Source organism: Gasterosteus aculeatus, chromosome 18 (assembly GCF_964276395.1).
Source record: "Gasterosteus aculeatus chromosome 18, fGasAcu3.hap1.1, whole genome shotgun sequence".
NCBI lineage: Eukaryota > Metazoa > Chordata > Actinopteri > Perciformes > Gasterosteidae > Gasterosteus > Gasterosteus aculeatus.
The window spans coordinates 2,982,312-3,043,259 of record NC_135706.1 but is presented as its reverse complement, the minus strand read 5'-3'; the positions used below and the strand labels follow the sequence as shown (position 1 = coordinate 3,043,259).

The window sequence follows — 60,948 nt, the reverse complement described above, 5'->3', positions numbered from 1 at the left end:
TTAAACTTACGAGTGATCATTACTTATTATTTTATGTTTAGTAAAAACCTGCTATCATTACTAAACAAAATTAGTTGTTTGTACTAATTAGCTGAAAAATTCATTGCACTAATCATTTTTAGCACAGATATCTCGGTATGTTCACTTTTGGAAGAAAGGGGAGGGGCTAATTCAAAAAGCTGCCTGGTCACGTGACCAGACCAACGTCTAACGTGCGTCCAAGGGTCTCCTGGCGGGACGAGCACAGGCATCGGCAGCAGAAGACGGAATCCAAGAAAGCAACTTTACTCGTGGAAGTGGAATGGTTAGTATGTAAAATAACTATTGTAGCCTAGTTATCTTTGTGGGAATGTTTAATACCCAAAAGCTTGCAGATAATTTGACGCAGATTTTATTTCCGTCTAATGTTAATGTTTGAACCTGTGCATGGTGTTAATACATGCTTATTGCTAAAACTAGCTAGCTAGCTACTCAAAAAGTGTTAGCTGAACTTAAAGTTAACTTAGTGTTAACAGTCTGAGGACGGCTCGCATACCGTTAGTTTGTTCTACTGTATCATTTATTCAACCGCCATTTTACGCAATAGAAAAACGATTCAACCGCTGTCGGGGCAAATTACATCCGCTGTGGAGGTGTTTAGCTACACCCGAGCTACTTGCAGCCATTGATTCACTGGCCGCTCTCTTTTTCCCTCTCACTCTCTACACACTGGCTGCGTGGCGTGTCTGTTTATAGTTAAACGGTTAGAGCTTACACACGCCTGCTAGAAACAGGACCGACGGCTATTTCACGCCACACGCAAGCATTGGAAGCGTTTCCAGGCAAGATTTTATATGAAAAGATATATTAGTATATTTCATTTTGACATGAATACAAATTAATAAATGACATGTTGATGTTCGAAAGTCTCGAGTTTATGACATAAATGCAGATATACAAATGTAATTAAAAAAAAAAAAAGATGATCGATTTTCAAATATTGCACCTGTACAGAATGCAATATACTGTAGTATATTTACCGTCAATACTGCCGACGTTGTCTTTGCTGTAATCAAATCAGTATATATTGATGTGTAACATGAAGTATACTGCTTGAGTGCAGTAAATCAATGGGAAACATGCATGTGTCCAGACACGGCTAGCAGCAGCAGCGCCGCGTCAGGCACGTTTCTGGTGTGAAAAGATAGAAAAATCCACGCAGCTGACACGCAACAGAAATGCCACGCCGGCAGTGTGTAACCGGCCTCACACACGCTAATTTCATGCCGGTTTTCTCTGTAACACAGGTGTTGTTTCGGTTTTATTACCTTATTGTATTTAGCAGTGACATTGTTGTGCTGAGTTGTTGACCTAAACAGTTTCTTGTTTTACAGATTCTTGTGGTGTGAGGATGCTGTGGAAGTGTACGTACTGTGAGTTTATCTATGCGAAAAGGGGTTACCTTTTAAAACATCGGTTAAAACAACTATGGTAGAACTGTCCCATTTCCCTGCTTACACCAACAATGTGTGTGCATTTGATCAGGCAGCCCTGGAGGGTGCCTGTAAAGACTTGGTTGATGAAATGCAGAAGAGAACACCAAACGGACCTCTTGTGAAACAGAAGATGGATCAGACGTTTGTTCTGAGAAGAAATTAGGTAGTGGAGTCGGAACCTGCCATAAGCACGATGGTGAGACGCTGGCCTGCCCTTTTCACCGAAGATCAAGTATGTTTAAGAAAGAGAACATAACAAATAATTATCTTTCTATTATATAATGTGTCTAGATGTATATTTCTCTTGTCCTCTTTAAAGGAAACATTGGTATTTTTAATTTGGGGCATGATGTTTTTAATTTAAACATCAATATTTCAAATCGTATAAAAAGGACATTCATGGATGTTTTTCAGGACAGCACTACTTCGCAGATGGCTTAGCTGCCTTGTATAGTTCAGTTGATCTAAATTCAGATTTTTATTGTTCTCTGTATTTTTCAGGTCTTCATGGAGTTCAGCAGGATTGTGGGCAAGAACCTCAAGACGGAATTCTATGAGAGCATCGACCGGCACAGTCCTCGTCTCCTCGAGTTATTTGGATCCAAGAGAGGGAATGTTGGACAGACCAATGTAAGTCCATCCACATTATGTACTTGGCATTGTTTTTCTTCGGTTAGGTATAAACATCATATCACAATGCTACTCTATTAGTTGCATAATTCTATCCAAACATTGCTCGGCCTGTTTAAGCTTTCTTAGAGATCATTATTTGTTTTTCATTTTAGCTATCTAACTTGTGGTACTGTGTTTAATTCCCAAAAGACTACAGAGCCAACTGAGTGTCAGAGGGCTTCCTATCATCCTTGGGGACAACCCACAGACTTCTTCAAAGCAGGCTTTGTAAGTAAGCTCTTGCTTTCTTATCATTTTTAATGAAAGTTTTTTTTCAAATGAGAAATATAATGTAATGAGTGTGCTCTTCTGTTTTTCTTTATTTAGGAATCTGACGATGATGATTGTTTTTGTGACCCAGACATTGGGATACTTCTTATTGAGCGTAAAGGTGCTGTGCTCACATCTTCCCAGCATCTCAGTCCAGCCTCGTTAAAAAACATCATTGAGGGAGAAGTCGTGATGGACAGCATTCAAGATCTGCCCAAAGCAATGTGCATTGTGTTTGGACTCATGTATGCACTCCATCTTAACTACCCCAAGACTATGAAGCTCACATTTCAGTTCATCCAACAGGTATTGCTCTTGTTAGTTCACACTGACCTAAAGCCAAAGCTACAGACTTTGAAAAATCAGCTCGCAATGTAAAGAGATGTCAAGTCTACTTTAAGAAACTGTTGACTATTTTTTTTTTTCTTACCTGTGGGGTAAACCTTCTTATTTTCTGTAAAACAGGTGGACAAACAGACGCATAAAACGCAGACACACACCCCAACACATACAACACCCACACACAACACCCACAAACAAAACTGACACACCTATACACACTTATATTTTGTGGGAAGCGTGCTAAAGGATGTGACTTGTGTGACAATTTAAACTGAGCGAAGTTGTAGCGGAAAGACATAGGACATTGTATAGATACATACATACATACATACATATTTCAGTTCTTCATCAGTCTATGTAGATGGAATTAGATATTGTTCTGATATGATAGTATGTTGGTTCATGCTCTGGCCTCCCTTCATTGAGGCAGATGAAACGGATCCTTTTTGTGATTAGCTGTGTTTGGCCATTTTTATTAAAAGTTAAATGCGTTGGAGCATTTACAGGTGTTTCTGTTTTTTTTATCCAATTTAATTGAAACAGTGTTTAATAACATATTAAAAACACAAAAAAATCAAAAGCAAATTAAATTAGAGGAAAATACAATAATTGTGTTAAATGATGAGTAGTAATAACAAGTCATAATAGCTAGTTTTATCTAATGATTTTGAGAAAACACTACTAATAAATATAAATACTAAAGTTAAGGTTCCACGTTAATACAACTCAACATTTCTAGTTTCAGCTTGTGTAAAAACGTAAGGTTCCACATTAATACAACGCAACATTTCTAGTTTTAGCTTGTGTAAAAACGTACGGTTCCACGTTAATACAACGCAACATTTCTAGTTTTAGCTTGTGTAAAAACGTACGGTTCCACGTTAATACAACGCAACATTTCTAGTTTTAGCTTGTGTAAAAACGTACGGTTCCACGTTAATACAACTCAACATTTCTAGTTTCAGCTTGTGTAAAAACGTACGGTTCCACGTTAATACAACTCAACATTTCTAGTTTTAGCTTGTGTAAAAACGTACGGTTCCACGTTAATACAACTCAACATTTCTAGTTTCAGCTTGTGTAAAAACGTACGGTTCCACGTTAATACAACTCAACATTTCTAGTTTCAGCTTGTGTAAAAACGTACGGTTCCACGTTAATACAACTCAACATTTCTAGTTTTAGCTTGTGTAAAAACGTAAGGTTCCACGTTAATACAACTCAACAGTTCTAGTTTCAGCTTGCGTAAAAACTAAAGTGGGATAGGGCAACGGGTTTCCACGCGATTTGCGAGTAAAGTCAACTAATTCGGGTTTACAGTGTACTACGGCGCCGTGGGATTAAACAACGGCGACAGTCAGGACCTCTAGCAGCGTCACCGCTGCAGCAGCAGCAGGTAACTCAGCTCTGCAGACGCCTCAGGCCTCGCCAGCACCAAACATCACAGTAACAAGTTTATCTGTAAAGACATGAGACCCTACGATGTGGTTGAACATCCGGGGTTCTGTGAATTGATCCAAACATTGTGTAATTATTGTCTAATGTTTACATTGAAAATGGCACCTGATTCAAATAAAAGGTTAATACATTTGCCATTAAGTGTTGTTTGCTTGTTTATAATATCCATAATTAATTTAAACCTGATTTCCTTACAAGAAACAACAGGGATCTCAGAAACTTTGCCTGCACTGTCCAGTAAAGTTACTGAATCGAATTTAAGTCACTGAATCGAATCGAATCGTTCTAAATTAACCCAGATCGCCCATGAATCGAATCGGCAACCATGAATGGATGTTCAAATCTAGCCATATTTAGACTATTACCTGTAATACACCTTTCCACTCTAAATAGATTTGATTTTGGTGCGAGTTTTGACATCGGCCATAGAGCCTCCTCACCAAGGTTATAGGACTGCATGTATATATTTTGATTCTGAAGCAGCTCAACAGACCTAAAGAAAAAGCCTGCACAGGTCCCTTTCCATGGTCTTTGAAGATTCTTTTTCAGGGTCAAATGTCTGCACAGGCTGCCTGTGTTGACTGACTCTATATTGCATGAATAAAACAGACCAGCTAGGCTACAACTACTTAGTTATGTCTCGTTGAATGAATTTCTCCTGTTATTGACGCGCCTAATGCGCTCGATATTGGAATATATTTGAATCTAGTTGCGTAGATATATTTCTACAGCTGCAGAAGAATCAAAAGAGTCAACTTTTAAATTTATTAAAGAATTTATTAACTAAAAGTGATGAATACAGTTACAATACAATGTGTAGGATATTAGAAACAAATTGACAATCCGGTTCATAAAATTAATAAAATGCATATAGTTTACACCAGAATACAGCCATGATTCTGAAACTGTGTAATCAATAAAGTAATGACAATATTGTAAGACCACTGTAATTCTGCAACTGTACTAGAATAATACCAATGCAGTTATGATTGTATTTGATGTAATGTGATCAACTGGAATGCATGCATGTAATACTTGAACAACAACTGATATTGACTGAGGATCATTCAAAATCCGAGTTACATTGAACTCACCAGAAGACTCCCAGAGGTGTGGACACTAACTTTCACACCTTTAAGCATTGTTATAAATACCTGTAGGAACCATTGTTCTGGAGTTCACAGGTGGAGGCGACAGACGGGCACTAGGGATGGTCAAAGGACTGACCTGGGGCCTGTTGGTCGCTGAGACCAGCGGCTCCTCAGCTGAGATGTTCTTTTTACCGCAACGCCATCTCCTTTATTAAATACATTTGATTTTAACCTTTTGATCAGCGATGACCTCTGTCTGTCCGGCGTTTCTTCATTTTTGAACACAACAAATGCAATGCAAACATACAATACAAACAGTCCACAAAGGTCCCACGGTGCTCGTGTCCCATCTTTAAATTGTGAAGTGTTGGGAAAGCCCTCGAATGAGGCCTCACTTCTTTGTTCTCGAAACAAAGAATCAAAAGAGTCAACTTTTAAATTGATTCAAGTTTTTTAATTTTGTTTAAAAATTAAAAATTTTAAACAAAGTGATAAGGAATACAGTTACAATACAATACAATAGTTACAATACAATACAGTTACAATAGTTACAATACAATACACGTTACAATACAGTCCACGAAGGTCCCACGTTGCTCCCGTCCCACGTTGCTCCTCTCCGATGGTGCGTCCCTCGTCTTTCCTCTCCGATGGTGCGTCCCACGTTGATCTCGTCCCTCGTCGTTCTTCTCCGATGGTGCGTCCCACGTTGATCTCGTCCCTCGTCGTTCTTCTCCGATGGTGCGTCCCACGTTGATCTCGTCCCTCGTCTTTCCTCTCCGATGGTGCGTCCCACGTTGATCTCGTCCCTCGTCTTTCCTCTCCGATGGTGCGTCCCACGTTGATCTCGTCCCACGTCGTTCTTCTCCGATGGTGCGTCCCACGTTGATCTCGTCCCACGTCGTTCTTCTCTGATGGTGCGTCCCACGTTGATCTCGTCCCTCGTCGTTCCTCTCCGATGGTGCGTCCCTCGTCGTTCCTCTCCGATGGTGCGTCCCACGTTGATCTCGTCCCTCGTCTTTCCTCTCCGATGGTGCGTCCCACGTTGATCTCGTCCCTCGTCTTTCCTCTCCGATGGTGCGTCCCACGTTGATCTCGTCCCTCGTCTTTCCTCTCCGATGGTGCGTCCCACGTTGATCTCGTCCCTCGTCGTTCTTCTCCGATGGTGCGTCCCACGTTGATCTCGTCCCTCGTCTTTCCTCTCCGATGGTGCGTCCCACGTTGATCTCGTCCCTCGTCTTTCCTCTCCGATGGTGCGTCCCACGTTGATCTCGTCCCTCGTCTTTCCTCTCCGATGGTGCGTCCCACGTTGATCTCGTCCCTCGTCTTTCCTCTCCGATGGTGCGTCCCACGTTGATCTCGTCCCTCGTCTTTCCTCTCCGATGGTGCGTCCCACGTTGATCTCGTCCCTCGTCGTTCCTCTCCGATGGTGCGTCCCACGTTGATCTCGTCCCACGTCGTTCTTCTCCGATGGTGCGTCCCACGTTGATCTCGTCCCACGTCGTTCTTCTCCGATGGTGCGTCCCACGTTGATCTCGTCCCTCGTCTTTCCTCTCCGATGGTGCGTCCCACGTTGATCTCGTCCCTCGTCTTTCCTCTCCGATGGTGCGTCCCACGTTGATCTCGTCCCTCGTCTTTCCTCTCCGATGGTGCGTCCCACGTTGATCTCGTCCCACGTCGTTCCTCTCCGATGGTGCGTCCCACGTTGATCTCGTCCCTCGTCGTTCCTCTCCGATGGTGCGTCCCACGTTGATCTCGTCCCTCGTCTTTCCTCTCCGATGGTGCGTCCCACGTTGATCTCGTCCCTCGTCTTTCCTCTCCGATGGTGCGTCCCACGTTGATCTCGTCCCACGTCGTTCTTCTCTGATGGTGCGTCCCACGTTGATCTCGTCCCTCGTCGTTCCTCTCCGATGGTGCGTCCCTCGTCGTTCCTCTCCGATGGTGCGTCCCACGTTGATCTCGTCCCTCGTCTTTCCTCTCCGATGGTGCGTCCCACGTTGATCTCGTCCCTCGTCTTTCCTCTCCGATGGTGCGTCCCACGTTGATCTCGTCCCACGTCGTTCTTCTCTGATGGTGCGTCCCACGTTGATCTCGTCCCTCGTCTTTCCTCTCCGATGGTGCGTCCCACGTTGATCTCGTCCCTCGTCTTTCCTCTCCGATGGTGCGTCCCACGTTGATCTCGTCCCTCGTCTTTCCTCTCCGATGGTGCGTCCCACGTTGATCTCGTCCCACGTCGTTCTTCTCCGATGGTGCGTCCCACGTTGATCTCGTCCCTCGTCTTTCCTCTCCGATGGTGCGTCCCACGTTGATCTCGTCCCTCGTCGTTCCTCTCCGATGGTGCGTCCCTCGTCGTTCCTCTCCGATGGTGCGTCCCACGTTGATCTCGTCCCTCGTCTTTCCTCTCCGATGGTGCGTCCCACGTTGATCTCGTCCCTCGTCTTTCCTCTCCGATGGTGCGTCCCACGTTGATCTCGTCCCACGTCGTTCTTCTCCGATGGTGCGTCCCACGTTGATCTCGTCCCTCGTCGTTCCTCTCCGATGGTGCGTCCCTCGTCGTTCCTCTCCGATGGTGCGTCCCACGTTGATCTCGTCCCTCGTCTTTCCTCTCCGATGGTGCGTCCCACGTTGATCTCGTCCCTCGTCTTTCCTCTCCGATGGTGCGTCCCACGTTGATCTCGTCCCACGTCGTTCTTCTCCGATGGTGCGTCCCACGTTGATCTCGTCCCACGTCGTTCTTCTCTGATGGTGCGTCCCACGTTGATCTCGTCCCTCGTCGTTCCTCTCCGATGGTGCGTCCCTCGTCGTTCCTCTCCGATGGTGCGTCCCACGTTGATCTCGTCCCTCGTCTTTCCTCTCCGATGGTGCGTCCCACGTTGATCTCGTCCCTCGTCGTTCCTCTCCGATGGTGCGTCCCTCGTCGTTCCTCTCCGATGGTGCGTCCCACGTTGATCTCGTCCCTCGTCTTTCCTCTCCGATGGTGCGTCCCACGTTGATCTCGTCCCTCGTCTTTCCTCTCCGATGGTGCGTCCCACGTTGATCTCGTCCCACGTCGTTCTTCTCCGATGGTGCGTCCCACGTTGATCTCGTCCCTCGTCTTTCCTCTCCGATGGTGCGTCCCACGTTGATCTCGTCCCTCGTCTTTCCTCTCCGATGGTGCGTCCCACGTTGATCTCGTCCCTCGTCTTTCCTCTCCGATGGTGCGTCCCACGTTGATCTCGTCCCTCGTCTTTCCTCTCCGATGGTGCGTCCCACGTTGATCTCGTCCCACGTCGTTCTTCTCTGATGGTGCGTCCCACGTTGATCTCGTCCCTTGTCGTTCCTTTCCGATGGTGCGTCCCACGTTGATCTCGTCTCCCGCTGATCTCGTCCCCCGCTGCTCTCGTCTCCCGCTGCTCTCGTCTCCCGCTGATCTCGTCCCCCGCTGCTCTCGTCTCCCGCTGATCTCGTCCCCCGCTGCTCTCGTCTCCCGCTGCTCTCGTCCCCCGCTGATCTCGTCCCCCGCTGCTCTCGTCCCCCGCTGATCTCGTCTGACTGTTCTTCCCTATAACTAACATCGTCCGTGACGCGCGTCCGTGACGCGCGACAGTGACGCGCGACCGTGACGCGCGTCACGGTTGCGCGTCACAGTGATTGTGACGTGACTACTGAATGACTATTACATGAATAACATAGACTAGAGGCTACAACAGCTTCATGCACTAGTTTGATTATTTGCCGTTTCATGCCGATGAAAAGTTGCGTGTTTCCAGCGGAGCGCGCAGCGTTCAAAGTCGCTACGTTAAAAGCTTCAGTTTAATCACTGAATGGAGCTCGCGACATTAAATTGCTTACACAAAACTCTTGATTGGCACTCAGCGTTTGTTTATTGTTGTTTATTGTTGTCGTTCATTCAAACCGCTCTGCGCAGAGAGAGAGAGAGAGAGAGAGAGAGAGAGAGAGAGAGAGAGAGAGAGAGAGAGAGAGAGAGAGAGGTCCGCGCTCTTGTCCGTCAGTTAATTTACTTATTTGTGTGCAGGTAATATGTTGTTAAATCGGTTTAAACTTCAATAAACGACCTATACAAGTAGTTCTGTCTCGTTGTATTCATTTGTCCTGTTATTGACGCGCCTAATGCGCAACCAGATATTGGAATATATTCGAACGTCATTTCTGAACAATTTTGACAGCGGTAGTGTTGACAGAACAGAGTGAAGACTTCCCAGTACAGCTACAAGTTACAAAGGAAAAATCAAAAATCGGCACGGCTCTGGACTTTATGAAGACACTGGGCGCATTAACTAATGTGCTTATTATGGTCACTTTGATATTTACACACTCACTTGAGGTTACAAGCCAGGTCTAACTTGTTCCCCCATTGCTTTTATGGGTGCAATATAACCGTGGATACTATACAACATGGAGATGGTTGTGGATTTCAGGAAGAACAGAGCCCCGCCTTCCACCATCACCCCGTGTGGGCTCCATCATCACCCAGGACCTCAAGAGGGAGCTGAACATCAGCTCCATCCCCAAGAAGGCTCAGCAGAGGGTGTTCTTCCTGAGGCAGCTGGAAAATAAATTCAACCTGCCAAAGACGATGACGGTGCACTTCTACACGGCCATCATGGAGTCCATCCTCTGCTCCTCCATCACCGTCAGGGGGGGACAAGATCAATAGATTCAATTCAATTTTACATTGATTTTATTCTATTTTGTATAGCCCAAAATCGCACACATGTGACATCCGCTGTCCCGAAACCCTCACATTGGCACAGAAAATACATGAATGCAGTACTTTATATCCCAAATCCACACTCTGTGGCTAGTTCACATGCAGATTAAAAACTGTGCTGTACAACATTGTCCTGCAACAAATACAACAAAAATGAAATATCGACTGACCTTTTTTTTTTTTACTCATCAGTTTACTCACAGCATTTTTGCATTATTTCCTTAGTGTCCATGCTTCACTTATTTGCTTTAATACTCCAAATAAAGCAAAACAAAGTAAAGTCTTTTAAGATGCACCATTGTCGCTGTTCTCGTTGCTGAGACCAATTGGAACCCGGCCAATAATCGGTTAACCCACAGCTGTAACCAGTTTGGCGTGACGGTTGCCATCGTACCGATCCTGCTGCATGTGTTGTCTTGAGTAAAATAGAGCTCAGTATTGCTGTGCAGGTGGTCCCTGTACCAGTGTGAAGGACTCCTGGATGAAGGCCCTGCACATGGGGCAGTGTTGGAAGTGTGACACACAGCTGTCACACACACAGGCGTGTCTGCAGGGCAGCAACACTTTGTTCACTGCTGCATTCTGACAGACCACGCAGTCCCGGCCCAGCCCGGCCCCCCGTCGCCCTTCCTCTGTCTTGTTTGTGCACACGTACGTGGCTAAAAAAGGGGATTCTGGGTGATTTATTAACCAATATTAAGAATAGCTTTTTGAAAAATAGCCCTCAAACATCACCCTGGTGTTATTTTAGCTCTTGAATTCATTTCATAGACTCCTGGATTGACTTTCTAAAAAGAGCATCCTTATAAAAAAATACACTGTTATATGGGAAAGTCCTTGTTTTTCATTCTTTGATCTCATTGCCATAAAGTGAGTGTGATGGATATTCAGCAACCCACTGACTGCATTTTGCAAAACCCATTAAAGGTAAACATTACACAACATTAAAAGTAGTGTAAGTGGCTGCAACAACAAGAGCTGTTTGAATTCTCTAAACGCTAAGGCAGGAGCTTCAATGCTTCCCTACTTGGCTCCTTTAGCAGAGGAACCGCTGGACCATCCTTTACAAAAGGAAAGGAGATGATTCCATCGCATAATCCCTTGCGCCGGCAACATTTAAATAGTGATCATTTGGCGTTCACGAGGGGAAAAAAAAGGATCATGACTGAGAAACGCGGACTCATTTATTCTGCATGACTCAGCACTGTAGCAGCTCATGAACCGAGTGATCTAAGATGCGCTTCTTTATAGTCCATCTTCAGAGAAATCTTAGTTTCGCCGCTGCACACTGATGTCACGAACATGCTTCTCCCGTTAGTTTGGTGAAAGCAGTCGGATTACTAATGACTAGGGGTGTAACCATTCATCCACTGAATCAATTAATCGATTTATATTCCTGCGATCCAACTGAATCGATCTGTGCTCCGCAAATCTGCATTCCGATTACATATCGATTGAAATGGTACATAATTGATTTCTATCGATACTTGGAAACTGCACATTGGATTTAAGCACAAAACCGGTATGGATGTGTGTTTGTTTTTTGGCAATTTAGACACGTTAAACGTTACTGGATCCAGTCTGCCTGTCTGTGACGTCATCAGTACGCAGCAGCAGCCGCGATAAACTCTGAACAACAACAAAACACAGCGTGGAGGAGACGACTGCGAGCGAGACATTTACAAACCAACTTATCGATCCAGCGCGTGGAAACATTTTGGCTTTTACAAACACGGAGGTGTTCTAAATAAGTCGGTCGCTGTTTGTAGAATATGTAGAAGCCAAATAAAAAACCACGGAAACACAACCTGCTGCAGCAGCAGCAGGTAACTCAGCTCTGCAGACGCCTCAGGCCTCGCCAGCACCAAACATCACAGTAACAAGTTTATCTGTAAAGACATGAGACCCTACGATGTGGTTGAACATCCGGGGTTCTGTGAATTGATCCAAACATTGTGTAATTATTGTCTAATGTTTACATTGAAAATGGCACCTGATTCAAATAAAAGGTTAATACATTTGCCATTAAGTGTTGTTTGCTTGTTTATAATATCCATAATTAATTTAAACCTGATTTCCTTACAAGAAACAACAGGGATCTCAGAAACTTTGCCTGCACTGTCCAGTAAAGTTACTGAATCGAATTTAAGTCACTGAATCGAATCGAATCGTTCTAAATTAACCCAGATCGCCCATGAATCGAATCGGCAACCATGAATGGATGTTCAAATCTAGCCATATTTAGACTATTACCTGTAATACACCTTTCCACTCTAAATAGATTTGATTTTGGTGCGAGTTTTGACATCGGCCATAGAGCCTCCTCACCAAGGTTATAGGACTGCATGTATATATTTTGATTCTGAAGCAGCTCAACAGACCTAAAGAAAAAGCCTGCACAGGTCCCTTTCCATGGTCTTTGAAGATTCTTTTTCAGGGTCAAATGTCTGCACAGGCTGCCTGTGTTGACTGACTGTATATTGCATGAATAAAACAGACCAGCTAGGCTACAACTACTTAGTTATGTCTCGTTGAATGAATTTCTCCTGTTATTGACGCGCCTAATGCGCTCGATATTGGAATATATTTGAATCTAGTTGCGTAGATATATTTCTACAGCTGCAGAAGAATCAAAAGAGTCAACTTTTAAATTTATTAAAGAATTTATTAACTAAAAGCGATGAATACAGTTACAATACAATGTGTAGGATATTAGAAACAAATTGACAATCCGGTTCATAAAATTAATAAAATGCATATAGTTTACACCGGAATACAGCCATGATTCTGAAACTGTGTAATCAATAAAGTAATGACAATATTGTAAGACCACTGTAATTCTGCAACTGTACTAGAATAATACCAATGCAGTTATGATTGTATTTGATGTAATGTGATCAACTGGAATGCATGCATGTAATACTTGAACAACAACTGATATTGACTGAGGATCATTCGAAATCCGAGTTACATTGAACTCACCAGAAGACTCCCAGAGGTGTGGACACTGACTTTCACACCTTTAAGCATTGTTATAAATACCTGTAGGAACCATTGTTCTGGAGTTCACAGGTGGAGGCGACAGACGGGCACTAGGGATGGTCAAAGGACTGACCTGGGGCCTGTTGGTCGCTGAGACCAGCGGCTCCTCAGCTGAGATGTTCTTTTTATCGCAACGCCATCTCCTTTATTAAATACATTTGATTTTAACCTTTTGATCAGCGATGACCTCTGTCTGTCCGGCGTTTCTTCATTTTTGAACACAACAAATGCAATGCAAACATACAATACGAACAGTCCACAAAGGTCCCACGGTGCTCGTGTCCCATCTTTAAATTGTGAAGTGTTGGGAAAGCCCTCGAATGAGGCCTCACTTCTTTGTTCTCGAAACAAAGAATCAAAAGACTTTTAAATTGATTCAAGTTTTTTAATTTTGTTTAAAAATTAAAAATTTTAAACAAAGTGATAAGGAATACAGTTACAATACAATACAATAGTTACAATACAATACAGTTACAATAGTTACAATACAATACACGTTACAATACAGTCCACGAAGGTCCCACGTTGATCTCGTCCCTCGTCTTTCCTCTCCGATGGTGCGTCCCTCGTCTTTCCTCTCCGATGGTGCGTCCCACGTTGATCTCGTCCCTCGTCTTTCCTCTCCGATGGTGCGTCCCTCGTCTTTCCTCTCCGATGGTGCGTCCCACGTTGATCTCGTCCCTCGTCTTTCCTCTCCGATTGGTGCGTCCCTCGTCTTTCCTCTCCGATGGTGCGTCCCACGTTGATCTCGTCCCACGTTGATCCTCTCCAATGGTGCGTCCCACGTTGATCTCGTCCCTCGTCTTTCCTCTCCGATGGTGCGTCCCACGTTGATCTCGTCTCTCGTCGTTCCTCTCCGATGGTGCGTCCCTCGTCGTTCCTCTCCGATGGTGCGTCCCACGTTGATCTCGTCCCTCGTCTTTCCTCTCCGATGGTGCGTCCCACGTTGATCTCGTCCCTCGTCTTTCCTCTCCGATGGTGCGTCCCACGTTGATCTCGTCCCACGTTGATCCTCTACGATGGTGCGTCCCACGTTGATCTCGTCCCTCGTCGTTCCTTTCCGATGGTGCGTCCCACGTTGATCCTCTCCGATGGTGCGTCCCACGTTGATCTCGTCCCTCGTCTTTCCTCTCCGATGGTGCGTCCCACGTTGATCTCGTCTCTCGTCGTTCCTCTCCGATGGTGCGTCCCTCGTCGTTCCTCTCCGATGGTGCGTCCCACGTTGATATCGTCCCTCGTCTTTCCTCTCCGATGGTGCGTCCCACGTTGATCTCGTCCCTCGTCTTTCCTCTCTGATGGTGCGTCCCACGTTGATCTCGTCCCTCGTCGTTCCTCTCCGATGGTGCGTCCCACGTTGATCTCGTCCCTCGTCTTTCCTCTCCGATGGTGCGTCCCACGTTGATCTCGTCCCTCGTCTTTCCTCTCCGATGGTGCGTCCTACGTTGATCTCGTCCCTCGTCTTTCCTCTCCGATGGTGCGTCCCACGTTGATCTCGTCCCTCGTCTTTCCTCTCCGATGGTGCGTCCCACGTTGATCTCGTCCCACGTCGTTCTTCTCTGATGGTGCGTCCCACGTTGATCTCGTCCCACGTCGTTCCTCTCCGATGGTGCGTCCCACGTTGATCTCGTCCCTCGTCTTTCCTCTCCGATGGTGCGTCCCACGTTGATCTCGTCCCTCGTCGTTCCTCTCCGATGGTGCGTCCCTCGTCGTTCCTCTCCGATGGTGCGTCCCACGTTGATCTCGTCTCTCGTCGTTCCTCTCCGATGGTGCGTCCCTCGTCGTTCCTCTCCGATGGTGCGTCCCACGTTGATCTCGTCCCTCGTCTTTCCTCTCCGATGGTGCGTCCCACGTTGATCTCGTCCCTCGTCTTTCCTCTCCGATGGTGCGTCCCACGTTGATCTCGTCCCTCGTCTTTCCTCTCCGATGGTGCGTCCCACGTTGATCTCGTCCCTCGTCTTTCCTCTCCGATGGTGCGTCCCACGTTGATCTCGTCCCACGTCGTTCTTCTCCGATGGTGCGTCCCACGTTGATCTCGTCCCACGTCGTCCTTCTCTGATGGTGCGTCCCACGTTGATCTCGTCCCTCGTCGTTCTTCTCCGATGGTGCGTCCCACGTTGATCTCGTCCCACGTCGTTCTTCTCTGATGGTGCGTCCCACGTTGATCTCGTCTCTCGTCGTTCCTCTCCGATGGTGCGTCCCTCGTCGTTCCTCTCCGATGGTGCGTCCCACGTTGATCTCGTCCCTCGTCTTTCCTCTCCGATGGTGCGTCCCACGTTGATTTCGTCCCTCGTCTTTCCTCTCCGATGGTGCGTCCCACGTTGATCTCGTCCCACGTCGTTCTTCTCTGATGGTGCGTCCCACGTTGATCTCGTCTCCCGCTGATCTCGTCCCCCGCTGCTCTCGTCTCCCGCTGCTCTCGTCCCCCGCTGATCTCGTCTCCCGCTGCTCTCGTCCCCCGCTGATCTCGTCTGACTGTTCTTCCCTATAACTAACATCGTCCGTGACGCGCGTCCGTGACGCGCGACAGTGACGCGCGACCGTGACGCGCGTCACGGTCGCGCGTCACAGTGAATGTGACGTGACTACTGAATGACTATTACATGAATAACATAGACTAGAGGCTACAACAGCTTCATGCACTAGTTTGATTATTTGCCGTTTCATGCCGATGAAAAGTTGCGTGTTTCCAGCGGAGCGCGCAGCGTTCAAAGTCGCTACGTTAAAAGCTTCAGTTTAATCACTGAATGGAGCTCGCGACATTAAATTGCTCACACAAAACTCTTGATCGGCACTCAGCGTTTGTTTATTGTTGTTTATTGTTGTCGTTCATTCAAACCGCTCTGCGCAGAGAGAGAGAGAGAGAGAGAGAGAGAGAGAGAGAGAGAGAGAGAGAGAGAGAGAGAGGTCCGCGCTCTTGTCCGTCAGTTAATTTACTTATTTGTGTGCAGGTAATATGTTGTTAAATCGGTTTAAACTTCAATAAACGACCTATCCAAGTAGTTCTGTCTCGTTGTATTCATTTGTCATGTTATTGACGCGCCTAATGCGCAACCAGATATTGGAATATATTCGAACGTCATTTCTGAACAATTTTGACAGCGGTAGTGTTGACAGAACAGAGTGAAGACTTCCCAGTACAGCTACAAGTTACAAAGGAAAAATCAAAAATCGGCACGGCTCTGGACTTTATGAAGACACTGGGCGCATTAACTAATGTGCTTATTATGGTCACTTTGATATTTACACACTCACTTGAGGTTACAAGCCAGGTCTAACTTGTTCCCCCATTGCTTTTATGGGTGCAATATAACCGTGGATACTATACAACATGGAGAAGGTTGTGGATTTCAGGAAGAACAGAGCCCCGCCTTCCACCATCACCCCGTGTGGGCTCCATCATCACCCAGGACCTCAAGGGGGAGCTGAACATCAGCTCCATCCCCAAGAAGGCTCAGCAGAGGGTGTTCTTCCTGAGGCAGCTGGAAAATAAATTCAACCTGCCAAAGACGATGACGGTGCACTTCTACACGGCCATCATGGAGTCCATCCTCTGCTCCTCCATCACCGTCAGGGGGGGACAAGATCAATAGATTCAATTCAATTTTACATTGATTTTATTCTATTTTGTATAGCCCAAAATCGCACACATGTGACATCCGCTGTCCCGAAACCCTCACATTGGCACAGAAAATACATGAATGCAGTACTTTATATCCCAAATCCACACTCTACTAACTGTGGCTAGTTCACATGCAGATTAAAAACTGTGCTGTACAACATTGTCCTGCAACAAATACAACAAAAATGAAATATCGACTGACCTTTTTTTTTTTTTTACTCATCAGTTCCTTATATTCACAGCATTTTTGCATTATTTCCTTAGTGTCCATGCTTCACTTATTTGCTTTAATACTCCAAATAAAGCAAAACAAAGTAAAGTCTTTTAAGATGCACCATTGTCGCTGTTCTCGTTGCTGAGACCAATTGGAACCCGGCCAATAATCGGTTAACCCACAGCTGTAACCAGTTTGGCGTGACGGTTGCCATCGTACCGATCCTGCTGCATGTGTTGTCTTGAGTAAAATAGAGCTCAGTATTGCTGTGCAGGTGGTCCCTGTACCAGTGTGAAGGACTCCTGGATGAAGGCCCTGCACATGGGGCAGTGTTGGAAGTGTGACACACAGCTGTCACACACACAGGCGTGTCTGCAGGGCAGCAACACTTTGTTCACTGCTGCATTCTGACAGACCACGCAGTCCCGGCCCAGCCCGGCCCCCCGTCGCCCTTCCTCTGCCGCCGGACCCAGCTGCCCTCTACTTCGTTGGGTACTCTGCTCTGAGTCGGGAGTCTCGGACACGCCCCCACTGTCAGCTGACATGAAGAGAGGCTGGAATGACACGACGCATAAAAGGTGGTGTTGACTGTTGACAGGGAAAGTTTGCATTACAAACTACACTGTGTGTACAATTATTAGGCAGATTATTTTCCTCAGGCAGAGTAAGCGAAAGGGACAAAAAGAGATTTAACTGACTCTTTACAGCAGTGGTTCCCTTTTTCTGTCAGGGCCCGCATTGTAAGACTGATGTACAGTTGGGAAATGTATAAACCAGGCGTTTGTCACAATAAACATTTCCATCTCTACAGTTCTGAAGTGTGCCATGGTGCGACATGGCCCAACATATATCTGTATTTAATATTTCTGTGTACATCAGTCCGGTGTATACATAACAAATGTCTTGTTTGTGCACACGTACGTGGCTAAAAAAGGGGATTCTGGGTGATTTATTAACCAATATTAAGAATAGCTTTTTGAAAAATAGCCCTCAAACATCACCCTGGTGTTATTTTAGCTCTTGAATTCATTTCATAGACTCCTGGATTGACTTTCTAAAAAGAGCATCCTTATAAAAAAATACACTGTTATATGGGAAAGTCCTTGTTTTTTATTCTTTGATCTCATTGCCATAAAGTGAGTGTGATGGATATTCAGCAACCCATGACTGCATTTTGCAAAACCCATTAAAGGTAAACATTACACAACATTAAAAGTAGTGTAAGTGGCTGCAACAACAAGAGCTGTTTGAATTCTCTAAACGCTAAGGCAGGAGCTTCAATGCTTCCCTACTTGGCTCCTTTAGCAGAGGAACCGCTGGACCATCCTTTACAAAAGGAAAGGAGATGATTCCATCGCATAATCCCTTGCGCCGGCAACATTTAAATAGTGATCATTTGGCGTTCACGAGGGGAAAAAAAAGGATCATGACTGATAAACGCGGACTCATTTATTCTGCATGACTCAGCACTGTAGCAGCTCATGAACCGAGTGATCTAAGATGCGCTTCTTTATAGTCCATCTTCAGAGAAATCTTAGTTTCGCCGCTGCACACTGATGTCACGAACATGCTTCTCCCGTTAGTTTGGTGAAAGCAGTCGGATTACTAATGACTAGGGGTGTAACCATTCATCCACTGAATCAATTAATCGATTTATATTCCTGCGATCCAACTGAATCGATCTGTGCTCCGCAAATCTGCATTCCGATTACATATCGATTGAAATGGTACATAATTGATTTCTATCGATACTTGGAAACTGCACATTGGATTTAAGCACAAAACCGGTATGGATGTGTTTGTTTGTTTTTTGGCAATTTAGACACGTTAAACGTTACTGGATCCAGTCTGCCTGTCTGTGACGTCATCAGTACGCAGCGGCAGCCGCGTGAAACAACAACAAAACACAAATAAAGACAAATAAAAACCACGGAAACACAACAAATCTTTCCGGTCATCTACTACGGCGCCGCAGGATTAAACAACGGCGACAGTCAGGACCTCTAGCAGCGTCACCGCTGCAGCAGCAGCAGGTAACTCAGCTCTGCAGACGCCTCAGGCCTCGCCAGCACCAAACATCACAGTAACAAGTTTATCTGTAAAGACATGAGACCCTACGATGTGGTTGAACATCCGGGGTTCTGTGAATTGATCCAAACATTGTGTAATTATTGTCTAATGTTTACATTGAAAATGGCACCTGATTCAAATGAAAGGTTAATACATTTGCCATTAAGTGTTGTTTGCTTGTTTATAATATCCATAATTAATTTAAACCTGATTTCCTTACAAGAAACAACAGGGATCTCAGAAACTTTGCCTGCACTGTCCAGTAAAGTTACTGAATCGAATTTAAGTCACTGAATCGAATCGAATCGTTCTAAATTAACCCAGATCGCCCATGAATCGAATCGGCAACCATGAATGGATGTTCAAATCTAGCCATATTTAGACTATTACCTGTAATACACCTTTCCACTCTAAATAGATTTGATTTTGGTGCGAGTTTTGACATCGGCCATAGAGCCTCCTCACCAAGGTTATAGGACTGCATGTATATATTTTGATTCTGAAGCAGCTCAACAGACCTAAAGAAAAAGCCTGCACAGGTCCCTTTCCATGGTCTTTGAAGATTCTTTTTCAGGGTCAAATGTCTGCACAGGCTGCCTGTGTTGACTGACTGTATATTGCATGAATAAAACAGACCAGCTAGGCTACAACTACTTAGTTATGTCTCGTTGAATGAATTTCTCCTGTTATTGACGCGCCTAATGCGCTCGATATTGGAATATATTTGAATCTAGTTGCGTAGATATATTTCTACAGCTGCAGAAGAATCAAAAGAGTCAACTTTTAAATTTATTAAAGAATTTATTAACTAAAAGTGATGAATACAGTTACAATACAATGTGTAGGATATTAGAAACAAATTGACAATCCGGTTCATAAAATTAATAAAATGCATATAGTTTACACCGGAATACAGCCATGATTCTGAAACTGTGTAATCAATAAAGTAATGACAATATTGTAAGACCACTGTAATTCTGCAACTGTACTAGAATAATACCAATGCAGTTATGATTGTATTTGATGTAATGTGATCAACTGGAATGCATGCATGTAATACTTGAACAACAACTGATATTGACTGAGGATCATTCGAAATCCGAGTTACATTGAACTCACCAGAAGACTCCCAGAGGTGTGGACACTAACTTTCACACCTTTAAGCATTGTTATAAATACCTGTAGGAACCATTGTTCTGGAGTTCACAGGTGGAGGCGACAGACGGGCACTAGGGATGGTCAAAGGACTGACCTGGGGCCTGTTGGTCGCTGAGACCAGCGGCTCCTCAGCTGAGATGTTCTTTTTACCGCAACGCCATCTCCTTTATTAAATACATTTGATTTTAACCTTTTGATCAGCGATGACCTCTGTCTGTCCGGCGTTTCTTCATTTTTGAACACAACAAATGCAATGCAAACATACAATACAAACAGTCCACAAAGGTCCCACGGTGCTCGTGTCCCATCTTTAAATTGTGAAGTGTTGGGAAAGCCCTCGAATGAGGCCTCACTTCTTTGTTCTCGAAACAAAGAATCAAAAGAGTCAACTTTTAAATTGATTCAAGTTTTTTAATTTTGTTTAAAAATTAAAATTTTTAAACAAAGTGATAAGGAATACAGTTACAATACAATACAATAGTTACAATACAATACAGTTACAATAGTTACAATACAATACACGTTACAATACAGTCCACGAAGGTCCCACGTTGCTCCCGTCCCACGTTGCTCCTCTCCGATGGTGCGTCCCACGTTGATCTCGTCCCTCGTCGTTCTTCTCCGATGGTGCGTCCCACGTTGATCTCGTCCCTCGTCGTTCTTCTCCGATGGTGCGTCCCACGTTGATCTCGTCCCTCGTCGTTCCTCTCCGATGGTGCGTCCCTCGTCGTTCTTCTCCGATGGTGCGTCCCACGTTGATCTCGTCCCTCGTCTTTCCTCTCCGATGGTGCGTCCCACGTTGATCTCGTCCCTCGTCTTTCCTCTCCGATGGTGCGTCCCACGTTGATCTCGTCCCTCGTCTTTCCTCTCCGATGGTGCGTCCCACGTTGATCTCGTCCCTCGTCTTTCCTCTCCGATGGTGCGTCCCACGTTGATCTCGTCCCACGTCGTTCCTCTCCGATGGTCCGTCCCACGTTGATCTCGTCCCCGTCTTTCCTCTCCGATGGTGCGTCCCACGTTGATCTCGTCCCTCGTCTTCCTCTCCGATGGTGCGTCCCACGTTGATCTCGTCCCTCGTCGTTCCTCTCCGATGGTGCGTCCCACGTTGATCTCGTCCCACGTCGTTCTTCTCCGATGGTGCGTCCCACGTTGATCTCGTCCCACGTCGTTCTTCTCCGATGGTGCGTCCCACGTTGATCTCGTCCCTCGTCTTTCCTCTCCGATGGTGCGTCCCACGTTGATCTCGTCCCTCGTCGTTCCTCTCCGATGGTGCGTCCCACGTTGATCTCGTCCCTCGTCTTTCCTCTCCGATGGTGCGTCCCACGTTGATCTCGTCCCTCGTCGTTCCTCTCCGATGGTGCGTCCCACGTTGATCTCGTCCCTCGTCTTTCCTCTCCGATGGTGCGTCCCACGTTGATCTCGTCCCTCGTCTTTCCTCTCCGATGGTGCGTCCCACGTTGATCTCGTCCCACGTCGTTCTTCTCCGATGGTGCGTCCCACGTTGATCTCGTCCCTCGTCTTTCCTCTCCGATGGTGCGTCCCACGTTGATCTCGTCCCTCGTCGTTCCTCTCCGATGGTGCGTCCCACGTTGATCTCGTCCCTCGTCTTTACTCTCCGATGGTGCGTCCCACGTTGATCTCGTCCCTCGTCTTTCCTCTCCGATGGTGCGTCCCACGTTGATCTCGTCCCTCGTCTTTCCTCTCCGATGGTGCGTCCCACGTTGATCTTGTCCCTCGTCTTTCCTCTCCGATGGTGCGTCCCACGTTGATCTCGTCCCTCGTCTTTCCTCTCCGATGGTGCGTCCCACGTTGATCTCGTCCCTCGTCTTTCCTCTCCGATGGTGCGTCCCACGTTGATCTCGTCCCTCGTCGTTCCTCTCCGATGGTGCGTCCCACGTTGATCTCGTCCCTCGTCTTTCCTCTCCGATGGTGCGTCCCACGTTGATCTCGTCCCACGTCGTTCTTCTCCGATGGTGCGTCCCACGTTGATCTCGTCCCTCGTCTTTCCTCTCCGATGGTGCGTCCCACGTTGATCTCGTCCCTCGTCTTTCCTCTCCGATGGTGCGTCCCACGTTGATCTCGTCCCTCGTCTTTCCTCTCCGATGGTGCGTCCCACGTTGATCTCGTCCCTCGTCTTTCCTCTCCGATGGTGCGTCCCACGTTGATCTCGTCCCTCGTCGTTCCTCTCCGATGGTGCGTCCCACGTTGATCTCGTCCCTCGTCTTTCCTCTCCGATGGTGCGTCCCACGTTGATCTCGTCCCTCGTCTTTCCTCTCCGATGGTGCGTCCCACGTTGATCTCGTCCCTCGTCTTTCCTCTCCGATGGTGCGTCCCACGTTGATCTCGTCCCACGTCGTTCTTCTCCGATGGTGCGTCCCACGTTGATCTCGTCCCTCGTCTTTCCTCTCCGATGGTGCGTCCCACGTTGATCTCGTCCCTCGTCTTTCCTCTCCGATGGTGCGTCCCACGTTGATCTCGTCCCTCGTCTTTCCTCTCCGATGGTGCGTCCCACGTTGATCTCGTCCCTCGTCTTTCCTCTCCGATGGTGCGTCCCACGTTGATCTCGTCCCTCGTCTTTCCTCTCCGATGGTGCGTCCCACGTTGATCTCGTCCCACGTCGTTCTTCTCCGATGGTGCGTCCCACGTTGATCTCGTCCCTCGTCTTTCCTCTCCGATGGTGCGTCCCACGTTGATCTCGTCCCTCGTCTTTCCTCTCCGATGGTGCGTCCCACGTTGATCTCGTCCCTCGTCTTTCCTCTCCGATGGTGCGTCCCACGTTGATCTCGTCCCTCGTCTTTCCTCTCCGATGGTGTGTCCCACGTTGATCTCGTCCCTCGTCTTTCCTCTCCGATGGTGCGTCCCACGTTGATCTCGTCCCTCGTCTTTCCTCTCCGATGGTGCGTCCCACGTTGATCTCGTCCCTCGTCTTTCCTCTCCGATGGTGCGTCCCACGTTGATCTCGTCCCACGTCGTTCTTCTCCGATGGTGCGTCCCACGTTGATCTCGTCCCTCGTCTTTCCTCTCCGATGGTGCGTCCCACGTTGATCTCGTCCCTCGTCGTTCCTCTCCGATGGTGCGTCCCTCGTCGTTCCTCTCCGATGGTGCGTCCCACGTTGATCTCGTCCCTCGTCTTTCCTCTCCGATGGTGCGTCCCACGTTGATCTCGTCCCTCGTCGTTCCTCTCCGATGGTGCGTCCCTCGTCGTTCCTCTCCGATGGTGCGTCCCTCGTCGTTCCTCTCCGATGGTGCGTCCCTCGTCGTTCCTCTCCGATGGTGCGTCCCCCGCTGCTCTCGTCTGTTCTTCCCTATAACTAACATCGTCCGTGACGCGCGTCCGTGACGCGCGACCGTGACGTGCGTCGCGGTTGCGCGTCACAGTGAATGTGACGTGACTACTGAATGACTATTACATGAATAACATAGACTAGAGGCTACAACAGCTTCATGCACTAGTTTGATTATTTGCCGTTTCATGCCGATGAAAAGTTGCGTGTTTCCAGCGGAGCGCGCAGCGTTCAAAGTCGCTACGTTAAAAGCTTCAGTTTAATCACTGAATGGAGCTCGCGACATTAAATTGCTTACACAAAACTCTTGATCGGCACTCAGCGTTTGTTTATTGTTGTTCATTGTTGTCGTTCATTCAAACCGCTCTGCGCAGAGAGAGAGAGAGAGAGAGAGAGAGAGAGAGAGAGAGAGAGAGAGAGAGAGAGAGAGAGAGAGAGAGAGAGAGAGAGAGAGATTTTTTTTTTGGGATTTTTTAGAAAAACAATTTATTTTACATATTTCAACAACTTTGTCAATGTGTTAAAAAGAGGTCACAAATTTCCTTCCTTTGTTAAAAAAAAGCCAAGACAAAACAACAAAAAAACAAAACAAAAACAAACAAAGCAAAATTACGTTTCATGCCATAAAAACAGGGGCAAACACCAATTCATTATTTTCCACTGCGCACACAACATTATTAAAACACCAGCGTTGTTTAAAAGTGTCTACGTCTCCAATGTGTTTATAAAAGCGGAACTCTAGCCAGAGCCTGGCCCTGATATTCACCAGCCACACTGCCCTGGCCTCCTGCCCCTCTCTGTCCTTCACTCTGGCCTTCCTGCTTAAATAAATGGCCATTTTGGCTTCCCCTGAAAGATAGTTGAGGAGCTGCCACTTTTCTTTTTCTGCTTTCTTGTAGGCAGCTCCCATGATAAAAATCTTTTCAGTAAAAACCACATTAAAAAGACTAAAAACCGATGTTAAAAGAGAGAAGAAACTCGCAAGTCTCTTGCACTCTGTAAAAACATGATAAATAGTCTCTCGGAGGTCACAGAAGGGGCATTTGCTCAGAACAGTGGGATTAATAACAGAAATAAAAAGCGTTGGAGGCGACAGCACCGTGTAAAATTCTCCACTGGAGGTCGGCAGTCCGTTTCTTGAGGGGAGGCTTGTATAAAATCCTCCACTGTGGGCCCGGTCCATTTTGTCCCAGTCTGTTGGACCACACAGTGGGGAGCCTGTCGCACAGTCCGGACCGGTTTATGCTCTTCACACAGTTAAAATACAGAGTCTTCTTGTCTGCTTCGTGCAATGTCAGCGCTTCAGGGCGTGTTGTGGCGAGCAGGGGGCCGGTGAGTTCCCCTAGTCCTGGGCTCAGGTAGATCTCGGGGAAGGGGTCTGCAGGGTCCGGCTCCACATCTTTCTGGCTGTAGTCTGTGAGGAGGCTTCTTTCCTCCTCAGTCAGCCTCTGGTTCCACAGCTCCAGGAGCCTCCTCGCCATCCGGACGGAGTGCAGCCCCAGCAGAGAGCCCAGGGCCGGGGCGTCGCTCAGCGTCGGCCCCACTGCGTCCACCAGCTGCTGCAGGCACAGGTCTCGTGCTTTCAGCAGCGCCCCCATCAGGCCTGGGGTACCACTGCTGCTGATGTCCAGCCTTGCTCTGTAGATCAAAGGTTCTCTCAACAACCAGTACAGAGAGAAAGACTGTGGGCACCTTTTATGATTAAAAAGGGCCCAAGACTTAAAAACACCCTGATAAAACGGAGGTAGCCCCTTTAACTTTAAAAATTTAGAATCAATTAAAAACAGAGCAGTATCCAGCCCCAGGTTGTTTGCACGTCTAAAAATGCAGCTGGCCACGTCCCTCCATACTAAAAACTCCGGACCTGTGAGATATTTCTGTAAAAACTGGAGTCTAAAAGTGGTCGTCCGGCTGGCCAGGTGGACGAGGCCCTGTCCCCCCTCCTCTCTGGGTAAAAACAGCACCCCTTGTGGCACCCAGTGTAGACCCCCCCAAAAGAAATCCACCATTTTCTTCTGTAAGTTGGCAAGGAAGCCTGAGGGAGGGTCTAGGCAGGTAAGACGGTGCCACAGCTGGGATGCAATCAGGTTGTTTAAAACCAAAACTCTACCTTTAAAAGACATTTGAGGGAGCAGCCATTTCCATTTGGAAAGTTTCCCCTCTATCTTCTCTGTGACGCCCTCCCAGTTCTTCTGGACGATGCTCTCTTGTCCTAGATAAATCCCCAGATATTTAAAACCATCTTTCCTCCATACTAGGCTTTGGGGAAGAACCGGGAGGCCGCCACGCCATTCACCGACAGCGAGGGCTTCACTTTTTTTCCAGTTCACCCTCGCTGCCGATGCCTTACTAAAACTTTCCACGATGTTATTTAAAAGGTCTGCATCCCTCTGGTCTTTAATAAAAACAACAACATCGTCGGCATACGCCGATAAAATCATTCTTCTACTAAAACCAGGTAAAACCAGGCCCTCCAGGCTAGAGCGTATTTTGCCGAGAAGGGGTTCCAGGGAGAGTGCATAGAGCATCCCGGACAGAGCACAACCCTGCCGGACCCCTCTATACACTCTAAAAGGAGCACACAGACTGCCGTTTATCTTCAGCACACTCTCAACCTCGCTGTACAACCCTTTGATCTTAGCTATGAAACCAGCGCTGAACCCAAACCTCCCCATGACCTTCCAGAGGAAGCTGTGCTCAACGCGGTCAAAAGCCTTTTCCTGGTCTAGGGAAATCAGACCAGTATTAATGCCTAACGAGCTGGCGACCTCCAAAACATCACGAATGAGGTAGACATTGTCTACCATGGACCTGCCGGGCATACAGTAGGTCTGGTCCCGATGGATGACCTGCTCCATAGCTTCCCTCAGCCTGGAGGCAAAGACCCTGGACAGAAGCTTGTAATCCACGCACAGTAGAGACACAGGGCGCCAGTTGCCGATGTCCTGCAGGTTCCCCTTCTTTGGCAGTAGCGTTATGACCGCTCTGCGGCAGGACATCAGCATGGAACCAGAGGCCAGACTCTCGTTAAAAACCTCCAGGACATCAGGTGCAAATATGTCCCAGAATGCCTTAAAAAATTCTGCGGGGAGGCCGTCGATGCCAGGAGCACGCCGTCCCTGCATGCCCTGCAAGGCGGCCTTCAGCTCCTGCACCGTTATGGGCCTGTTGAGCGCTTTGTTGGTCTCCTCAGAGACTTGAGGTAGCCCGCTCACGAACTCCTCCGTCAGTGCTTCCTCCTCCCTGTACTCACTGGTGTAGAGGGAGGAGTAAAAGCTGACCGCTCGCCTCCTAATCTGGCATGGTTCCACCACCGGCAACCCTGTGTCTGCCAACAGCGCGTGGATCACCCTCCCCTGCCCACTCTTCCTCTCCAGGCCGAAGAAAAAACTAGAGGGAGTGTCCATCTCCGTGATGGCCTGGAATCGGGACCTGACCAGTGCACCCTGAGCTTTAACGTCTAACAGGTCGGCCAGAGCCATTTTTTTGATCTTGAGGATTTCAAAATGTCCTCGCTCTCCTGTGGACTCGTTTAAACGCTCTAGTTCCACTATATCAGTCTCCAGGTCCTTCATAGATCTGGTGATGTCTCTGGTCACGTTGAGAGTGTGCTGCTGACAAAGAAGCCTAATCTCGATCTTACCGCGGTCCCACCACTGCCTAAGACTACTAAAATCACTCTTCCTCAGCCTAAAAACACTCCAAAAATATGAAAGGGCCGCTCTAAAATTCCTATCAAATGTTAAACCGGAGTTAAAATGCCAGTACGCGCTTTTTGGCAAAATGTTCCTAATAAAAACATTACACACTAGCAGGGAATGATCTGAAAAAACAGCCGGTACAATGGTACACATTTTGAAAATATTAAAATGGTGCTTAAAAACATAAAACCGATCAAGCCTGGCTGAGGAGATTCTACCTTCTCTGAGGTGGGACCACGTGTACTGTCGGCAGTCTGCATGCATCCTTCTCCACACATCCACCAGGCCATGAGACCGGACCAGCTGCCTCAGAGCGTGCTGGGAAGCTGGATGTGGCTCTGCGTGGTTGCGGTCTATGGCCGCATCTTCTGTGCAGTTAAAATCCCCCCCCAAGAATAAAAAATCCTCCGGGGCACAGCCATCTAAAAGATCATTAACTTTTGTTAAAAAAAGCTTCCTCTCTGTACCGATTGTTGGAGCATACACATTGATAAAAACAACAGTAAAAAGGTCGAACCGTGCCTTGACTAAAAACAACCTCCCCTCGATGATGTGTTTGACCTCCAGGGAGACTGGCTTAAAAGACCTGGAGAAGAGGAAGCCCACTCCTCCACTGAGGTTGGTGTTGTGGCTCAGCAGGACTTCCCCTTCCCACTCCCTCCTCCAGTCGGCCTCGTTGGTGCTGTCGCTGTGCGTCTCTTGCACGAAGAGAACATCAAGACGTTTTATTTTTTTAAATTCATAAATAGATGCCCTCTTCTTGGCATCTCTGGCTCCGTTCACATTCAGGCTTCCCACTTTTAAAGTATCCATGATAAAAATAAATAAAAATGAAACCAATAAATCAATTAAAACACACATTGGGGCTTTTCTCGTGATCATCGATTGCTCGTTTTGCTTTTAGCACAATTTTTTTTAGTCTAAAACCCTCTTGATCTGTGAAGCCAGACTCCTCTCGCTGGCTCATGCGGAGTCTGGCTGAGTTATAAAAACACACCAGGTCTGGGAAAAACTCCTCGATTTTTAGATTTCTCCTATTTTTGACTTTTTGTAAAAACATTTTGATTTGCTCTGCGGAGTAGAGCTTTTCCCGCTGGCTGTGTGTCAGACAGGCGCTGTGGATGTCGCTGCTGTCCGACACACAGCCCTCACTCTCACTGCCGTCAGATGGCCCCTGACCCCCCATGGCCTCCTCTTCCTCCCCCACCTTGCTGGCTTTTGCCTCGCTGCCTGCATCTTGCCTCTTTTTTTTTCTTTTTGTTGCAGCTTTTTGCTCTCCTGCTTCCTCCTCCACCATCTTAACCTCCTCTGCCTGTTCCACCCCCCCATTCAGTCCTCCCCCCAACTGTGCCTCTATGGCACCTGACTCCTGTTCCACACTAACCCCCCCCTCACCCTTTTCCTTTCCTTCCCCTCCATCCTCACCCTGTGCCACCTCACCCAAAGCTCCTCTCTCAACCACCAAAACACCCTCATTTACACTGTGCACATCTTCCATACTCACCCCGTGTGGGTCAGGCACAGCAGCGCAACGGCCCGCGGCCCGCGGAACCGGAAACGGCCTCACGGACGCCGCAGCCACCTCCGCGGCTGGAGACTCCCCCGCAAGCGCCGCGGCCGGAGGCTCCCCCGCCGCAGCCGCGGCCGGAGACCCCCCCGCAAGAGCCGGCTCCCCCGCCGCAGCCGCGGCCGGAGACCCCCCCGCCAAAACCGCGGCCGGAGGCTCCCCCGCCGCAGCCGCGGCCGGAGACCCCCCCGCCGCAGCCGCGGCGGGAGACCCCCCCGCAAGAACCGCGGCCGGAGGATCCCCCGCCGCAGCCCCGCCAGGCGGAGCCGGGTCCCCGCGCCTCGGGCAGGCACCCACGGGTGTGCCCCTCCTCGCCGCAACCGAAACATTTCATCGCCGACGATGATGCAAAAATCACGTACTCGTAATCATCTATCTTAACATGGAAGCGGAGGTTGAGCTCCACATTCCGGTTGTTAAGTATCATATAGAGGTGTCTGCGGTGAGACACCACGTGCTTCAGTAACTGAGACCTGCATCCAGACAAGATCTTTTTGATCGGTGAAACCACCTTTCCGTGTCTGGAGAGTTCTCTGCTGAGAAATTCGTCGGTGATGAACGGAGGGACGTTCGATAGAACCACCTTCGTGGCCGGTTGCGTCAGTGGCAACACCTGCACAAACATTTCATTCACCGTGAGGCCCGCCTCGACGACTCGGTTCACCTTCTCCACCTGGTCCAGGAAAATGACCACGGCCCCGTTCATCCGAGCGGCCGACTTAACGCTGCCGTGCCCGACCACTTCCCCCACAGCCAACCCGATGTCCTCCACGCTGCACGGGAAGCCCGCGGCGATCTTAATGCCGTGCTTCCTCGTGAGCTGGGAGAACGTGTCCCCATTTACCATGGCGTCTAGAGACGCCGACCGGCGAGACACCGGCAGGAGAAAAGAAAACCAAAGAAAAAAAAACCCACGACTAACCCCACAACTAAAGTGAAAAACAACCACTAAACCACATTAAATTAATATATATAACTAAGGGAAAAAAAACAAATAGAGAAAACCGCTCAAAGACGCTCACACACGCTCACACACACTCACTCCCAGCATGCACCGAGAGAGAGAGAGAGAGAGAGAGAGAGAGAGAGAGAGAGAGAGAGAGAGAGAGAGAGAGAGAGAGAGAGGTCCGCGCTCTTGTCCGTCAGTTAGTTTACTTATTTGTGTGCAGGTAATATGTTGTTAAATCGGTTTAAACTTCAATAAACGACCTATACAAGTAGTTCTGTCTCGTTGTATTCATTTGTCCTGTTATTGACGCGCCTAATGCGCAACCAGATATTGGAATATATTCGAACGTCATTTCTGAACAATTTTGACAGCGGTAGTGTTGACAGAACAGAGTGAAGACTTCCCAGTACAGCTACAAGTTACAAAGGAAAAATCAAAAATCGGCACGGCTCTGGACTTTATGAAGACACTGGGCGCATTAACTAATGTGCTTATTATGGTCACTTTGATATTTACACACTCACTTGAGGTTACAAGCCAGGTCTAACTTGTTCCCCCATTGCTTTTATGGGTGCAATATAACCGTGGATACTATACAACATGGAGATGGTTGTGGATTTCAGGAAGAACAGATTGGAACCCGGCCAATAATCGGTTAACCCACAGCTGTAACCAGTTTGGCGTGACGGTTGCCATCGTACCGATCCTGCTGCATGTGTTGTCTTGAGTAAAATAGAGCTCAGTATTGCTGTGCAGGTGGTCCCTGTACCAGTGTGAAGGACTCCTGGATGAAGGCCCTGCACATGGGGCAGTGTTGGAAGTGTGACACACAGCTGTCACACACACAGGCGTGTCTGCAGGGCAGCAACACTTTGTTCACTGCTGCATTCTGACAGACCACGCAGTCCCGGCCCGGCCCGGCCCCCCGTCGCCCTTCCTCTGCCGCCGGACCCAGCTGCCCTCTACTTCGTTGGGTACTCTGCTCTGAGTCGGGAGTCTCGGACACGCCCCCACTGTCAGCTGACATGAAAAAAGCCTGGAATGACACGACGCATAAAAGGTGGTGTTGACTGTTGACAGGGAAAGTTTGCATTACAAACTACACTGTGTGTACAATTATTAGGCAGATTATTTTCCTCAGGCAGAGTAAGCGAAAGGGACAAAAATAGATTTAACTGACTCTTTACAGCAGTGGTTCCCTTTTTCTGTCAGGGCCCGCATTGTAAGACTGATGTACAGTTGGGAAATGTATAAACCAGGCGTTTGTCACAATAAACATTTCCATCTCTACAGTTCTGAAGTGTGCCATGGTGCGACATGGCCCAACATATATCTGTATTTAATATTTCTGTGTACATCAGTCTGGTGTATACATAACAAATGTCTTGTTTGTGCACACGTACGTGGCTAAAAAAGGGGATTCTGGGTGATTTATTAACCAATATTAAGAATAGCTTTTTGAAAAATAGCCCTCAAACATCACCCTGGTGTTATTTTAGCTCTTGAATTCATTTCATAGACTCCTGGATTGACTTTCTAAAAAGAGCATCCTTATAAAAAAATACACTGTTATATGGGAAAGTCCTTGTTTTTCATTCTTTGATCTCATTGCCATAAAGTGAGTGTGATGGATATTCAGCAACCCACTAAAAGTAGTGTAAGTGGCTGCAACAACAAGAGCTGTTTGAATTCTCTAAACGCTAAGGCAGGAGCTTCAATGCTTCCCTACTTGGCTCCTTTAGCAGAGGAACCGCTGGACCATCCTTTACAAAAGGAAAGGAGATGATTCCATCGCATAATCCCTTGCGCCGGCAACATTTAAATAGTGATCATTTGGCGTTCACGAGGGGAAAAAAAAGGATCATGACTGAGAAACGCGGACTCATTTATTCTGCATGACTCAGCACTGTAGCAGCTCATGAACCGAGTGATCTAAGATGCGCTTCTTTATAGTCCATCTTCAGAGAAATCTTAGTTTCGCCGCTGCACACTGATGTCACGAACATGCTTCTCCCGTTAGTTTGGTGAAAGCAGTCGGATTACTAATGACTAGGGGTGTAACCATTCATCCACTGAATCAATTAATCGATTTATATTCCTGCGATCCAACTGAATCGATCTGTGCTCCGCAAATCTGCATTCCGATTACATATCGATTGAAATGGTACATAATTGATTTCTATCGATACTTGGAAACTGCACATTGGATTTAAGCACAAAACCGGTATGGATGTGTGTTTGTTTGTTTTTTGGCAATTTAGACACGTTAAACGTTACTGGATCCAGTCTGCCTGTCTGTGACGTCATCAGTACGCAGCAGCAGCCGCGCGAAACTCTGAACAACAACAAAACACAGCGTGGAGGAGACGACTGCGAGCGAGACATTTACAAACCAACTTATCGATCCAGCGCGTGGAAACATTTTGGCTTTTACAAACACGGAGTTGTTCTAAATAAGTCGGTCGCTGTTTGTAGAATATGTAGAAGCCAAATAAAAAAACACGGAAACACGACGAATCTTTCCGGCCATCTACACTGTAAACCCGGATTTTGTTTCTAATTAAACTTACGAGTGATCATTACTTATTCTTTTATGTTTAGTAAAAACCTGCTATCATTACTAAACAACATTAGTTGTTTGTACTAATTAGCTGAAAAATTCATTGCACTAATCATTTTTAGCACAGATATCTCGGTATGTTCACTTTTGGAAGAAAGGGGAGGGGCTAATTCAAAAAGCTGCCTGGTCACGTGACCAGACCAACGTCTAACGTGCGTCCAAGGGTCTCTTCACCGTGCGGGACGAGCACAGGCATCGGCAGCAGAAGACGGAATCCAAGAAAGCAACTTTACTCGTGGAAGTGGAATGGTTAGTATGTAAAATAACTATTGTAGCCTAGTTATCTTTGTGGGAATGTTTAATACCCAAAAGCTTGCAGATAATTTGACGCAGATTTTATTTCCGTCTAATGTTAATGTTTGAACCTGTGCATGGTGTTAATACATGCTTATTGCTAAAACTAGCTAGCTAGCTACTCAAAAAGTGTTAGCTGAACTTAAAGTTAACTTAGTGTTAACAGTCTGAGGACGGCTCGCATACCGTTAGTTTGTTCTACTGTATCATTTATTCAACCGCCATTTTACGCAATAGAAAAACGATTCAACCGCTGTCGGGGCAAATTACATCCGCTGTGGAGGTGTTTAGCTACACCCGAGCTACTTGCAGCCATTGATTCACTGGCCGCTCTCTTTTTCCCTCTCACTCTCTACACACTGGCTGCGTGGCGTGTCTGTTTATAGTTAAACGGTTAGAGCTTACACACGCCTGCTAGAAACAGGACCGACGGCTATTTCACGCCACACGCAAGCATTGGAAGCGTTTCCAGGCAAGATTTTATATGAAAAGATATATTAGTATATTTCATTTTGACATGAATACAAATTAATAAATGACATGTTGATGTTCGAAAGTCTCGAGTTTATGACATAAATGCAGATATACAAATGTAATTAAAAAAAAAAAAAGATGATCGATTTTCAAATATTGCACCTGTACAGAATGCAATATACTGTAGTATATTTACCGTCAATACTGCCGACGTTGTCTTTGCTGTAATCAAATCAGTATATATTGATGTGTAACATGAAGTATACTGCTTGAGTGCAGTAAATCAATGGGAAACATGCATGTGTCCAGACACGGCTAGCAGCAGCAGCGCCGCGTCAGGCACGTTTCTGGTGTGAAAAGATAGAAAAATCCACGCAGCTGACACGCAACAGAAATGCCACGCCGGCAGTGTGTAACCGGCCTCACACACGCTAATTTCATGCCGGTTTTCTCTGTAACACAGGTGTTGTTTCGGTTTTATTACCTTATTGTATTTAGCAGTGACATTGTTGTGCTGAGTTGTTGACCTAAACAGTTTCTTGTTTTACAGATTCTTGTGGTGTGAGGATGCTGTGGAAGTGTACGTACTGTGAGTTTATCTATGCGAAAAGGGGTTACCTTTTAAAACATCGGTTAAAACAACTATGGTAGAACTGTCCCATTTCCCTGCTTACACCAACAATGTGTGTGCATTTGATCAGGCAGCCCTGGAGGGTGCCTGTAAAGACTTGGTTGATGAAATGCAGAAGAGAACACCAAACGGACCTCTTGTGAAACAGAAGATGGATCAGACGTTTGTTCTGAGAAGAAATTAGGTAGTGGAGTCGGAACCTGCCATAAGCACGATGGTGAGACGCTGGCCTGCCCTTTTCACCGAAGATCAAGTATGTTTAAGAAAGAGAACATAACAAATAATTATCTTTCTATTATATAATGTGTCTAGATGTATATTTCTCTTGTCCTCTTTAAAGGAAACATTGGTATTTTTAATTTGGGGCATGATGTTTTTAATTTAAACATCAATATTTCAAATCGTATAAAAAGGACATTCATGGATGTTTTTCAGGACAGCACTACTTCGCAGATGGCTTAGCTGCCTTGTATAGTTCAGTTGATCTAAATTCAGATTTTTATTGTTCTCTGTATTTTTCAGGTCTTCATGGAGTTCAGCAGGATTGTGGGCAAGAACCTCAAGACGGAATTCTATGAGAGCATCGACCGGCACAGTCCTCGTCTCCTCGAGTTATTTGGATCCAAGAGAGGGAATGTTGGACAGACCAATGTAAGTCCATCCACATTATGTACTTGGCATTGTTTTTCTTCGGTTAGGTATAAACATCATATCACAATGCTACTCTATTAGTTGCATAATTCTATCCAAACATTGCTCGGCCTGTTTAAGCTTTCTTAGAGATCATTATTTGTTTTTCATTTTAGCTATCTAACTTGTGGTACTGTGTTTAATTCCCAAAAGACTACAGAGCCAACTGAGTGTCAGAGGGCTTCCTATCATCCTTGGGGACAACCCACAGACTTCTTCAAAGCAGGCTTTGTAAGTAAGCTCTTGCTTTCTTATCATTTTTAATGAAAGTTTTTTTTCAAATGAGAAATATAATGTAATGAGTGTGCTCTTCTGTTTTTCTTTATTTAGGAATCTGACGATGATGATTGTTTTTGTGACCCAGACATTGGGATACTTCTTATTGAGCGTAAAGGTGCTGTGCTCACATCTTCCCAGCATCTCAGTCCAGCCTCGTTGAAAAGCATCATTGAGGGAGAAGTCGTGATGGACAGCATTCAAGATCTGCCCAAAGCAATGTGCATTGTGTTTGGACTCATGTATGCACTCCATCTTAACTACCCCAAGACTATGAAGCTCACATTTCAGTTCATCCAACAGGTATTGCTCTTGTTAGTTCACACTGACCTAAAGCCAAAGCTACAGACTTTGAAAAATCAGCTCGCAATGTAAAGAGATGTCAAGTCTACTTTAAGAAACTGTTGACTATTTTTTTTTTTCTTACCTGTGGGGTAAACCTTCTTATTTTCTGTAAAACAGGTGGACAAACAGACGCATAAAACGCAGACACACACCCCAACACATACAACACCCACACACAACACCCACAAACAAAACTGACACACCTATACACACTTATATTTTGTGGGAAGCGTGCTAAAGGATGTGACTTGTGTGACAATTTAAACTGAGCGAAGTTGTAGCGGAAAGACATAGGACATTGTATAGATACATACATACATACATACATACATATTTCAGTTCTTCATCAGTCTATGTAGATGGAATTAGATATTGTTCTGATATGATAGTATGTTGGTTCATGCTCTGGCCTCCCTTCATTGAGGCAGATGAAACGGATCCTTTTTGTGATTAGCTGTGTTTGGCCATTTTTATTAAAAGTTAAATGCGTTGGAGCATTTACAGGTGTTTCTGTTTTTTTTATCCAATTTAATTGAAACAGTGTTTAATAACATATTAAAAACACGAAAAAATCAAAAGCAAATTAAATTAGAGGAAAATACAATAATTGTGTTAAATGATGAGTAGTAATAACAAGTCATAATAGCTAGTTTTATCTAATGATTTTGAGAAAACACTACTAATAAATATAAATACTAAAGTTAAGGTTCCACGTTAATACAACTCAACATTTCTAGTTTCAGCTTGTGTAAAAACGTAAGGTTCCACATTAATACAACGCAACATTTCTAGTTTCAGCTTGTGTAAAAACGTAAGGTTCCACATTAATACAACGCAACATTTCTAGTTTTAGCTTGTGTAAAAACTTACGGTTCCACGTTAATACAACGCAACATTTCTAGTTTTAGCTTGTGTAAAAACGTACGGTTCCACGTTAATACAACTCAACATTTCTAGTTTCAGCTTGTGTAAAAACGTACGGTTCCACGTTAATACAACTCAACATTTCTAGTTTCAGCTTGTGTAAAAACGTACGGTTCCACGTTAATACAACTCAACATTTCTAGTTTTAGCTTGTGTAAAAACGTAAGGTTCCACGTTAATACAACTCAACATTTCTAGTTTCAGCTTGTGTAAAAACTTACGGTTCCACGTTAATACAACTCAACAGTTCTAGTTTCAGCTTGCGTAAAAACTAAAGTGGGATAGGGCAACGGGTTTCCACGCGATTTGCGAGTAAAGTCAACTAATTCGGGTTTACAGTGTACTACGGCGCCGTGGGATTAAACAACGGCGACAGTCAGGACCTCTAGCAGCGTCACCGCTGCAGCAGCAGCAGGTAACTCAGCTCTGCAGACGCCTCAGGCCTCGCCAGCACCAAACATCACAGTAACAAGTTTATCTGTAAAGACATGAGACCCTACGATGTGGTTGAACATCCGGGGTTCTGTGAATTGATCCAAACATTGTGTAATTATTGTCTAATGTTTACATTGAAAATGGCACCTGATTCAAATAAAAGGTTAATACATTTGCCATTAAGTGTTGTTTGCTTGTTTATAATATCCATAATTAATTTAAACCTGATTTCCTTACAAGAAACAACAGGGATCTCAGAAACTTTGCCTGCACTGTCCAGTAAAGTTACTGAATCGAATTTAAGTCACTGAATCGAATCGAATCGTTCTAAATTAACCCAGATCGCCCATGAATCGAATCGGCAACCATGAATGGATGTTCAAATCTAGCCATATTTAGACTATTACCTGTAATACACCTTTCCACTCTAAATAGATTTGATTTTGGTGCGAGTTTTGACATCGGCCATAGAGCCTCCTCACCAAGGTTATAGGACTGCATGTATATATTTTGATTCTGAAGCAGCTCAACAGACCTAAAGAAAAAGCCTGCACAGGTCCCTTTCCATGGTCTTTGAAGATTCTTTTTCAGGGTCAAATGTCTGCACAGGCTGCCTGTGTTGACTGACTCTATATTGCATGAATAAAACAGACCAGCTAGGCTACAACTACTTAGTTATGTCTCGTTGAATGAATTTCTCCTGTTATTGACGCGCCTAATGCGCTCGATATTGGAATATATTTGAATCTAGTTGCGTAGATATATTTCTACAGCTGCAGAAGAATCAAAAGAGTCAACTTTTAAATTTATTAAAGAATTTATTAACTAAAAGTGATGAATACAGTTACAATACAATGTGTAGGATATTAGAAACAAATTGACAATCCGGTTCATAAAATTAATAAAATGCATATAGTTTACACCGGAATACAGCCATGATTCTGAAACTGTGTAATCAATAAAGTAATGACAATATTGTAAGACCACTGTAATTCTGCAACTGTACTAGAATAATACCAATGCAGTTATGATTGTATTTGATGTAATGTGATCAACTGGAATGCATGCATGTAATACTTGAACAACAACTGATATTGACTGAGGATCATTCGAAATCCGAGTTACATTGAACTCACCAGAAGACTCCCAGAGGTGTGGACACTGACTTTCACACCTTTAAGCATTGTTATAAATACCTGTAGGAACCATTGTTCTGGAGTTCACAGGTGGAGGCGACAGACGGGCACTAGGGATGGTCAAAGGACTGACCTGGGGCCTGTTGGTCGCTGAGACCAGCGGCTCCTCAGCTGAGATGTTCTTTTTACCGCAACGCCATCTCCTTTATTAAATACATTTGATTTTAACCTTTTGATCAGCGATGACCTCTGTCTGTCCGGCGTTTCTTCATTTTTGAACACAACAAATGCAATGCAAACATACAATACAAACAGTCCACAAAGGTCCCACGGTGCTCGTGTCCCATCTTTAAATTGTGAAGTGTTGGGAAAGCCCTCGAATGAGGCCTCCATTCTTTGTTCTCGAAACAAAGAATCAAAAGAGTCAGCTTTTAAATTGATTCAAGTTTTTTAATTTTGTTTAAAAATTAAAAATTTTAAACAAAGTGATAAGGAATACAGTTACAATACAATACAATAGTTACAATACAATACAGTTACAATAGTTACAATACAATACACGTTACAATACAGTCCACGAAGGTCCCACGTTGATCTCGTCCCTCGTCTTTCCTCTCCGATGGTGCGTCCCACGTTGCTCCCGTCCCACGTTGCTCCTCTCCGATGGTGCGTCCCACGTTGATCTCGTCCCTCGTCGTTCTTCTCCGATGGTGCGTCCCACGTTGATCTCGTCCCTCGTCTTTCCTCTCCGATGGTGCGTCCCACGTTGATCTCGTCCCTCGTCTTTCCTCTCCGATGGTGCGTCCCACGTTGATCTCGTCCCACGTCGTTCCTCTCCGATGGTGCGTCCCACGTTGATCTCGTCCCTCGTCGTTCCTCTCCGATGGTGCGTCCCACGTTGATCTCGTCCCACGTCGTTCTTCTCCGATGGTGCGTCCCACGTTGATCTCGTCCCTCGTCTTTCCTCTCCGATGGTGCGTCCCACGTTGATCTCGTCCCTCGTCTTTCCTCTCCGATGGTGCGTCCCACGTTGATCTCGTCCCTCGTCTTTCCTCTCCGATGGTGCGTCCCACGTTGATCTCGTCCCACGTCTTTCCTCTCCGATGGTGCGTCCCACGTTGATCTCGTCCCTCGTCTTTCCTCTCCGATGGTGCGTCCCACGTTGATCTCGTCCCACGTCGTTCCTCTCCGATGGTGCGTCCCACGTTGATCTCGTCCCTCGTCTTTCCTCTCCGATGGTGCGTCCCACGTTGATCTCGTCCCTCGTCTTTCCTCTCCGATGGTGCGTCCCACGTTGATCTCGTCCCTCGTCTTTCCTCTCTGATGGTGCGTCCCACGTTGATCTCGTCCCACGTCGTTCCTCTCCGATGGTGCGTCCCACGTTGATCTCGTCCCTCGTCTTTCCTCTCCGATGGTGCGTCCCACGTTGATCTCGTCCCACGTCGTTCCTCTCCGATGGTGCGTCCCACGTTGATCTCGTCCCTCGTCTTTCCTCTCCGATGGTGCGTCCCACGTTGATCTCGTCCCTCGTCTTTCCTCTCCGATGGTGCGTCCCACGTTGATCTCGTCCCTCGTCTTTCCTCTCTGATGGTGCGTCCCACGTTGATCTCGTCCCACGTCGTTCTTCTCCGATGGTGCGTCCCACGTTGATCTCGTCCCTCGTCTTTCCTCTCCGATGGTGCGTCCCACGTTGATCTCGTCCCTCGTCTTTCCTCTCCGATGGTGCGTCCCACGTTGATCTCGTCCCTCGTCGTTCCTCTCCGATGGTGCGTCCCACGTTGATCTCGTCCCTCGTCTTTCCTCTCCGATGGTGCGTCCCACGTTGATCTCGTCCCTCGTCTTTCCTCTCCGATGGTGCGTCCCACGTTGATCTCGTCCCTCGTCTTTCCTCTCCGATGGTGCGTCCCACGTTGATCTCGTCCCTCGTCGTTCCTCTCCGATGGTGCGTCCCACGTTGATCTCGTCCCTCGTCTTTCCTCTCCGATGGTGCGTCCCACGTTGATCTCGTCCCTCGTCGTTCCTCTCCGATGGTGCGTCCCACGTTGATCTCGTCCCACGTCGTTCCTCTCCGATGGTGCGTCCCACGTTGATCTCGTCCCTCGTCGTTCCTCTCCGATGGTGCGTCCCACGTTGATCTCGTCCCTCGTCGTTCCTCTCCGATGGTGCGTCCCACGTTGATCTCGTCCCTCGTCTTTCCTCTCCGATGCTCTCGTCTGTTCTTCCCTATAACTAACATCGTCCGTGACGCGCGACCGTGACGCGCGACCGTGACGTGCGTCGCGGTCGCGCGTCACAGTGATTGTGACGTGACTACTGAATGACAATTACATGAATAACATAGACTAGAGGCTACAACAGCTTCATGCACTAGTTTGATTATTTGCCGTTTCATGCCGATGAAAAGTTGCGTGTTTCCAGCGGAGCGCGCAGCGTTCAAAGTCGCTACGTTAAAAGCTTCAGTTTAATCACTGAATGGAGCTCGCGACATTAAATTGCTTACACAAAACTCTTGATTGGCACTCAGCGTTTGTTTATTGTTGTTTATTGTTGTCGTTCATTCAAACCGCTCTGCGCAGAGAGAGAGAGAGAGAGAGAGAGAGAGAGAGAGAGAGAGAGAGAGAGAGAGAGAGAGAGAGAGAGAGGTCCGCGCTCTTGTCCGTCAGTTAATTTACTTATTTGTGTGCAGGTAATATGTTGTTAAATCGGTTTAAACTTCAATAAACGACCTATACAAGTAGTTCTGTCTCGTTGTATTCATTTGTCCTGTTATTGACGCGCCTAATGCGCAACCAGATATTGGAATATATTCGAACGTCATTTCTGAACAATTTTGACAGCCGTAGTGTTGACAGAACAGAGTGAAGACTTCCCAGTACAGCTACAAGTTACAAAGGAAAAATCAAAAATCGGCACGGCTCTGGACTTTATGAAGACACTGGGCGCATTAACTAATGTGCTTATTATGGTCACTTTGATATTTACACACTCACTTGAGGTTACAAGCCAGGTCTAACTTGTTCCCCCATTGCTTTTATGGGTGCAATATAACCGTGGATACTATACAACATGGAGATGGTTGTGGATTTCAGGAAGGACAGAGCCCCGCCTTCCACCATCACCCCGTGTGGGCTCCATCATCACCCAGGACCTCAAGAGGGAGCTGAACATCAGCTCCATCCCCAAGAAGGCTCAGCAGAGGGTGTTCTTCCTGAGGCAGCTGGAAAATAAATTCAACCTGCCAAAGACGATGACGGTGCACTTCTACACGGCCATCATGGAGTCCATCCTCTGCTCCTCCATCACCGTCAGGGGGGGACAAGATCAATAGATTCAATTCAATTTTACATTGATTTTATTCTATTTTGTATAGCCCAAAATCGCACACATGTGACATCCGCTGTCCCGAAACCCTCACATTGGCACAGAAAATACATGAATGCAGTACTTTATATCCCAAATCCACACTCTACTAACTGTGGCTAGTTCACATGCAGATTAAAAACTGTGCTGTACAACATTGTCCTGCAACAAATACAACAAAAATGAAATATCGACTGACCTTTTTTTTTTTTACTCATCAGTTCCTTATATTCACAGCATTTTTGAATTATTTCCTTAATGTCCATGCTTCACTTATTTGCTTTAATACTCCAAATAAAGCAAAACAAAGTAAAGTCTTTTAAGATGCACCATTGTCGCTGTTCTCGTTGCTGAGACCAATTGGAACCCGGCCAATAATCGGTTAACCCACAGCTGTAACCAGTTTGGCGTGACGGTTGCCATCGTACCGATCCTGCTGCATGTGTTGTCTTGAGTAAAATAGAGCTCAGTATTGCTGTGCAGGTGGTCCCTGTACCAGTGTGAAGGACTCCTGGATGAAGGCCCTGCACATGGGGCAGTGTTGGAAGTGTGACACACAGCTGTCACACACACAGGCGTGTCTGCAGGGCAGCAACACTTTGTTCACTGCTGCATTCTGACAGACCACGCAGTCCCGGCCCGGCCCGGCCCCCCGTCGCCCTTCCTCTGCCGCCGGACCCAGCTGCCCTCTACTTCGTTGGGTACTCTGCTCTGAGTCGGGAGTCTCGGACACGCCCCCACTGTCAGCTGACATGAAGAGAGGCTGGAATGACACGACGCATAAAAGGTGGTGTTGACTGTTGACAGGGAAAGTTTGCATTACAAACTACACTGTGTGTACAATTATTAGGCAGATTATTTTCCTCAGGCAGAGTAAGCGAAAGGGACAAAAAGAGATTTAACTGACTCTTTACAGCAGTGGTTCCCTTTTTCTGTCAGGGCCCGCATTGTAAGACTGATGTACAGTTGGGAAATGTATAAACCAGGCGTTTGTCACAATAAACATTTCCATCTCTACAGTTCTGAAGTGTGCCATGGTGCGACATGGCCCAACATATATCTGTATTTAATATTTCTGTGTACATCAGTCTGGTGTATACATAACAAATGTCTTGTTTGTGCACACGTACGTGGCTAAAAAAGGGGATTCTGGGTGATTTATTAACCAATATTAAGAATAGCTTTTTGAAAAATAGCCCTCAAACATCACCCTGGTGTTATTTTAGCTCTTGAATTCATTTCATAGACTCCTGGATTGACTTTCTAAAAAGAGCATCCTTATAAAAAAATACACTGTTATATGGGAAAGTCCTTGTTTTTTATTCTTTGATCTCATTGCCATAAAGTGAGTGTGATGGATATTCAGCAACTCACTGACTGCATTTTGCAAAACCCATTAAAGGTAAACATTACACAACATTAAAAGTAGTGTAAGTGGCTGCAACAACAAGAGCTGTTTGAATTCTCTAAACGCTAAGGCAGGAGCTTCAATGCTTCCCTACTTGGCTCCTTTAGCAGAGGAACCGCTGGACCATCCTTCACAAAAGGAAAGGAGATGATTCCATCGCATAATCCCTTGCGCCGGCAACATTTAAATAGTGATCATTTGGCGTTCACGAGGGGAAAAAAAAGGATCATGACTGAGAAACGCGGACTCATTTATTCTGCATGACTCAGCACTGTAGCAGCTCATGAACCGAGTGATCTAAGATGCGCTTCTTTATAGTCCATCTTCAGAGAAATCTTAGTTTCGCCGCTGCACACTGATGTCACGAACATGCTTCTCCCGTTAGTTTGGTGAATGCAGTCGGATTACTAATGACTAGGGGTGTAACCATTCATCCACTGAATCAATTAATCGATTTATATTCCTGCGATCCAACTGAATCGATCTGTGCTCCGCAAATCTGCATTCCGATTACATATCGATTGAAATGGTACATAATTGATTTCTATCGATACTTGGAAACTGCACATTGGATTTAAGCACAAAACCGGTATGGATGTGTGTTTGTTTGTTATTTGGCAATTTAGACACGTTAAACGTTACTGGATCCAGTCTGCCTGTCTGTGACGTCATCAGTACGCAGCAGCAGCCGCGATAAACTCTGAACAACAACAAAACACAGCGTGGAGGAGACGACTGCGAGCGAGACATTTACAAACCAACTTATCGATCCAGCGCGTGGAAACATTTTGGCTTTTACAAACACGGAGGTGTTCTAAATAAGTCGGTCGCTGTTTGTAGAATATGTAGAAGCCAAATAAAAAACCACGGAAACACAACGAATCTTTCCGGTCATCTACTACGGCGCCGTGGGATTAAACAACGGCGACAGTCAGGACCTCTAGCAGCGTCACCGCTGCAGCAGCAGCAGGTAACTCAGCTCTGCAGACGCCTCAGGCCTCGCCAGCACCAAACATCACAGTAACAAGTTTATCTGTAAAGACATGAGACCCTACGATGTGGTTGAACATCCGGGGTTCTGTGAATTGATCCAAACATTGTGTAATTATTATCTAATGTTTACATTGAAAATGGCACCTGATTCAAATAAAAGGTTAATACATTTGCCATTAAGTGTTGTTTGCTTGTTTATAATATCCATAATTAATTTAAACCTGATTTCCTTACAAGAAACAACAGGGATCTCAGAAACTTTGCCTGCACTGTCCAGTAAAGTTACTGAATCGAATTTAAGTCACTGAATCGAATCGAATCGTTCTAAATTAACCCAGATCGCCCATGAATCGAATCGGCAACCATGAATGGATGTTCAAATCTAGCCATATTTAGACTATTACCTGTAATACACCTTTCCACTCTAAATAGATTTGATTTTGGTGCGAGTTTTGACATCGGCCATAGAGCCTCCTCACCAAGGTTATAGGACTGCATGTATATATTTTGATTCTGAAGCAGCTCAACAGACCTAAAGAAAAAGCCTGCACAGGTCCCTTTCCATGGTCTTTGAAGATTCTTTTTCAGGGTCAAATGTCTGCACAGGCTGCCTGTGTTGACTGACTGTATATTGCATGAATAAAACAGACCAGCTAGGCTACAACTACTTAGTTATGTCTCGTTGAATGAATTTCTCCTGTTATTGACGCGCCTAATGCGCTCGATATTGGAATATATTTGAATCTAGTTGCGTAGATATATTTCTACAGCTGCAGAAGAATCAAAAGAGTCAACTTTTAAATTTATTAAAGAATTTATTAACTAAAAGTGATGAATACAGTTACAATACAATGTGTAGGATATTAGAAACAAATTGACAATCCGGTTCATAAAATTAATAAAATGCATATAGTTTACACCGGAATACAGCCATGATTCTGAAACTGTGTAATCAATAAAGTAATGACAATATTGTAAGACCACTGTAATTCTGCAACTGTACTAGAATAATACCAATGCAGTTATGATTGTATTTGATGTAATGTGATCAACTGGAATGCATGCATGTAATACTTGAACAACAACTGATATTGACTGAGGATCATTCGAAATCCGAGTTACATTGAACTCACCAGAAGACCACTCCCAGAGGTGTGGACACTGACTTTCACACCTTTAAGCATTGTTATAAATACCTGTAGGAACCATTGTTCTGGAGTTCACAGGTGGAGGCGACAGACGGGCACTAGGGATGGTCAAAGGACTGACCTGGGGCCTGTTGGTCGCTGAGACCAGCGGCTCCTCAGCTGAGATGTTCTTTTTACCGCAACGCCATCTCCTTTATTAAATACATTTGATTTTAACCTTTTGATCAGCGATGACCTTTGTCTGTCCGGCGTTTCTTCATTTTTGAACACAACAAATGCAATGCAAACATACAATACAAACAGTCCACAAAGGTCCCACGGTGCTCGTGTCCCATCTTTAAATTGTGAAGTGTTGGGAAAGCCCTCGAATGAGGCCTCACTTCTTTGTTCTCGAAACAAAGAATCAAAAGACTTTTAAATTGATTCAAGTTTTTTAATTTTGTTTAAAAATTAAAAATTTTAAACAAAGTGATAAGGAATACAGTTACAATACAATACAATAGTTACAATACAATACAGTTGCAATAGTTACAATACAATACACGTTACAATAGTTACAATACAATACACGTTACAATACAGTCCACGAAGGTCCCACGTTGATCTCGTCCCACGTCGTTCATCTCCGATGGTGGGTCCCACGTTGATCTCGTCCCTCGTCTTTCCTCTCCGATGGTGCGTCCCACGTTGATCTCGTCTCTCGTCGTTCCTCTCCGATGGTGCGTCCCACGTTGATCCTCTCCGATGGTGCGTCCCACAATGATCTCGTCCCTCGTCTTTCCTCTCCGATGGTGCGTCCCTCGTCTTTCCTCTCCGATGGTGCGTCCCACGTTGATCTCGTCCCTCGTCTTTTCTCTCCGATGGTGCGTCCCACGTTGATCTCGTCTCTCGTCGTTCATCTCCGATGGTGCGTCCCACGTTGATCTCGTCCCTCGTCTTTCCTCTCCGATGGTGCGTCCCACGTTGATCTCGTCCCTCGTCGTTCCTCTCCGATGGTGCGTCCCACGTTGATCTCGTCCCTCGTCTTTCCTCTCCGATTGGTGCGTCCCTCGTCTTTCCTCTCCGATGGTGCGTCCCACGTTGATCTCGTCCCACGTTGATCCTCTCCGATGGTGCGTCCCACGTTGATCTCGTCCCTCGTCTTTCCTCTCCGATGGTGCGTCCCACGTTGATCTCGTCTCTCGTCGTTCCTCTCCGATGGTGCGTCCCTCGTCGTTCCTCTCCGATGGTGCGTCCCTCGTCTTTCCTCTCCGATGGTGCGTCCCACGTTGATCTCATCCCTCGTCTTTCCTCTCCGATTGGTGCGTCCCTCGTCTTTCCTCTCCGATGGTGCGTCCCACGTTGATCTCGTCACTCGTCTTTCCTCTCCGATGGTGCGTCCCACGTTGATCTCGTCCCACGTTGATCCTCTACGATGGTGCGTCCCACGTTGATCTCGTCCCTCGTCGTTCCTTTCCGATGGTGCGTCCCACGTTGATCCTCTCCGATGGTGCGTCCCACGTTGATCTCGTCCCTCGTCTTTCCTCTCCGATGGTGCGTCCCACGTTGATCTCGTCTCTCGTCGTTCCTCTCCGATGGTGCGTCCCTCGTCGTTCCTCTCCGATGGTGCGTCCCACGTTGATCTCGTCCCTCGTCTTTCCTCTCCGATGGTGCGTCCCACGTTGATCTCGTCCCTCGTCGTTCCTCTCCGATGGTGCGTCCCTCGTCGTTCCTCTCCGATGGTGCGTCCCACGTTGATCTCGTCCCTCGTCTTTCCTCTCCGATGGTGCGTCCCACGTTGATCTCGTCCCACGTCGTTCTTCTCCGATGGTGCGTCCCACGTTGATCTCGTCCCACGTCGTTCTTCTCTGATGGTGCGTCCCACGTTGATCTCGTCCCTCGTCGTTCCTCTCCGATGGCGCGTCCCTCGTCGTTCCTCTCCGATGGTGCGTCCCACGTTGATCTCGTCCCTCGTCTTTCCTCTCCGATGGTGCGTCCCACGTTGATCTCGTCCCTCGTCTTTCCTCTCCGATGGTGCGTCCCACGTTGATCTCGTCCCACGTCGTTCTTCTCTGATGGTGCGTCCCACGTTGATCTCGTCCCTCGTCGTTCCTCTCCGATGGTGCGTCCCACGTTGATCTCGTCCCACGTCGTTCTTCTCCGATGGTGCGTCCCACGTTGATCTCGTCCCACGTCGTTCTTCTCTGATGGTGCGTCCCACGTTGATCTCGTCCCTCGTCGTTCCTCTCCGATGGTGCGTCCCTCGTCGTTCCTCTCCGATGGTGCGTCCCACGTTGATCTCGTCCCTCGTCTTTCCTCTCCGATGGTGCGTCCCACGTTGATCTCGTCCCACGTCGTTCTTCTCCGATGGTGCGTCCCACGTTGATCTCGTCCCTCGTCTTTCCTCTCCGATGGTGCGTCCCACGTTGATCTCGTCCCACGTCGTTCTTCTCCGATGGTGCGTCCCACGTTGATCTCGTCCCACGTCGTTCTTCTCTGATGGTGCGTCCCACGTTGATCTCGTCCCTCGTCGTTCCTCTCCGATGGTGCGTCCCTCGTCGTTCCTCTCCGATGGTGCGTCCCACGTTGATCTCGTCCCTCGTCTTTCCTCTCCGATGGTGCGTCCCACGTTGATCTCGTCCCTCGTCGTTCCTCTCCGATGGTGCGTCCCTCGTCGTTCCTCTCCGATGGTGCGTCCCACGTTGATCTCGTCCCTCGTCTTTCCTCTCCGATGGTGCGTCCCACGTTGATCTCGTCCCACGTCGTTCTTCTCCGATGGTGCGTCCCACGTTGATCTCGTCCCTCGTCTTTCCTCTCCGATGGTGCGTCCCACGTTGATCTCGTCCCTCGTCTTTCCTCTCCGATGGTGCGTCCCACGTTGATCTCGTCCCACGTCGTTCTTCTCTGATGGTGCGTCCCACGTTGATCTCGTCCCTCGTCGTTCCTCTCCGATGGTGCGTCCCTCGTCGTTCCTCTCCGATGGTGCGTCCCACGTTGATCTCGTCCCTCGTCTTTCCTCTCCGATGGTGCGTCCCACGTTGATCTCGTCCCTCGTCGTTCCTCTCCGATGGTGCGTCCCTCGTCGTTCCTCTCCGATGGTGCGTCCCACGTTGATCTCGTCCCTCGTCTTTCCTCTCCGATGGTGCGTCCCACGTTGATCTCGTCCCACGTCGTTCTTCTCCGATGGTGCGTCCCACGTTGATCTCGTCCCTCGTCTTTCCTCTCCGATGGTGCGTCCCACGTTGATCTCGTCCCTCGTCTTTCCTCTCCGATGGTGCGTCCCACGTTGATCTCGTCCCACGTCGTTCTTCTCTGATGGTGCGTCCCACGTTGATCTCGTCCCTCGTCGTTCCTCTCCGATGGTGCGTCCCTCGTCGTTCCTCTCCGATGGTGCGTCCCACGTTGATCTCGTCCCTCGTCTTTCCTCTCCGATGGTGCGTCCCACGTTGATCTCGTCCCTCGTCTTTCCTCTCCGATGGTGCGTCCCACGTTGATCTCGTCCCACGTCGTTCTTCTCTGATGGTGCGTCCCACGTTGATCTCGTCCCTCGTCGTTCCTTTCCGATGGTGCGTCCCACGTTGATCTCGTCCCCCGCTGCTCTCGTCTCCCGCTGCTCTCGTCTCCCGCTGCTCTCGTCCCCCGCTGCTCTCGTCTCCCGCTGCTCTCGTCCCCCGCTGATCTCGTCTGACTGTTCTTCCCTATAACTAACATCGTCCGTGACGCGCGTCCGTGACGCGCGACAGTGACGCGCGACCGTGACGCGCGTCACGGTCGCGCGTCACAGTGATTGTGACGTGACTACTGAATGACTATTACATGAATAACATAGACTAGAGGCTACAACAGCTTCATGCACTAGTTTGATTATTTGCCGTTTCATGCCGATGAAAAGTTGCGTGTTTCCAGCGGAGCGCGCAGCGTTCAAAGTCGCTACGTTAAAAGCTTCAGTTTAATCACTGAATGGAGCTCGCGACATTAAATTGCTTACACAAAACTCTTGATCGGCACTCAGCGTTTGTTTATTGTTGTTTATTGTTGTCGTTCATTCAAACCGCTCTGCGCAGAGAGAGAGAGAGAGAGAGAGAGAGAGAGAGAGAGAGAGAGAGAGAGAGAGAGAGAGAGAGAGAGAGAGAGAGAGAGAGAGAGAGAGAGAGAGAGAGAGAGAGAGAGAGAGAGGTCCGCGCTCTTGTCCGTCAGTTAGTTTACTTATTTGTGTGCAGGTAATATGTTGTTAAATCGGTTTAAACTTCAATAAACGACCTATACAAGTAGTTCTGTCTCGTTGTATTCATTTGTCCTGTTATTGACGCGCCTAATGCGCAACCAGATATTGGAATATATTCGAACGTCATTTCTGAACAATTTTGACAGCGGTAGTGTTGACAGAACAGAGTGAAGACTTCCCAGTACAGCTACAAGTTACAAAGGAAAAATCAAAAATCGGCACGGCTCTGGACTTTATGAAGACACTGGGCGCATTAACTAATGTGCTTATTATGGTCACTTTGATATTTACACACTCACTTGAGGGTTACAAGCCAGGTCTAACTTGTTCCCCCATTGCTTTTATGGGTGCAATATAACCGTGGATACTATACAACATGGAGAAGGTTGTGGATTTCAGGAAGAACAGAGCCCCGCCTTCCACCATCACCCCGTGTGGGCTCCATCATCACCCAGGACCTCAAGGGGGAGCTGAACATCAGCTCCATTCCCAAGAAGGCTCAGCAGAGGGTGTTCTTCCTGAGGCAGCTGGAAAATAAATTCAACCTGCCAAAGACGATGACGGTGCACTTCTACACGGCCATCATGGAGTCCATCCTCTGCTCCTCCATCACCATCAGGGGGGGACAAGATCAATAGATTCAATTCAATTTTACATTGATTGTATTCTATTTTGTATAGCCCAAAATCGCACACATGTGACATCCGCTGTCCCGAAACCCTCACATTGGCACAGAAAATTCATGAATGCAGTACTCTATATCCCAAATCCACACTCTACTAACTGTGGCTAGTTCACATGCAGATTAAAAACTGTGCTGTACAACATTGTCCTGCAACAAATACAACAAAAATGAAATATCGACTGACCTTTTTTTTTTTTACTCATCAGTTTACTCACAGCATTTTTGCATTATTTCCTTAATGTCCATGCTTCACTTATTTGCTTTAATACTCCAAATAAAGCAAAACAAAGTAAAGTCTTTTAAGATGCACCATTGTCGCTGTTCTCGTTGTTGAGACCAATTGGAACCCGGCCAATAATCGGTTAACCCACAGCTGTAACCAGTTTGGCGTGACGGTTGCCATCGTACCGATCCTGCTGCATGTGTTGTCTTGAGTAAAATAGAGCTCAGTATTGCTGTGCAGGTGGTCCCTGTACCAGTGTGAAGGACTCCTGGATGAAGGCCCTGCACATGGGGCAGTGTTGGAAGTGTGACACACAGCTGTCACACACACAGGCGTGTCTGCAGGGCAGCAACACTTTGTTCACTGCTGCATTCTGACAGACCACGCAGTCCCGGCCCGGCCCGGCCCCCCGTCGCCCTTCCTCTGCCGCCGGACCCAGCTGCCCTCTACTTCGTTGGGTACTCTGCTCTGAGTCGGGAGTCTCGGACACGCCCCCACTGTCAGCTGACATGAAGAGAGGCTGGAATGACACGACGCATAAAAGGTGGTGTTGACTGTTGACAGGGAAAGTTTGCATTACAAACTACACTGTGTGTACAATTATTAGGCAGATTATTTTCCTCAGGCAGAGTAAGCGAAAGGGACAAAAAGAGATTTAACTGACTCTTTACAGCAGTGGTTCCCTTTTTCTGTCAGGGCCCGCATTGTAAGACTGATGTACAGTTGGGAAATGTATAAACCAGGCGTTTGTCACAATAAACATTTCCATCTCTACAGTTCTGAAGTGTGCCATGGTGCGACATGGCCCAACATATATCTGTATTTAATATTTCTGTGTACATCAGTCTGGTGTATACATAACAAATGTCTTGTTTGTGCACACGTACGTGGCTAAAAAAGGGGATTCTGGGTGATTTATTAACCAATATTAAGAATAGCTGTTTGAAAAATAGCCCTCAAACATCACCCTGGTGTTATTTTAGCTCTTGAATTCATTTCATAGACTCCTGGATTGACTTTCTAAAAAGAGCATCCTTATAAAAAAATACACTGTTATATGGGAAAGTCCTTGTTTTTTATTCTTTGATCTCATTGCCATAAAGTGAGTGTGATGGATATTCAGCAACTCACTGACTGCATTTTGCAAAACCCATTAAAGGTAAACATTACACAACATTAAAAGTAGTGTAAGTGGCTGCAACAACAAGAGCTGTTTGAATTCTCTAAACGCTAAGGCAGGAGCTTCAATGCTTCCCTACTTGGCTCCTTTAGCAGAGGAACCGCTGGACCATCCTTTACAAAAGGAAAGGAGATGATTCCATCGCATAATCCCTTGCGCCGGCAACATTTAAATAGTGATCATTTGGCGTTCACGAGGGGAAAAAAAAGGATCATGACTGAGAAACGCGGACTCATTTATTCTGCATGACTCAGCACTGTAGCAGCTCATGAACCGAGTGATCTAAGATGCGCTTCTTTATAGTCCATCTTCAGAGAAATCTTAGTTTCGCCGCTGCACACTGATGTCACGAACATGCTTCTCCCGTTAGTTTGGTGAAAGCAGTCGGATTACTAATGACTAGGGGTGTAACCATTCATCCACTGAATCAATTAATCGATTTATATTCCTGCGATCCAACTGAATCGATCTGTGCTCCGCAAATCTGCATTCCGATTACATATCGATTGAAATGGTACATAATTGATTTCTATCGATACTTGGAAACTGCACATTGGATTTAAGCACAAAACCGGTATGGATGTGTTTGTTTGTTTTTTGGCAATTTAGACACGTTAAACGTTACTGGATCCAGTCTGCCTGTCTGTGACGTCATCAGTACGCAGCGGCAGCCGCGTGAAACAACAACAAAACACAAATAAAGACAAATAAAAACCACGGAAACACAACAAATCTTTCCGGTCATCTACTACGGTGCCGCAGGATTAAACAACGGCGACAGTCAGGACCTCTAGCAGCGTCACCGCTGCAGCAGCAGCAGGTAACTGCAGCTCTGCAGACGCCTCAGGCCTCGCCAGCACCAAACATCACAGTAACAAGTTTATCTGTAAAGACATGAGACCCTACGATGTGGTTGAACATCCGGGGTTCTGTGAATTGATCCAAACATTGTGTAATTATTGTCTAATGTTTACATTGAAAATGGCACCTGATTCAAATAAAAGGTTAATACATTTGCCATTAAGTGTTGTTTGCTTGTTTATAATATCCATAATTAATTTAAACCTGATTTCCTTACAAGAAACAACAGGGATCTCAGAAACTTTGCCTGCACTGTCCAGTAAAGTTACTGAATCGAATTTAAGTCACTGAATCGAATCGAATCGTTCTAAATTAACCCAGATCGCCCATGAATCGAATCGGCAACCATGAATGGATGTTCAAATCTAGCCATATTTAGACTATTACCTGTAATACACCTTTCCACTCTAAATAGATTTGATTTTGGTGCGAGTTTTGACATCGGCCATAGAGCCTCCTCACCAAGGTTATAGGACTGCATGTATATATTTTGATTCTGAAGCAGCTCAACAGACCTAAAGAAAAAGCCTGCACAGGTCCCTTTCCATGGTCTTTGAAGATTCTTTTTCAGGGTCAAATGTCTGCACAGGCTGCCTGTGTTGACTGACTCTATATTGCATGAATAAAACAGACCAGCTAGGCTACAACTACTTAGTTATGTCTCGTTGAATGAATTTCTCCTGTTATTGACGCGCCTAATGCGCTCGATATTGGAATATATTTGAATCTAGTTGCGTAGATATATTTCTACAGCTGCAGAAGAATCAAAAGAGTCAACTTTTAAATTTATTAAAGAATTTATTAACTAAAAGTGATGAATACAGTTACAATACAATGTGTAGGATATTAGAAACAAATTGACAATCCGGTTCATAAAATTAATAAAATGCATATAGTTTACACCGGAATACAGCCATGATTCTGAAACTGTGTAATCAATAAAGTAATGACAATATTGTAAGACCACTGTAATTCTGCAACTGTACTAGAATAATACCAATGCAGTTATGATTGTATTTGATGTAATGTGATCAACTGGAATGCATGCATGTAATACTTGAACAACAACTGATATTGACTGAGGATCATTCGAAATCCGAGTTACATTGAACTCACCAGAAGACCACTCCCAGAGGTGTGGACACTGACTTTCACACCTTTAAGCATTGTTATAAATACCTGTAGGAACCATTGTTCTGGAGTTCACAGGTGGAGGCGACAGACGGCCACTAGGGATGGTCAAAGGACTGACCTGGGGCCTGTTGGTCGCTGAGACCAGCGGCTCCTCAGCTGAGATGTTCTTTTTACCGCAACGCCATCTCCTTTATTAAATACATTTGATTTTAACCTTTTGATCAGCGATGACCTCTGTCTGTCCGGCGTTTCTTCATTTTTGAACACAACAAATGCAATGCAAACATACAATACAAACAGTCCACAAAGGTCCCACGGTGCTCGTGTCCCATCTTTAAATTGTGAAGTGTTGGGAAAGCCCTCGAATGAGGCCTCACTTCTTTGTTCTCGAAACAAAGAATCAAAAGAGTCAACTTTTAAATTGATTCAAGTTTTTTAATTTTGTTTAAAAATTAAAATTTTTAAACAAAGTGATAAGGAATACAGTTACAATACAATACAATAGTTACAATACAATACAGTTACAATAGTTACAATACAATACACGTTACAATACAGTCCACGAAGGTCCCACGTTGCTCCCGTCCCACGTTGCTCCTCTCCGATGGTGCGTCCCACGTTGATCTCGTCCCTCGTCGTTCTTCTCCGATGGTGCGTCCCACGTTGATCTCGTCCCTCGTCGTTCTTCTCCGATGGTGCGTCCCACGTTGATCTCGTCCCTCGTCGTTCCTCTCCGATGGTGCGTCCCTCGTCGTTCTTCTCCGATGGTGCGTCCCACGTTGATCTCGTCCCTCGTCTTTCCTCTCCGATGGTGCGTCCCACGTTGATCTCGTCCCTCGTCTTTCCTCTCCGATGGTGCGTCCCACGTTGATCTCGTCCCTCGTCTTTCCTCTCCGATGGTGCGTCCCACGTTGATCTCGTCCCTCGTCTTTCCTCTCCGATGGTGCGTCCCACGTTGATCTCGTCCCACGTCGTTCCTCTCCGATGGTCCGTCCCACGTTGATCTCGTCCCCGTCTTTCCTCTCCGATGGTGCGTCCCACGTTGATCTCGTCCCTCGTCTTCCTCTCCGATGGTGCGTCCCACGTTGATCTCGTCCCTCGTCGTTCCTCTCCGATGGTGCGTCCCACGTTGATCTCGTCCCACGTCGTTCTTCTCCGATGGTGCGTCCCACGTTGATCTCGTCCCACGTCGTTCTTCTCCGATGGTGCGTCCCACGTTGATCTCGTCCCTCGTCTTTCCTCTCCGATGGTGCGTCCCACGTTGATCTCGTCCCTCGTCGTTCCTCTCCGATGGTGCGTCCCACGTTGATCTCGTCCCTCGTCTTTCCTCTCCGATGGTGCGTCCCACGTTGATCTCGTCCCACGTCGTTCTTCTCCGATGGTGCGTCCCACGTTGATCTCGTCCCTCGTCTTTCCTCTCCGATGGTGCGTCCCACGTTGATCTCGTCCCTCGTCGTTCCTCTCCGATGGTGCGTCCCACGTTGATCTCGTCCCTCGTCTTTCCTCTCCGATGGTGCGTCCCACGTTGATCTCGTCCCTCGTCTTTCCTCTCCGATGGTGCGTCCCACGTTGATCTCGTCCCTCGTCTTTCCTCTCCGATGGTGCGTCCCACGTTGATCTTGTCCCTCGTCTTTCCTCTCCGATGGTGCGTCCCACGTTGATCTCGTCCCTCGTCTTTCCTCTCCGATGGTGCGTCCCACGTTGATCTCGTCCCTCGTCGTTCCTCTCCGATGGTGCGTCCCACGTTGATCTCGTCCCTCGTCTTTCCTCTCCGATGGTGCGTCCCACGTTGATCTCGTCCCACGTCGTTCTTCTCCGATGGTGCGTCCCACGTTGATCTCGTCCCTCGTCTTTCCTCTCCGATGGTGCGTCCCACGTTGATCTCGTCCCTCGTCTTTCCTCTCCGATGGTGCGTCCCACGTTGATCTCGTCCCTCGTCTTTCCTCTCCGATGGTGCGTCCCACGTTGATCTCGTCCCTCGTCTTTCCTCTCCGATGGTGCGTCCCACGTTGATCTCGTCCCTCGTCGTTCCTCTCCGATGGTGCGTCCCACGTTGATCTCGTCCCTCGTCTTTCCTCTCCGATGGTGCGTCCCACGTTGATCTCGTCCCTCGTCTTTCCTCTCCGATGGTGCGTCCCACGTTGATCTCGTCCCTCGTCTTTCCTCTCCGATGGTGCGTCCCACGTTGATCTCGTCCCACGTCGTTCTTCTCCGATGGTGCGTCCCACGTTGATCTCGTCCCTCGTCTTTCCTCTCCGATGGTGCGTCCCACGTTGATCTCGTCCCTCGTCTTTCCTCTCCGATGGTGCGTCCCACGTTGATCTCGTCCCTCGTCTTTCCTCTCCGATGGTGCGTCCCACGTTGATCTCGTCCCTCGTCTTTCCTCTCCGATGGTGCGTCCCACGTTGATCTCGTCCCTCGTCTTTCCTCTCCGATGGTGCGTCCCACGTTGATCTCGTCCCACGTCGTTCTTCTCCGATGGTGCGTCCCACGTTGATCTCGTCCCTCGTCTTTCCTCTCCGATGGTGCGTCCCACGTTGATCTCGTCCCTCGTCTTTCCTCTCCGATGGTGCGTCCCACGTTGATCTCGTCCCTCGTCTTTCCTCTCCGATGGTGCGTCCCACGTTGATCTCGTCCCTCGTCTTTCCTCTCCGATGGTGTGTCCCACGATGATCTCGTCCCTCGTCTTTCCTCTCCGATGGTGCGTCCCACGTTGATCTCGTCCCTCGTCTTTCCTCTCCGATGGTGCGTCCCACGTTGATCTCGTCCCTCGTCTTTCCTCTCCGATGGTGCGTCCCACGTTGATCTCGTCCCACGTCGTTCTTCTCCGATGGTGCGTCCCACGTTGATCTCGTCCCTCGTCTTTCCTCTCCGATGGTGCGTCCCACGTTGATCTCGTCCCTCGTCGTTCCTCTCCGATGGTGCGTCCCTCGTCGTTCCTCTCCGATGGTGCGTCCCACGTTGATCTCGTCCCTCGTCTTTCCTCTCCGATGGTGCGTCCCACGTTGATCTCGTCCCTCGTCGTTCCTCTCCGATGGTGCGTCCCTCGTCGTTCCTCTCCGATGGTGCGTCCCTCGTCGTTCCTCTCCGATGGTGCGTCCCTCGTCGTTCCTCTCCGATGGTGCGTCCCCCGCTGCTCTCGTCTGTTCTTCCCTATAACTAACATCGTCCGTGACGCGCGTCCGTGACGCGCGACCGTGACGTGCGTCGCGGTTGCGCGTCACAGTGAATGTGACGTGACTACTGAATGACTATTACATGAATAACATAGACTAGAGGCTACAACAGCTTCATGCACTAGTTTGATTATTTGCCGTTTCATGCCGATGAAAAGTTGCGTGTTTCCAGCGGAGCGCGCAGCGTTCAAAGTCGCTACGTTAAAAGCTTCAGTTTAATCACTGAATGGAGCTCGCGACATTAAATTGCTTACACAAAACTCTTGATCGGCACTCAGCGTTTGTTTATTGTTGTTCATTGTTGTCGTTCATTCAAACCGCTCTGCGCAGAGAGAGAGAGAGAGAGAGAGAGAGAGAGAGAGAGAGAGAGAGAGAGAGAGAGAGAGAGAGAGAGAGAGAGAGAGAGAGAGATTTTTTTTTTGGGATTTTTTAGAAAAACAATTTATTTTACATATTTCAACAACTTTGTCAATGTGTTAAAAAGAGGTCACAAATTTCCTTCCTTTGTTAAAAAAAAGCCAAGACAAAACAACAAAAAAACAAAACAAAAACAAACAAAGCAAAATTACGTTTCATGCCATAAAAACAGGGGCAAACACCAATTCATTATTTTCCACTGCGCACACAACATTATTAAAACACCAGCGTTGTTTAAAAGTGTCTACGTCTCCAATGTGTTTATAAAAGCGGAACTCTAGCCAGAGCCTGGCCCTGATATTCACCAGCCACACTGCCCTGGCCTCCTGCCCCTCTCTGTCCTTCACTCTGGCCTTCCTGCTTAAATAAATGGCCATTTTGGCTTCCCCTGAAAGATAGTTGAGGAGCTGCCACTTTTCTTTTTCTGCTTTCTTGTAGGCAGCTCCCATGATAAAAATCTTTTCAGTAAAAACCACATTAAAAAGACTAAAAACCGATGTTAAAAGAGAGAAGAAACTCGCAAGTCTCTTGCACTCTGTAAAAACATGATAAATAGTCTCTCGGAGGTCACAGAAGGGGCATTTGCTCAGAACAGTGGGATTAATAACAGAAATAAAAAGCGTTGGAGGCGACAGCACCGTGTAAAATTCTCCACTGGAGGTCGGCAGTCCGTTTCTTGAGGGGAGGCTTGTATAAAATCCTCCACTGTGGGCCCGGTCCATTTTGTCCCAGTCTGTTGGACCACACAGTGGGGAGCCTGTCGCACAGTCCGGACCGGTTTATGCTCTTCACACAGTTAAAATACAGAGTCTTCTTGTCTGCTTCGTGCAATGTCAGCGCTTCAGGGCGTGTTGTGGCGAGCAGGGGGCCGGTGAGTTCCCCTAGTCCTGGGCTCAGGTAGATCTCGGGGAAGGGGTCTGCAGGGTCCGGCTCCACATCTTTCTGGCTGTAGTCTGTGAGGAGGCTTCTTTCCTCCTCAGTCAGCCTCTGGTTCCACAGCTCCAGGAGCCTCCTCGCCATCCGGACGGAGTGCAGCCCCAGCAGAGAGCCCAGGGCCGGGGCGTCGCTCAGCGTCGGCCCCACTGCGTCCACCAGCTGCTGCAGGCACAGGTCTCGTGCTTTCAGCAGCGCCCCCATCAGGCCTGGGGTACCACTGCTGCTGATGTCCAGCCTTGCTCTGTAGATCAAAGGTTCTCTCAACAACCAGTACAGAGAGAAAGACTGTGGGCACCTTTTATGATTAAAAAGGGCCCAAGACTTAAAAACACCCTGATAAAACGGAGGTAGCCCCTTTAACTTTAAAAATTTAGAATCAATTAAAAACAGAGCAGTATCCAGCCCCAGGTTGTTTGCACGTCTAAAAATGCAGCTGGCCACGTCCCTCCATACTAAAAACTCCGGACCTGTGAGATATTTCTGTAAAAACTGGAGTCTAAAAGTGGTCGTCCGGCTGGCCAGGTGGACGAGGCCCTGTCCCCCCTCCTCTCTGGGTAAAAACAGCACCCCTTGTGGCACCCAGTGTAGACCCCCCCAAAAGAAATCCACCATTTTCTTCTGTAAGTTGGCAAGGAAGCCTGAGGGAGGGTCTAGGCAGGTAAGACGGTGCCACAGCTGGGATGCAATCAGGTTGTTTAAAACCAAAACTCTACCTTTAAAAGACATTTGAGGGAGCAGCCATTTCCATTTGGAAAGTTTCCCCTCTATCTTCTCTGTGACGCCCTCCCAGTTCTTCTGGACGATGCTCTCTTGTCCTAGATAAATCCCCAGATATTTAAAACCATCTTTCCTCCATACTAGGCTTTGGGGAAGAACCGGGAGGCCGCCACGCCATTCACCGACAGCGAGGGCTTCACTTTTTTTCCAGTTCACCCTCGCTGCCGATGCCTTACTAAAACTTTCCACGATGTTATTTAAAAGGTCTGCATCCCTCTGGTCTTTAATAAAAACAACAACATCGTCGGCATACGCCGATAAAATCATTCTTCTACTAAAACCAGGTAAAACCAGGCCCTCCAGGCTAGAGCGTATTTTGCCGAGAAGGGGTTCCAGGGAGAGTGCATAGAGCATCCCGGACAGAGCACAACCCTGCCGGACCCCTCTATACACTCTAAAAGGAGCACACAGACTGCCGTTTATCTTCAGCACACTCTCAACCTCGCTGTACAACCCTTTGATCTTAGCTATGAAACCAGCGCTGAACCCAAACCTCCCCATGACCTTCCAGAGGAAGCTGTGCTCAACGCGGTCAAAAGCCTTTTCCTGGTCTAGGGAAATCAGACCAGTATTAATGCCTAACGAGCTGGCGACCTCCAAAACATCACGAATGAGGTAGACATTGTCTACCATGGACCTGCCGGGCATACAGTAGGTCTGGTCCCGATGGATGACCTGCTCCATAGCTTCCCTCAGCCTGGAGGCAAAGACCCTGGACAGAAGCTTGTAATCCACGCACAGTAGAGACACAGGGCGCCAGTTGCCGATGTCCTGCAGGTTCCCCTTCTTTGGCAGTAGCGTTATGACCGCTCTGCGGCAGGACATCAGCATGGAACCAGAGGCCAGACTCTCGTTAAAAACCTCCAGGACATCAGGTGCAAATATGTCCCAGAATGCCTTAAAAAATTCTGCGGGGAGGCCGTCGATGCCAGGAGCACGCCGTCCCTGCATGCCCTGCAAGGCGGCCTTCAGCTCCTGCACCGTTATGGGCCTGTTGAGCGCTTTGTTGGTCTCCTCAGAGACTTGAGGTAGCCCGCTCACGAACTCCTCCGTCAGTGCTTCCTCCTCCCTGTACTCACTGGTGTAGAGGGAGGAGTAAAAGCTGACCGCTCGCCTCCTAATCTGGCATGGTTCCACCACCGGCAACCCTGTGTCTGCCAACAGCGCGTGGATCACCCTCCCCTGCCCACTCTTCCTCTCCAGGCCGAAGAAAAAACTAGAGGGAGTGTCCATCTCCGTGATGGCCTGGAATCGGGACCTGACCAGTGCACCCTGAGCTTTAACGTCTAACAGGTCGGCCAGAGCCATTTTTTTGATCTTGAGGATTTCAAAATGTCCTCGCTCTCCTGTGGACTCGTTTAAACGCTCTAGTTCCACTATATCAGTCTCCAGGTCCTTCATAGATCTGGTGATGTCTCTGGTCACGTTGAGAGTGTGCTGCTGACAAAGAAGCCTAATCTCGATCTTACCGCGGTCCCACCACTGCCTAAGACTACTAAAATCACTCTTCCTCAGCCTAAAAACACTCCAAAAATATGAAAGGGCCGCTCTAAAATTCCTATCAAATGTTAAACCGGAGTTAAAATGCCAGTACGCGCTTTTTGGCAAAATGTTCCTAATAAAAACATTACACACTAGCAGGGAATGATCTGAAAAAACAGCCGGTACAATGGTACACATTTTGAAAATATTAAAATGGTGCTTAAAAACATAAAACCGATCAAGCCTGGCTGAGGAGATTCTACCTTCTCTGAGGTGGGACCACGTGTACTGTCGGCAGTCTGCATGCATCCTTCTCCACACATCCACCAGGCCATGAGACCGGACCAGCTGCCTCAGAGCGTGCTGGGAAGCTGGATGTGGCTCTGCGTGGTTGCGGTCTATGGCCGCATCTTCTGTGCAGTTAAAATCCCCCCCCAAGAATAAAAAATCCTCCGGGGCACAGCCATCTAAAAGATCATTAACTTTTGTTAAAAAAAGCTTCCTCTCTGTACCGATTGTTGGAGCATACACATTGATAAAAACAACAGTAAAAAGGTCGAACCGTGCCTTGACTAAAAACAACCTCCCCTCGATGATGTGTTTGACCTCCAGGGAGACTGGCTTAAAAGACCTGGAGAAGAGGAAGCCCACTCCTCCACTGAGGTTGGTGTTGTGGCTCAGCAGGACTTCCCCTTCCCACTCCCTCCTCCAGTCGGCCTCGTTGGTGCTGTCGCTGTGCGTCTCTTGCACGAAGAGAACATCAAGACGTTTTATTTTTTTAAATTCATAAATAGATGCCCTCTTCTTGGCATCTCTGGCTCCGTTCACATTCAGGCTTCCCACTTTTAAAGTATCCATGATAAAAATAAATAAAAATGAAACCAATAAATCAATTAAAACACACATTGGGGCTTTTCTCGTGATCATCGATTGCTCGTTTTGCTTTTAGCACAATTTTTTTTAGTCTAAAACCCTCTTGATCTGTGAAGCCAGACTCCTCTCGCTGGCTCATGCGGAGTCTGGCTGAGTTATAAAAACACACCAGGTCTGGGAAAAACTCCTCGATTTTTAGATTTCTCCTATTTTTGACTTTTTGTAAAAACATTTTGATTTGCTCTGCGGAGTAGAGCTTTTCCCGCTGGCTGTGTGTCAGACAGGCGCTGTGGATGTCGCTGCTGTCCGACACACAGCCCTCACTCTCACTGCCGTCAGATGGCCCCTGACCCCCCATGGCCTCCTCTTCCTCCCCCACCTTGCTGGCTTTTGCCTCGCTGCCTGCATCTTGCCTCTTTTTTTTTCTTTTTGTTGCAGCTTTTTGCTCTCCTGCTTCCTCCTCCACCATCTTAACCTCCTCTGCCTGTTCCACCCCCCCATTCAGTCCTCCCCCCAACTGTGCCTCTATGGCACCTGACTCCTGTTCCACACTAACCCCCCCCTCACCCTTTTCCTTTCCTTCCCCTCCATCCTCACCCTGTGCCACCTCACCCAAAGCTCCTCTCTCAACCACCAAAACACC

At 47.2% G+C, this 60,948-nt stretch overlaps 1 protein-coding gene and 2 long non-coding RNA genes across 8 annotated transcripts; 2 read left to right on the top strand and 1 right to left on the bottom strand.

The window, feature by feature from the left end:
- Positions 1 to 205: 205 nt before the first annotated feature.
- LOC120822412 (uncharacterized) lies at positions 206 to 3,262 on the top strand. Of its 3 annotated transcripts, none has more exons than XR_013453477.1 (6): positions 206 to 304; positions 1,374 to 1,403; positions 1,525 to 1,671; positions 1,977 to 2,105; positions 2,298 to 2,375; positions 2,475 to 3,262. XR_013453477.1 is itself a non-coding variant. In XM_078093962.1 (6 exons), the coding sequence occupies exons 3-6, from the start codon at positions 1,669 to 1,671 to the stop codon at positions 2,793 to 2,795; spliced, it is 567 nt and encodes a 188-aa protein (XP_077950088.1). In that variant the 5' UTR covers positions 233 to 304; positions 1,374 to 1,412; positions 1,525 to 1,668; the 3' UTR covers positions 2,796 to 3,262. The 3 variants fall into 3 exon arrangements, 1 of the variants encoding a protein (XP_077950088.1); XM_078093962.1 differs by having other exon boundaries at positions 233 to 304; positions 1,374 to 1,412; positions 1,525 to 1,707; XR_013453476.1 differs by lacking the exon at positions 206 to 304 and having other exon boundaries at positions 1,264 to 1,403.
- An 8,022-nt stretch (positions 3,263 to 11,284) lies between these two features.
- On the bottom strand, positions 11,285 to 19,124 carry LOC144389428 (uncharacterized). Its single transcript, XR_013453475.1, has 2 exons — positions 18,837 to 19,124; positions 11,285 to 11,827 (listed from the first exon to the last, which is right to left on the bottom strand). It is a non-coding gene; the product is annotated as an uncharacterized LOC144389428 (long non-coding RNA).
- Positions 19,125 to 31,952: 12,828 nt separating this feature from the next.
- Positions 31,953 to 36,495, top strand: LOC144389427 (uncharacterized). 4 transcript variants are annotated; one of them, XR_013453474.1, is made up of 6 exons: positions 31,953 to 32,492; positions 33,562 to 33,591; positions 33,713 to 33,859; positions 34,165 to 34,293; positions 34,486 to 34,563; positions 34,663 to 36,495. It is a non-coding gene; the product is annotated as an uncharacterized LOC144389427 (long non-coding RNA). The 4 variants fall into 4 exon arrangements; XR_013453471.1 differs by having other exon boundaries at positions 31,959 to 32,492; positions 33,713 to 33,895; XR_013453472.1 differs by having other exon boundaries at positions 31,961 to 32,492; positions 33,562 to 33,600; positions 33,713 to 33,895.
- Positions 36,496 to 60,948: the final 24,453 nt, after the last annotated feature.

Bases quoted from the DNA above. Each gene is read 5' to 3' on its own strand.
- LOC120822412 (XM_078093962.1), top strand. From the start codon at position 1,669: ATGGTGAGACGCTGGCCTGCCCTTTTCACCGAAGATCAA. The intron at 1,708-1,976 runs GTATGTTTAAGA...TGTATTTTTCAG, and splicing joins CCCTTTTCACCGAAGATCAA to GTCTTCATGGAGTTCAGCAG. The intron at 2,106-2,297 runs GTAAGTCCATCC...AATTCCCAAAAG, and splicing joins GGAATGTTGGACAGACCAAT to ACTACAGAGCCAACTGAGTG.